The sequence below is a fragment of the Phoenix dactylifera genome, chromosome 3 (assembly GCF_009389715.1).
Source record: "Phoenix dactylifera cultivar Barhee BC4 chromosome 3, palm_55x_up_171113_PBpolish2nd_filt_p, whole genome shotgun sequence".
In the NCBI taxonomy this organism is placed as follows: Eukaryota; Viridiplantae; Streptophyta; class Magnoliopsida; order Arecales; family Arecaceae; genus Phoenix; species Phoenix dactylifera.
The window spans coordinates 4906547-4960241 of record NC_052394.1 but is presented as its reverse complement, the minus strand read 5'-3'; the positions used below and the strand labels follow the sequence as shown (position 1 = coordinate 4960241).

Here is a 53695-nt window from a genome sequence, read left to right as displayed (position 1 = left end):
ACTTTGTCAAACGAAATGTTACATGCAACAAATCCTCTTATAGTAATGACTTTTGATGAGCAGCATTATGACAATATAGGAATTTTTATGTTGTATATCAATATATGAAGGTAGAAGTGGTAAATATATCAATAACAAAGTAGCATGAGTTACACGCTGATAACTTCAGCAGATTCATATTCCAGCCAGCTGAAAATCTTACAGAAGAAATGGTTAGATTAAATAAACAACTTTGCCCAAACTACAGTGAAGTTGCTTTGTCTTGTTGAATGCCACAAGAATGTATAGAAGATACAGTAATAGTCAAATTGGTCAAGAGGCCTGGATTTTTAGAAGGTCCAATGCCATGAACAGCTTTGGATGTAAAAATATCTCATGAAAATTCAATGTATTTCAAATTAAATTTCAGAGGCTGCTTACAATTAACCACATTAATTGGATGTGGATCTATGTATTTTTAAGTTTTGGCTACATTTCATACATGCATAAAGTATGAGAATGGCGAATAGAGTATCCTACTTGCAAGATATATTACATGCATTTATAACAACGGTAGTTGATTGGAACGTTTGGTATCAACACACTTGGGTACAGCTGTTTAATAGATAACAACAAGCCACAATGATGTTGGAGCACAGGAATTTGTGGTTGCTTGATACACGCATTGTGTATGTTTTCTTTCTTACATATGAAGTTCTTGGTTTAGATTGATACATATTCCAAAAAGAAAATGAGATTTAATAAAAACCCTTGTTTCTCTTGCCTTAATTTTGATATAGAAACTCCCTTGCATGCACGTTACTTCAAAAAATATCCAAACAAAAGTAGATCACATCTACAAAAAAGGAACAATATAAATTACATCATACTTTATTTGCAAATAAAATCTATCATATTTCCATTAAACTAGAAGCAAGAAAAAACTACATTTTTTTTGTGACAGCAAATACAAAATGAAAGACGAAAAGATACAATAGAAAGAGGAGCCACTTCCTCCTCACTCATGATAAAAAAAAAATGAAAGAATTTATCAAGAATACTTTACGGATCGCAATGCTTCTTTTATGTGCCAAGCCCATTTCTCGTCAGGTTGGGAATTTTGCGCTATAGTTATTGTTATCATCCACACCAAGTGGTTTTCAAATATTTCACTGCTGCTTGAAAAGGTTTTTAAATATTTGGCTTGATGAAGGTAGGCTGATCTCCACGCTGCCCACCGAATTGCAGTACCCTATAGATCCATTTGCTAGATAACAATCTCTACTTGGAAATGGGGGCCAATCTAAACAAGTCCTGTTCTAATGTAAAACAACGTGATGCTTTGTTAGAAGCTGCAGGTCTCCTTCCTATTTGGAAACAATTTTAACTTTTATTTATATATTAAAACAATGTACTTTGTTCACTTTCTCTAAAACCTCAGACAAATGCAAGTTGCTAAGTTTCTCTACATTTGTTTTAATAAGAAATTGAAAAGAGAAGAGGATACAGCTTTAGATATGGTATTGTTGGTTTGGCTCTGCATGCAGGCTACTCATATAGTTTACTATGAAATGTATTTATAATCAAGCTCCTCTTTCTATTAAAAAAAAAAAAGCACAAGCCGCGACTAAATCTGACACACGATCGCATCAAGGAGGTGATACAATAAATGTTTGTGTTGGAACTTGGAACTCAACCACTCTCCTATATAACGGCGTGGATAATTACTGTATTAGCTTTCTTCGTCATAAAGAGAAGGGAAGGTAAAAAAAAAATTCAATCCCACATTCATGTTTGGCCAGCCTTTGTCACGGCACAATATATTATGTTTCTCTCTGATGGTAGCAGAATTAAGTATAAAAACTTGTTCCTTTTATCAACCGCAGCTACGGCCTACGGCGCCCGACTCCACCAAATGAGGGGGGTATCTTTTTTGCCTTTTAAAATACAGTATCTGCTCCTCGTTACAGTATCATACCACTTGAAATACATAAACATTATCCCAGTAGTTCGTATTATCTTTGTCCATATTGTTTGGTTCGGCCTTACCTTAAATTTTTTTTTCTTCTCTTTTTTGGTTTTGTCTCTAATGCACCTTTAAATTAAGTGGCATCTCTCTCTCTCTCTGGGTCGGGTGATTAAACAACTGGCCTAAGCTTCACTGCTCCTACCACCAAGTGGGCCTACCTTTTGGAATCTCACAAGTCACGGTGCTCATGTTCCGAACGTAAATAGACCTCGTACCACAAAAATAAAAAAACTCAATCGCACAGGAGCATGCTGGGCTATTTAATTTGAGGATACTCATATTAATAAGGATTGACCCCAAAGGACCCAATATGAACGAAAATGAGCGATTCTCATTCTATCTATTTGGGTGAAAGGGGTACTATTTTTATTCTGATTTCAAGAAGAAAGGGAAATACCAGAATCCTTCAAAACCCAATTTTTATTTTTTTTAAATATTCAAATTTCATTTCGATTCTAATCACAAACTAAATATGTCGAAGAATATAGCTATTTTCAATTCTCATTCCAATCTATTCTAATTCAGATCACGAACCAAACGCTCTCCAAAATTAGGCCACATCAAGTATCATATAGGATTGGGAGTAAGTTGCAACTGATTCTGATAAAGCAGTTTCCATCTTTTTGGTCAAAACTTTTAGCATTGCCATTGCCATAAGAACACTGATTGGTCAGTTGGACCAAACATTAGCCTTATTCTAATAAACATTCAGATTTCCCAGTCCCAATTCACTAGACTAGAAATATTTTGCTCCTAATATCTTCACAAAATGCAAGTAAAAAGCCATGCATGCAATCCATGAAGAACTTTGTCATAAGGGCCCAGTAAACTTATAGTGTTTAGGTCCAATTTATTTGACCAAACGCATTTGCTGAAAATATTTTGCAACAAGTGTGAGATAGGAAATGCTAAAAGCTATGTTAACTAAAACCCTTATCATGCATAGGAAAGTGGGTTAAATTGTAAGTCCCTGTATTGATATGTTCATCCTCGAGGGTGGACCACTATCACATATATCATGTACAAGTGGAAATAAGGCTCTGTTTGAGGGAGCTATTAGTAATAGAGCTTTGGAAAGTAAAGCTGTTGGAAGTAGAGCTGTCTGAAGCAGAGCGTTTATAAAAAGCTGTTTGCTGTTTGGTAACTATATTTCTAAAATGCTGTGGCACTTTAACATGTGTTTGGTAAACAAACTGAGAAATTACTTTTATGTGACAAAATGACCATAAAGAACATTATCAGCATTATACAACAGAGCATAATAAAATATAATATGTATTAATACATAAATATATGATATAGTATAATATTAATGTAATGTAATATAATATTATTATAATATAGTACTATAATATTATGTATTATAGAATAATAATTTAATATAATATTAAATTATTTAACATAACGTATCAATGTATTATGATATAATGTAATATAATATTATATTTATAGTATAATACAATAATAAATATATAAAATATTATAATTATTAGTGTAAATTAATTTTTCATCCTTCTAATGACCATTTATCTATTTAACAAATTTTCTAGCTAGGGGATAAAATTGGTTAAATAATTACTAATATTTTTATTTATTTATTTAGATCAGATTATTTGCCAATCACTCATTATTTTCCTTTTTATTTATTTTATTTAGTTATTTATTTATTTATTATTTTATTTCATTAAAATATAGAGGGGTCGCCGGCCATGGGTGGTGGCCGACATGGTGGCTACCACCGTGGGCAGCCACGAGCTCCCAAAACAAAAAAAAAAAGAAGAGGAAGAGGGATAGAGGCGGCGGCGTTGAGAGGAAGAAGAAGATAAAGAGGGAGAGGGAGGGGATGGGTGAGAGAGGAAGAGATGAGATAAGAATTTTGGGAGAAAAAGTGAGATTTAAATAAGGGTATTTTGGTCCAAAAAACAGTTTTTCGACAAAACTGAAAACAACATTTACGGAAAGATCCAAATTGGAGCTTCTCCCCACAAGCTGTTTTCAGCTTTCCGCAAAAACTGAAACAGTTTTCCAAAAATTTTACCAAACACCATTTTTTACTGGTATAAGCACTTCACTTTATTTGTCCCAAATTAAGAGGAGACACCATAATCAATTATGACACTCAACTTCTCTAGTTATCCCACATGGACTCCCACTTCAACTACGTCTTCAGCAAAATGACCACCAAATGCCGATTTGCATCACCTTCTCTTGCTTACAAGTGACCGCAGCAGCCCGTTGTCTTTCTTGTTACAATGGGCTAGCTGATCACCTCTGATGCTTTCTTCAAAGTTCTGTAAAAGAAGGGTTGGAGCCACCGCCTTGAGAACCTTACCTAGTTTCAAGCCAAGAATGGAAGTAAATCGGATAATATCCGTCTAGTTTTGTTTTCGTATCTAAGTTTATTTGTATGCGAATAAAAATTTGAGCACCCTGATATCCGTATCTATATAAAAAAATAGATAGATAATTATTCATTCTGTAACCGAATATCTAATTTATTTATAATTCTATTTAATTTTATATAGCACTTATGAATTTTTTTTAAAAATAAATAATCATATTAATATGTCATTAGCTTGATTTACCATTCACTTAGTACTATCCTTAATTTAGCTATTCGACTTTTATATATATATATATATATATATGCACATGTACATACTTTCAGTATTCAATTTATATCTATATTCGTTTAAAATAATATAGATATGAATTTTTGCATCCGATTAACATCCATATTCGTATTTATATTTGTCAAATAAAATAAATATGGATATAGATATACTCGGATCCTATCCGTATTGGATCCAATTTTAGCCCTATTCCAAACCTATTATATCTGGATCCACTTACATTTACCTACAAAAAATATTAGTCATATGTCTTTTCTAGATCTAACCTTCTTATGAAATAAGAAGAATGTCTAGCCTTATCTTCTCCTAAGAAGAAACATCTTACATCTCACTCTCTCTCTCTCTCACACACACACACACACACACACACACACACACTCACACACATGCGACTTGAGCCCCACCCCCCCAAAAAGAGATTTCAAACTAAACAAAGTCAATCTTGCGGAAACCGAGGCTCAATATAATTGGGAGGGATCAAAGTGAGGGCCGATGCCATGCGAAATCAAACCCCCACTTCTTGTCTAAGGTGGCAAGAGACGGCACCGTCCGAAATCAAACACCTTATATCTTGAACTACTGATAACTACGTGATTTAGAGGGGTGAGCCCGAACTGCAGGTTTAGATTTCACATTGAGTTATGGTTATATGCGGTGAAGTACAAATTTACTAAACGCAGTGATCTGATGTTTTGTCAGCTAAACTAACTTTCAAGCCCATGTTTCTTTTCCCATCCATCCCAAATTTTAATTGGACACGAAAATTATCTGAAGTTCTAATCCAAATTCACGCCAATATTGTATCTATCATTCTAGTTTTGATCCACTACGCAATGGAAGCGTGATCAAATTTGAGATTCTCATTCAAGTGCAAGAGCAGTCATATTCGTCCTCAAATAAGGCTGTTGAAATAATGGACTCAAACATACAAACACTCTAGCTGCACCACGGTTATTTTTGGGTTGAGACGAATATATCATACCTTTTTTGGTATGGATATATCTAAAAAAATTAGAAAAATAAAATAACAAAAAAGAGGTAGAGTAGATTCGTAGCTCTCATAAATCTACCTGCCGAAGTAGTATACGACAAACAAGATAATTCAATCAACTGCACTGTTCGCTTTCCGATAAGCATGAGCAAAATAGGCAACCACACAATTCTTCAAGGGATCTCTAATGTTCTGTAGTAGCAGATGCTCATCCCCTATTCTCACATATTCTTAAATCCATCTGAGTTGCCAAGTCACTCTCCAAATTAATACGCTTAGTTCTCAATTTAACATGCACATAAAAGTAATCCCTTCTCAAGAACTGAGATATGATAGGGTCGGCTCCCCTCTATTATGATCAGTCTGAAATTAGTATTTTTGATCACAAATTCAATACGATCTTGAGAAATTATATTTTGTGGAATTGAGTTTGAGAAAGCTCCTAGGAGACGTTTCAATTGCCGACCCGCACCTAGAATAGCTAAAACTGCCTATAGTGGCAGTGCCGTAATTTTTCATCCGAATTCGGGCTAACCGTTGAATCCACTGCTACTCGGCGCTATAAAATACCTCGGCGGCCGCCTCCCATCTCCCATCTTCCGCCTCCGAACACCTGCTCTCTTCTTCCATTACCCTCTGTCTCCATGGCTCTCCGTGCCATCGCCGGCAAGAAAACCTTAACCCTAGGGCTAGTGCTTGGTCCCCGCGCCGCCGCCGGCGCCTCCGCGCCGAGGACGGGGTCGGGGCTCCGCCACGCCCGGGGCCTGGTGACCTTCTCGCTGCCGGACCTCCCTTACGACTACGGCGCCCTCGAACCCGCCATCAGCGGCGAGATCATGAAGCTCCACCACCAGAAGCACCACCAGACGTACATCACCAACTTCAACAAGGCCCTCGAGCAGCTCGAGGAGGCCATGGCCAAGGGGGACTCCTCCAAGGTCGCCCACCTCCAGAGTGCCATCAAATTCAATGGTGGAGGTCCGTGATCTTCCATTATTTTTCATCATTTTCTGTTAATTTGTTGTTTTTCGGATTAGAATTTGGGTGAAATGCGAAATCTTTGGATCGTTTGATCGGGTTTCAGGGTTTCTTGATTCAGTTTTCGAGGGTTTCCAGCTCCGATTCGCTTGATTGCGTTATAGATTTAGCATTCGTTTCTCAATTTTATAAGCTGATTTGGGATTCTTCCTCAATTTGAGCTTTTATCTGCTTTTTTTTAATAAAATAATTCAGTTACTTTTCTTTTTTAACTAGATTAGTTATACTATTCTAATGAATGCTTTCAACGTCTCGAGCGCATATGCAATAGAAGATAAGCTGGTCTCTTAAGATGAATCTCTAGTTGTATCACAGTCAGTTTCACCATATTGCTTTTGCATTTTGAAGCAATGTCATGATTTCTATTATTATACTTCAAGATGTATGTGCTACACAGCAGGGGTGAGTTAATAAGCTCTAGCAGATACTACTAGACGTTTATTTTTTTTTCCGGAAGTTACCAATTAAAGTGGTTTGCTTTCTTACCTTTTAATATGTTGGATATCTCCTCTAAGATTCACACTTTGAGCACCTTTCAGTGTCATGTTACTGAAAATTAGAAAGATGCAGACTTCTGATATGTCCTAGCCCGAGCTATTTCAACAAATTTATACTTTGCAGGCCATATCAACCATTCAATCTTCTGGAAAAATCTCAAGCCTCTTAATGTATGTGTTTTCTCCACCATCCACCAGTTCTGCAGTTTTCTCATTTATTGGATCATCTTGTCTTTGGTCTCTGTGATCTTGTTTCTGTTCTTACAAAAATATCCTACAGGAGGGTGGTGGTGAGCCTCCTCATAGCACACTTGGTTGGGCCATTGATACGGACTTTGGTTCATTGGACGCTTTGGTGCAAAAGATGAATGCAGAAGGTGCAGCTTTACAGGGATCTGGATGGGTGGTGAGCTTCTCTAGCCCGTTAGAGTATTACTTGTTTTACTTAATTGACATACTGGGTCTACCTTTTGGGGCATACTGGATGCCTTATCGTTTCTTTACTTTGTCTGATCTCTTGTTAGTGGCTTGCTCTGGATAAGGAGATGAAAAAGCTCAAAGTTGAAACAACTGCAAATCAGGTAAACTTTGTAGTGTTTATTAACTCATTTGATTTGTCTGAACTGAAATTAACTGCAGTCTGGAGTTTATTGGTTTATTGTTTATTATGACCATGGAGCTTTACATGTACTGCTAAATTTGTTTTACAGTGATTAGAGGAAAGTGTTCTCTAAATATAAGCCAAAAAGGGAGTAGCCTGAGATGATTGTTACAATGAGAATTAGTAGAGATGAAAGACAAAGGATGCTCTGATATAGATCCCTAACGAAAATGCATAGAATGGATATATTGTGTCATATTCATGTTTTTCATTTTCTGCAAATACTTCGCCCATACTCGACAGTATTCCATCATTTTGACCTTTTGTGTTAAGCCTTTGGCTATGGGCTGGCTGCTGTGCATTATTCAAAGTTGAACATGCTCAACAGACCGAACAGGTTTTACTTCCCATTGTCAGCTTCGTTTTGACCCTCTACAATTGGTGCCAAATTCCTAGCCAAGGTAAATTTAGGCAAGAGAAGAGCTTGCCATGAAACCTATGTAGCTAGTTGGTTTTAGGGAAAGCAAATTTCATGCAGAGAATTTTGTAAACCACCAAAATAAAGAAGGTGAGAGTGCTGAAATTAGTTAGAAATTTGTGAGAATAATGTTGAACAGAAGAAGCTGATAAACTAATAGGTTTCCATGATCGGTGGAACACAATTCATTGGAGCATGAATACATGCACTTATAAATGTTTCAAACTGCTGTCGAGGTAGATGAATAAATAAGAATACCTGCATGATCTTGTCACACGTCACGATGAACAAGATGCAACTGTTCATGATTGATTGATTGATGTCAAATGTATTGTATCAACATCATGAACATTTTATGCTGAAAATTAGAAAATGGAATTTTGTCTTCTATTCCTTAATTGGTCATAGTCATTCATTTATTTGGTCAGTTTGTGATTTGTTGACCGATGACATTTGCATAATGATATGTAGATTGCAAGGCTCATTTCTTTGTTCTGAATCTTGGATTCTGTGATTAAATAACAGATGGACTAATGTTGTTACCGTGATCAAATGTACAAAAGAAAAAAAAATGAATGAGCTGGAGAAATCCTATTGGATGAACCCATATGTTTTTGGAGGGTGGAGGTTGAGAATCCTACCTAGGAGTAATCATCAGTGGTTATGTGAGAGTTTGTCAAAGCATTGGGAGCCAATGGTTATGCTGTATTTTTTCACATTCTGTATAGTTTTTAAAAATCAGATGAATAATTCATCATTGAAATTGAATTTCATATAATTTGAAAAATAAGAAGATATGAAGAATAACAAAATTCCCATCAAATGATGAGTGCATTGATAATTTTTATGCTATAAGTATTGCAGAAAGAATAATGCAAATGAAGTATTTGCCATTTAACATCACCTGGGTGGATGTTGGGACCACCCCATGCCTCACCACCACACGCGTGAACACAGAAATGCACACAAACATGCAGTTCATGAGAACAGAGTGAGCTTGAGGCTCCTGGGCCACCAATTTGGGCAAAATATTCTGGGGACTTGGTTATCCCAAGGGTGATACATATAAGCAATTCTATCTGACATTTTTCCCTTTTTCTTGGAGAAAAAGTTCTCTCCGGCATATAAATAATTTTTATTAAAAGAATGCCACTTTAATTTCTGATTTGCTACCAAGGATGGGTTACATTTTTCCTATTCTAATTCAAAATTCATGTGAGATAAGTTTTTGGTTATCTGGTTATTCTCATTGAGATCCCAAAATTAATAGCTTCTTTGATTGGACTGTTGCTGCATGTCTGTAGTTGTCATGACTAGTTAAACCTTTTCGTTCAGTTATAGGTATTATATATCTGGAATCACCATGTCATTTACGTTGTAATTCCTTGTTCATATGAAATGTTCGTTCCATTGAAAAAATTATCTTTAGCATGCACTAGTATGCATATTTGTTGGAACTCTTGCATCTGTCATAAGCTTACAGTCACTTGACCTTCTTTTCTATCTAGTTTATTCATATTATATTATTCATATTATATTATTTCATCACCATATGCAACAAATGGTGGCTAACTAATGCTTTGCACAGGATCCACTAGTCACTAAAGGTGCAAATTTGGTTCCTTTGCTTGGTATAGATGTGTGGGAACATGCATACTACCTTCAGGTAAATAATGCACCTTTTGAATTTTTGGTTATAAATGGAATTAGTGTTTGATTTTTTTTCATGAATATGTGTATGGTGGTGAGTGCATGTGCAAGTGTGCACACTCATAACTATGTCATGAACTGGATAACTTTCAGGAAAAAAAGAAAAAAAGAAGACAAAGAAGCCTAGGAGGAGTTGAAAAATGATTTTGTCACAGGAATACAATTGGCTCTAATAACTAATAGTTGGTGGGAGGAAATGGGTGTAGAACTTAGATATTGGATGGACCTTATTGTTTTAACAAAGAACTAGCTTATCAAGCTAGTATCTTGAATGCACATTTGTTCAAAATTGCAATAATGGAATATAATTTACTGTAGCAAGTCAAGTTTATAGTCCTGCTCCTGATGTAGTCTTGGTTAGAATGGAACCATTAAACTTGCAGTCCAGATTCCTAAAAATAATCAGGATCCTCAAACTGAGTTACCTGTGGGGCTTGAAGCTGCATCCAACTGGAAGACTTGATCGGACTTGAGTGAAAATAGTTTAAAAGTTGGGTTGCTCATAGAATGTGCCTCATCATTAATCTGATCTAATCCCTTTAACAGAATAGGTTGGGTATGAGTCGAGATTTTTGCCTTGGATTTGTCTTATGCTGTATGTGACTGACTAAAATTGACCCATTACCTCAATGTTTCACCATTAGAGGTGAATGGTGAAAAATATACCACATGACCTTCCAATATTGCAAGTCAGAGAGTGAATAGGAGGAAGAGTAGCATTCCACTTTTTCTTCCTCTCTGGTGAGAGGGCTATAATGAGATTGCTAATAAGCTTGTGCCCATGTCAACCCATGCTGTATGTGTAAAAGCAACAAGAACCTCATCATCAGCATGCAAGCCTTTTCCCATCGAATTGCAGTATGGTAAGCAAAACTACAAGGTCTTAGGCAAGAATAGAGCAGATTTTGTAGCCTTACCAAGTTAATATTAAAAAGTTCTAGTTATTTCACTGTGGTGCTGACTTGGCTTGTCCAAAAAATTTTGATTGTTAAGAGGTTGATTTTTATGAGTCGTCAACTAGTGTAAGGTATGCTAACATAGTGCAAGAGTGTCATGAAGAAACAAGGCAATATATGGTTGTAAGTTGAGAAGTATTCTAGCTTTTTTTACAACTCTTTCTTCGACATGCTATGAAGGGATCAAGAATGTATTGCTGTGAGTCCAATAACTTGTCAAGCATTTTGGCAGTTCTTTTGATCCTTCTTACTTACGCTGAGGCAGTTGTATGTACAGACGTTGCACTTTGTTCTTGTTCATGATTTTCCAATGGATCTCATTGTACATGCAGTGATATGTTTTGGTCAATGTTTAGAAAATTCTATTGTAGTTTTGGTCAAGCCAAATGAGTGTTGATATTGGTAGCTTTCATAGTTTCTGCTTTAGTTGCCCACACCCCCCCCCCCCCCCCCTCTCCCAAAAAAAAAAAAAAAAAAGCAGCAAAAAAAAAGGAAGCTAAAAAAAGATCGAGAGAATGCTATAGAGTTGCAAAGTATCTATTTATGTCTCTAATGTAAGAGGAGAGAGTATAAATTTCTTAATCCATTAGCACAGTAAATTCCAAAGAGAGAATGTGGATTTGGTAACTCCCTCTCCCTTTCTCTCTTTTGGTTTTTCTCTTGAGTTTTATTTTTTTTCTCATGTGCATCGCGCATGCCTTTTGCTTGTATTATATTAATTGTAAGCATGTGTCAGCCAGTGGCCAGGGTGAGATATTCGCCATCCATTTGCTAGAACTCTTTTCATCATCGAGGAAAATGTTTAGCTGGGCATCGTTAACAGGTTTGGGTAGTCAAAAAACTTAAAGCAAATTTTGAAGGTTGTATGGCCTCCTATGCACGTGCATCAACTTCTCTCGCCTACAAGTGAGTGGGTCTAGCAAACCTCAAATATAATCCTATTTTCTATGTGTTGATTATTTTGTGACTCTAATTTGATCTAATCAAGGTTTATTGATCTTGGTTGTGTAAACTTAAAACATTAATTTACCATGAAACCCAACATTCATGAACAATTAGTATGATTTGTATCCAGCCTTGTGAAATTCCTATATGCTTGTGCTGACTGGAATCTCCGAAGCTGGCTAGAACTCATGCTGTTTGTATTCATTTTTTGGGGGGCGGGGCTGAAACTGGGGACAACGTTAAACCTTGGTATGGGCGGAAAAGGGCTACAGCATCCTCAGGGATTCCTTTGATTGTCATATGCATTTGCTTGTTGACCGGGTTCATATCTTTGCCTTGATGGAATGCTATGCACATGCATGATCTATGTCTGGAATTTGTTGTCATGAGCTTTTGGTATGCTTATTAACAACTTAATCGCATCTTATTTTTTTCTTGGCAATATTTTGATAAATCTTAAAAGTTAGTGCCAGCATGCTCCTTACTCTGCTTATCTTTTCATTCGGTGCAGTACAAAAATGCAAGACCAGAGTATCTGAAGAACATATGGAAGATCATGAACTGGAAATATGCTAGTGAAGTCTATGAGAAAGAGATTGCCTAAATGTGTGCTCTTTGTTCTGTAACATGAGCTTTCATGTGTCGTTCTCCTTTTGTGTTTTACCATGAGAAGACTCCTGTATCGAATAAGATGGGCCTTTCCTGTCATAGAAGCTTGTTTACGTTGTATCCCTTGTATGAAAGCAGCATTGTCTGCGTTAAACGCCCCTGACCTTCAACACGCTCTGACTGTTTCTAGTCTCTGGCACAGCTATTCAGGTCATGTGTATAAGTTGGCAGCTCATCTCTGTTAGTAATAAGACTGCCTTGCGTGAAACCGTCGCATGCATCACAAGATAACAATCAGTGATATGGACCGTTGATTCTTTTCTACATGCATCTGCAAGGTTAGAAGTCTGTCTTGCATGTGAGTTGAGAGGACAGGATCTGGTGTCCCAACGGCAAGGATGACAGAGAACAATCAGTGATACGGGCAGCTGATAACTTTCTACATGTAAGTTTGTCTTGCCTGAGAGTTCTAAGGATGGGACCTGGTGCTTGGTTTTCTGTAAGAAAAGCATGGCAGCGGAACCCCGCCTCCCCTGCAGCAGCATAACAGTTGGTAGTCCTACAATTTTCAATACATGTAGTTACCTGTGTCGGATCTGCACTATGATATCGTCCTTTCAGGATTATAGGACTGTCGCACATTAATCAGAAAGCGTATTCTGCTGTCATTAGACTTGTACACTTGTAAATTCCTCTGCATAAATTACGCCCACTTTAGCCATTACCGTATGGGGTCCCATGGGTTTTCCTCCTGGTCTCTTTTCCAACCGATCCCCATTGCTGCAGCTGATACCATACTATTTTGCTCCCCCGATGTTCTGTCCAACCTGATTGGTCCAGAATCCAGGGTGTAGCTTCATACTCATTTAACAATGAGGCATTCCAATGAGCTCATTCCAGACCTTGGGACAGCAAGGATGTTACAATGTAGTAAAAAGAGTCAGCCTAGGACATGCCTGAAACTGTAAGAACATAACCATAGTAGAGCAAGGCTGGTGTGTGATGCATGTAGCAAATCATGTGTCTTGAAAAAAATTGTCTCCAACAATATATCCCTAAGTGAGAGTTCGTCAAGCCTACATGGCACGCAATCAAACAAAAAGAAAAGAAGTACCTTCTGTAAAATACTGATCAGGTTACTGAGAAGAATTTATTTTTTGCTTGGATAGCAATCTGTAAATAAGGAGAGAGATCTATGTTGAAGATATTGAAGAGTCAGGGCGTCAACAACAACAAAAAAAAAATGTACATTTTGTAGAAGAAATCTACATCCAGAAAAGGGAAATTGAAGGATATAGCATTGTGAATGACTTCATCAAGTTTGATCCATCCAGGAGGGAGTTGAGGATCACTTTCGCCGATCATTTGATTTACAAGTTTCTCTAAATGAACGTCTTTCTGTTTAGTATACACTCATCCCCACTCTCCAGCTAATTTTAACATTTCCGTTAAACAAGCAGCCTCATGAAGCGGGCCACTCCAGAGGGGGCAAGAGAAAGCAGCAGTACTGGAAACCTGGTGAAGAAAAACAAGCAACAATCAGTCAAGAGGCAACCTGGTGAAACATTATCACCTTTCTGAAACTGAAAAGCCCGCAAGCCACATGACAATATTGTAATTCTTAGAAATACAGACCAATTGATAAAAAGAAAGCATATAGACATGCATCATAGGAAACTCTCAACATAGTTTACTAACACAGGAGGACAGTCAAGAATACAGCTCTTTCCAAAACTTACCATTCATATCTGACAATTTCATCTGATAAGATCATTAAATTAATTTCAAGTTATGTAAATCTCATCTAACTGATTTTCAAGAATGTCTAATTAACTCAAAAATAAAGACATCACATAACTTTAGTTGTTTCGATTTATACAAATGAAGTATACTTAACACACCCATTTCTGGAACAGCTGCAGGCAGGGCCAAGTGGACCCCACATATCACTTTGCGGGTTTGGTCCTATCTGAGGTGAATGCATTAATTTTTTCTTTTTTCTATTTTCACTTCTTTTTCGCCCGAGGCTGAGGACAAGATAGAGATAGATAGATAGATAGAGAGAGAGAGAGGAGAGTTTGTAATGCTGCCAAAATGTGTTGCTTTTGTTTGCCGCATCACCCATGAAACATTAATTTTATAAAGACATCGAAGATGAACTAGAGTAGAAATTTGCCAAAAATACAAGAATGAAATATGATCATTTTTTGTAACATATCGACATACTTTATCATTCATGATCTCAAATTACGTTTCGATTCCCAATCACTTAAGACTTCAATTTGTTGCTTGGTTTTCAGGAAATGTACCCCTAGCGCTGATTGCAGTACCTTATGAAACTATACTGGCTGCAAAGAAAAAGGCAATATGATATAATGTTACTTTGAAGAATTGCAGAATTCAGGGTTAAAGAAAAGTCATGTAAGAAGCCTCACCTGTTCTCATGGAGCTTCCTGCGAGCCACTTCTAGCACTACTTTGAATATGGGTCCATGATATGAATAGCATAAGAAAAGCGGCAATAAATGAAAGCCTAAAGCAGCTTCTTCTCAATAAGCAGCATCTGTAAGCATTTGTAAACCAATCTCATTCGAATATGGCATCAAGTGAACAAATCCTCCATATGAAGCCAAGGAACTAGAAAAGAAGAGAAGGTTACAAAAACAATGGGAGATAGAAAAGAACCAAATATAGGGGACCATCAGTTATACAACAAACTAGCAGACTGTAGAGCATACAAAGAGATGGTAGACAAACAATCCTACACTGCCGGGGAAAAAAGGAACTGTAAATGATTTGCAGACAAATGGAAGATGGTTTTAGTTTTAGCCAGGATGCCATGAATGAAACATATCAGAAAAGTTGTGGGCATACCGACATATGATCATACCTTTTCTTTTATTCAGAGAAAATACCTTTTGTCATTTTTTTTGTCAACGAAGTTAACAACTTTGGGCTTTCAATGCGCACTAGGATTGGCTCAAATTGGATAATGTTCCATGTTCCATGTCATAAAGTTATCAACCCAACTAGCAAAAGACTACAAAAAATGTGAAGTCCAACTTTTTCGTATATTCGTTGAAGTCCTTCCTAGAGTAGTTTTGATGACTAATCTCTTTAAAAGCCTTAATATGAATTTAGACACTTATCTTAAGTTTGGCTGTAGGTTGGATTATGGAAATTCATCATTACGACTCGACTTTCTGTGTTGTTTCAAAGTCTTAATTTATGAGCTGAAAACTAAACTACAATTCATTTCAAAATCTCTCTCTCCACTTTCTTATCTTCTAGTTCTCTTACAAAATATCCATTTCCATCTTCTCTAAGTAACTTCCGCTCTCTTGATTGGTGATGACTTATCTATTATTTATGTACTCATTTTTTTTGATATTTGCTTCCAAGTTCACCTTTCTCTATTGGCGAAAGCCTGTACATGCCAAATAAATCATCTAATTTCAATACTCAAATCATATAATCTTCACTAGAAGCCAATCAATGTATCAAATTAAAAGTATCGGATGATAAAAGGAGAATAACATTCACCGCATCAATCTGTATGGTACATAAAGTATCCTCTCATCATGCTACAATGAATCCAAACTTTTTCCATTTTCAGCAAAGTCAACCATAGCATGCGACACCCCCCGATTAATCATCTAACTTCTTTTGCTCCTAAAATGTTTTTACCCGTTCAAAGGTTTAATATCTGTTTCAAGGCAATGCCCAGATCAACTGAATATTATTGTAGCCATAATCACGTATTACCCAAAACTTTAGCAAAGAACATGACATCTGACATAATCAAACATAATAACCAATGGAATGAATTGGAAGACTACAAACTCATGAAAACAAGCATAAATTCAAAAAGAAAACTCACAAGTAGCACCCATTTTGACAAAATCACACACAACTTCAGACAGTATCTACCAAAATCCAACTCCATAAGTACTTTACATCTATCAAATCGTTCTGCACTTACTGATGATTCGTGGTCGACGTGATGTACAACCACCCTCCGACCTTGACTGCAGCAATGGCCAACCTCATGAACAACGATTCGCTCCCAAGCGAGTCGATGTCCACCAAATCAAAGAAGTTCCATTGGAGATAACACTCCACCAGCTCCTTACTCGCATTCCAATGCATGACCACCCACCTCCACTCCCCTTCCGGCGAAACCCTAACCTCTCCGGAGAGGTTGGAAAGGATGAGGCCCCGGCAGCCATCGAAGGCGTCGTTGGCCCACACGAAGGGGCGCCGCCTGGAGAGGTAGGAGAGGGTGCGGACACCCCAACCGCAAATGGCATCGAGGACGCGGATGCCGCGGCCGAGGGCCCACCGGTGGAGGGCGGCGGCGAGGACGCCGAGATCGCGGCTGAAGGGCGCTCTCGCGGCGAAAGAAGTCACCTGTCTCGTACTCGACGCCCCGCTCCACCTCGTTGGAGCCAGTTAAGGTCGGGCTCTCGCCGGGGTGCCGTCCCGGTTCTACGGTTAGGACATGGGGGAAGAGAGGGAGAGGCGGTAGGGTTCGGGGAGGAAAGATAAGAGGATCATAGGATGAAGCCGGCAAATAATTGCGGTATCCAAGTGAAACAAACGAAGATGGGACTTGCTTCGTAAGCCATCATCATGATGGCAATGGGCAAAAAATGCCCCATAAATTATCTCACAATGGTTGCTCTGTACGATTCGAGTACTGCATGGCGCAAAGAAATCAGTGCGACTCAGTGATTCGCATGATTTACATCGACCGGACCATTAATAAAGCACCAAACGAGTACCACGCCGAATTTGGGACCAATTTATACTCTAATTCAAAATAAAACTAACTTTAGAATATCGCACAAAAGTTGCAGCCTCACAATCATACTTATTTGGAAAGGAGGCCAACTTGCACACAAATTAATCCTCAGCTAAAATAGTACTTCAGCTTGGTCATGTAAGCAATATCTTCTCTTCAATACGTTTTATCTAACTGTTCTTCCCTTGATCGTGTTTCTTTAAAGTGAGAACCTAATTGGCTGATGAAATGAAAATCAGAAAAAGTCTTTGACCTTCCAAGCTGCATGCTTGAAACTATGTGAGCAACTTGGCATTGGTATTCACTAATGGTACAAAATTTTCTTCAGAAAATCTTGTCTGATACATGGTTAACCTTACAAAATTATCACTAAAATAGAGGTGATCATGGCGTAGTTTGACAAAGGCTGTATCGCTTTTCTAATTGTCCAGTCCGCTTTTAAGTTCTGCAATGTGATTCCAGGCATTCGACTTCGTTAGCAACTTAGCATTTCTATTGACCTAGGGTACAAATCACATTGTTGCTCAGAAAAATCTTCTGTTTTATACATGGTTGATCTTTCAAAAATTTTACTATAATAAAGGCGATCATGGCGTTTTTTGACAATGGCTGTATTACCATTCTGATAGTCCAGTCCTCTTTTAAGTTCTGCAACGTGATTCCAGGCATTCGACAATCAGAAGGATTCATTAAGAAAATATTGTTCAGCCTCCTCAGTTTTTCTCAAAAACAGAAGATTATTCAACCTTTGCCACTCCTCCAGGGATACTGCTTTCTGCAACAGTCTCCCTCACAAACCTGGAAAAAAGTTTACTGTTTTAGAATATATATACTTTTGCTGGAATAGAAGAATTCTAGTTAATATCAGCAAGCCCCGGCAATTTGCAGTTAAAGTGCAGCATCAATGAAATTCAACCATAGCTCTCCAAAGATGTACAAGGAGAACCTGTCTACCTCATTAGCTAAAACAACATGAACTCATAACAGATAACAGGAAAAATCAATACCTTGCAAGCTTGTCTTGAGATGACTGCAAGACATAAATTGCAAGAATAAAGGAAAGTACAAGACCTGCTTCAAAATTCACACAGAAATCGAAACAAAAATGGTTAGCACACAAATAGCCACATTTCATATGATATAATGAAATACATCCAAATTCTTCCTATGAATTTACCAATACTGATGAATAGTTCATGATTCACCCTGCCATGTTTTCCCACTCCCTCTAAAATTATCGTTACTGATGAATATGTTGGTCAACACTTAGCACTTAGCAGAATGTAGATGTTGTAGGAAAGGCAAAATATTTATATGCATTGAGATTTTTTTTACAGAAATCAATTGTTTGCTGAAGGGGACCAAAGCATTTGGTCAACTTCTCCAAACAATAACAGACATATCTTTGAACGAACCTAACATGACCCAAGTCACCCAACTATTTGACCTCATAATCTGGATTGTACATTGAATGAACAACGAAGCTGATGTGCTTTATAATTTGAGACAATTGCTCCACATCTATGAATTGCCTTCTGCAACACGCATTTAGTTTTACAATTGATTTTTATAAACAGATATGGACACTGTATAGGTAGAAGTCTAAACTGTGCAGGTGTAGTTAAATCTTAGATGAAAGCTGGATTTTGCAAAAAATCTGCACCAACATAGCATGCTTTGAATAGGATGGATCTAGTCAAGTGGATCTTCACTCAGATTAAGTCGGGTCATGATTAGAGAATGGGGGTCCAACATCGATAGTCCGAGATATTTGATATAATCAACCATATATATACTACCTCTAAACTGCTTGCACACCAAAAATTGTATGATTTGGAGACCCCTGGCCTATGCATCAAGTGGTCAAAAAACATACATGCATGCATATGTGTGAATGAATATATATATGTATTCTGTGCAAAATCAGTGATCGGCATTCTAAGTCAAGGTCCTCATGACTGCAAAAATTATATGTTCTGGGAGTCTTTTACCCATGTTTCAGGTGGAAAAACTAATGAAGGGTACCGATGAAATGGAGGGTATATAGCATGCCATATAACTTCTAAATCCACAACCTTGATCACGATCCACACATCTTACATACATATGCAAACCAGATCACCTAAAATTTGAATGTTTCTAAAGCATAAACTAAACCAAAATGATGTAGCATGCCATTGAATTTGCTTATTTTGGAGGCCACTTGATGCACAGAAACAATAAAACAATTGTTTTTGGTCTCTAAGCATTTTACATGATGTAAATCATGTTTCAACTTTGATCTTTCCTCATTGATTTTGCACTGATAGGATAAGGCTTCAATCCTATTGGTAAGAACTACCCTCCCCCCACCAAAAAAACCTTCTCCCCCATATATAAGTATACAGATGTGTACACATACACATAATATAGATACAGTATACATATGTGCACATATTATGATTGCAACATAGAAAATCACCCGCTAGGAGGTAAAATGAGAAAACATTAGAATACATATTACCTGATCCTAACATTACATAAAATCCCCCTGAAACATCGATCTCTGACCGCTCCTCCCTGTCATCAAATGTGTACCTTGATATCAATCAATGTCCAGATAATTCTACCTACAGGTGCATTTCCAGAGATTGCATACAAGCCATACTTTGGAATTTGAATATAACCTACTGGATTTCACAAACACTTAGGTCGGTGCACAAAGCAGCTGTGCAATAGCAATATTATACAATAAAATCTAAATGCAGGGTCATGAGCATTATTTTAAAGCATGGCCCCTACAGCCACTATAGCGGTTCCAGCCCCAAACCATGATGCTACACTTCACTGCAGCACCATATGGTGCTTCAGTATATAGCATCACTGCCACAGGTTCAAGGTGAGCACTTTATTCCATAGCAGGTTTGACCCATTTCCAGATGGATCAGTCCAGCAATTATACATTAAATCAGCCAGTCCGGTGGTTTGTTTAAAACAAGACCAGTCTACTTTTGTGCTCTAGCTGAATGGAAAGAACAAGGGCATGGTCGAGGACTAGGAGGAGAAAGATAGGAGAAAAAGGTGTCCCTTTCCCCCTAGAAAAAAAAGATACAGCCAGTGCACCACCATGGACAACTTTATTTTATCATTGATGTTATGTTATTGTTGACTTTTTAATCTTATGACTGATTTGATTATGTTTGGTTATTCATGATATTATATCATTAGAATATGGACTTTTGAATTATATGGATATTGGCATGATGCAGGGGCTATAGTGTTAGGTGGATGATCTTGTAAAGCTTTGTCCTTGATTTTTTATTATTATTATTTTTTGCATTAAGTTGATGTAAAATATTGATTTTTGATACTTTAGTAAATAAAAAATATGGAAATATTTTAACAGCTCACCTTGAGTTCATAGAATCCACTATGAAACCACTATTTGCTATCAGGTATGAAACCACCTAGGTGCCCATCATCCGCTCTTCAAGACATTGGTCATAAGAATTCAGAGGCTCAATAAAAGCAAGATTTTTTTAAAAGAATAGTCCCCAAGAGTGTTGGGACAGGGAGTGGCACAGGAGAAGACTTTTTTAACCACAAAAACTTCAGAACAAAAATAAAGGCATTTGCACGGTAGTCATGAAATTTTGCCATGGGTACTATTGTACTAGTGCTGGCTGCTGACAACCAGGTGAAACATTAATGTCTGACATAGGAAGCATTGGAGTACAAGCTAACAAAGATAGCAAGACAGCCAGCAACGGGCCAAGATTGAGCAGTAAAACAAATGACACCATGGACATGCAAGCATGCAATACAAATAGGAGGCAGGTCACCTATATAAGCCATAAACAATGAAAACGGTAAATATGATTAGGTGCAATTATCTAAAGATGATACATCAGTTGTAGAGATAAAGAACTAGAGATAATTGTCTAAGAAACAAACTGGCTGGTGTTAACGTTATGCTATTCTCAAAGCAATAGAGAAAGAATGTAAAATTGTAGGATATTGAAGATTGAATGGAGGTATGTAAATAAATTGCAATGCTCTAGTGCTTACATAACTCTTGAGTCAGGTAAGAGGAATCCATTGCAGTTAAGTCCCTTAAATATTAAAATTACAACAATGACCGATCATGAAGAAAATACATTCAACAAAGAGAACCCATATATCCACTCAAGAGGCAGATTAAAGGGAACAGAAAAAAGATTCACCAGTCCACCAAGGCAAAATAGAACAGGAAAATTAAGCGAAAAGAATCTAATACACAGAGATCCTAGAACAAATAAAAATTTCTAGCATCCACCAACTGGATCAGCAAATGATCCTTGTTTAGATGTGTCTCAAGGGAGTAATATAAGAAACATCAGAGGCAAGTGAACAACAAACTACCGGTATCAAGAAACGAGTATGAAACACCTAAATAGAGAAAAAGGACAAAAAACAAAAGCATGCAAAAACCTATTTGAGAAATAAAACATGAACTATACATAAATGTTCATCGTCTCGATACCGGATTCTATACCAGTATCATTCTATTACACTATCGGTACGTGGTACGGTATGGTAAAATTTGGAATACTGAGTGTCGGTACGATAAGATAACCCTATACCTGTATGGCATGCCCGGTATGGTATGGTACCAACCGGTACGGCAAACCTTATATGTATATTGAGTAAATCAAAATGATCCCAACATCCTACCAAAACCTAGCCAAGGCAAGGCACTAGAGAGAACATAAGACAGGGACTTGTAAGAGAAACTATGTGTCAGGAAGTTGGATTTCTGTTTCATTATAAAAGATAGAAGCCAACTAGAGATGGGTAAATGATATAGAAAAATCAAATAAAAAATAATTTGAATTTGCAAAAAGACCAAAAATTTCACCATTAGCCCGAAAAATGTAGGATTTGACATATAAGGCAGAAATTATTAAGCAAGTAAATGCCTAAAAGCAGCCCCACATGCATGAGAATGATGACAACCAGCAAAAAAGGCCTAAACCTGATTAGCAAGAATTGTTCAATATTATGGGCTATAAATATCAATTATTCATGCAAAAAAAAAATTTCTGTTTGAATGTTAAAGTAAACTCTAGTGAAAAAATTTAAGACTTTTCAAAATATAAAGAACAAACAAGAGGGAGAAAAAGTGCATGAATACAGTGCAAACAGATCCTTTTTAACTAAAAGATCGACTTGAATCTGAATGCATCATAATTGTCAGCATTAGATGGTATAAACAACCAAAACCAAATTTAAAGCTAAACTGGACCGACCAATATATCATTAAAGCAACTACTAAACCGCATCAAAGTTTGGGGATGGAGGTTAAAACTAAAATTGAACAACCTCCGACTATGGGGAAGCAGGGAAAGAGCAAAGAAAATGATCAATCTTCACAACCATTTTGAGGCAATGGATCTTTTCAAATGAAGGCATATAATCTTGCCAAGGTAATGGCACAATCCTTAAGATGTAACTTCTGGTCAACTGAGAGTAGATAGACTACCAAATCAAATGAATCAATTTGGCAGATTCCAGTTGTGAACAATAACTTGTGTCAATGGATTGCCCTCAACTGAAGCTTCAAAAGGAATACTACCGGTCAAACTTCAACAAGATTATTCCAATTGGACAATTGTTTATTTCAGATTTGAGGCAGTCAGTAACAACACTGGAACAAGTTTGAGGGCACACCAGAGTTCTGCATATAATGATATTTCTGAAATCTGTCAAACAACTGAGGTTACAGATAGTCTGCTTATCTTTGAGTTCAAAATCAGACAAAAAATCTTCCATCTCTGAAATTAATACAGTTTTCGGTGAAAGAGATGGCATGAGTAACTAGTATTTGAAAATTCGAGGCAAATATATAACAATTATGACAGATTCACACCTTAAGTGTAACTAAACAATGGCGAGCAAGGATGGAACTTGTATAAGCTCCACGTAGTATAATTCATATACAAACTGATTAATGAAAGAAAAGAGATAAAGCACAGTGAATCACATATATAAACAGTTTTAATATTAGACCAACTCACTGACACATCTACTGACATCAAACTAACTCTGCAATGACCTCAATTAAAAATATTTTGAGATTTTATGTCAATAGTTATATTGACCACTGCAAACAGCATAATTATGATAAATCTCCAATGACGAGCTCATCATACTAACCACGTATATCTCACAAGTACATGCTTCGGCCAATGATTTGGATCCCAAAAGTTCTTGCGTATGTCTTGGTGAACCTCAACATCTGATCAGAGCAACAAGGAATTCAAATACTAAAGGCAACCTTAGCAAAATTAACATAAATTATAATCACCTATCTAAGAAACATAAATTATAAACACCTTTTTAAGAAACATATTTTAGTCTTCAAAGGGTTTAGCCGAAATAATTAGAATATCAAAGAAAATATATTATTTATCTTTTGAATGTGGTAAAACATTCACAATACTAAACAGAATTAACCTTTGTTTCTCAAGCTAGACACATGTAAACAACAATCTAATGAACAATAATTGAATGAGCTCAATCATCAACACTTAAAATTTAAGGAAGAAGATCTTAAGTAGAAGAATGAGTCCATTATATTGAGGTGTCAACTGTGTCTAAATGTGTTTGGCAAAAGACTTGTAAAAGAATGCGTGTTATGTTGCACAAATCTTCTTGTGTTGATTATCTTGCTTAATTTTTTCTCACACAAAGGCCTTGAGAATGGATAATCCTTCAATGTCCAATATCAAAATCTTCTCCCAAAACACCTATCTAACGAAATCCTCACCACAATGCCCAAAGACAATACTTGAAGATCCAAAATCCTTCACAAAACCATTAAGAAGTGCCATAGTCACTCTAAAGACATGACTCCAAGATCCAAAATCCTTTACAAAAAGTCATAAGAAGTACAACAATTTCATAACAGAATCAACTACCTTATCAACCAGGTTGGTGAGCAGAAACATGACGTGTAAATCTTCAGCCAGAAACTAACCCAAACTAATCACTTTTGCGGCTTTCATGTTTCTCAATCTTCATTATTGGTATTCTAACATGACTTCCTAATATACGGTGACATCTGTATCATGACGCTACATACATGCATTTTCTGATGGTTCATCAGCCACTTTGATACTAAATAGTGTCAGTGTTACAAATCCATCTTCTCTCTAGCAATCACATCCTTTTCTTTTGGTACACTAGCATGCTTCTTCTAGACATAGACCATACTAGGTACCCAAATAGAGATGAAGCTAGGGGTGGCCGTGGGGAGCTATGCACCCCTCTTCCACCAGAACCCAACAAAAGCGAGCATAAGGCCCCTCCATCCCTCCCAATCTGGTTCACGACCCATAATATATATATATATATATATATATATATATATATATATAATCTATCAGCCTGTGAATTCTATTTATAAAAGAGAGAGAATGGATAGTGGATCATTCGTGTGATAGTGTATAGATTTAGATCAGCATGGGGTACTCCCATAGTAACTTTGTACCTCTAGTTTGCCATCTATATCCTAAGTAGATTAGGAAACAAGTATTCTTATTAAATCTTTGGCTGTTTTTCTCTCACCAAACTTTTGTAGTTACTTAGGTTTCCTGTCTTCTATTACAGTCTCTCATACTCTCTCTCTTCTTCTTCTTCTTCTAACATGAGTTCCCTGTCCACTTTTTAGATTAATGATATGACAATATCTCTCTCTCTCGCTCTCCATCTAAACAGCAATGCGATGCAGTGTTAGGTTTTTCCCCCCTTTGTTCCTCTTTTTTCCTCTAAAGATATATACAACATTAGGTCATTGTGATAAGCTCTTACATTTTTCTTGTAACTACCACTACTGAATGTTATAACACATCAACAATCTAATATAACGAATCTTAAATTTCTTTCCTTTTATCCTAATGATAATTTATAATAAAAAGAAATGGCTTTTAATGGTTGTTGACCATTGAAATTATTAAGAGATATTGATAGATCTAAGGTTTGTCATACCGGTCGGTACCGTACCGGTACCAAACTGGTATGCAGTCTCGTACCGTACCGACACTCAATATATCTCACTATCTCGTACCATACTATATACCGACACTGTAATAGAATGATACCGGTACAAGGTCCGGCACCGAGATAGAAAATCTTGGATAGAAATTTTTTTCTTCACAATTTCTATTTGCATAACCCTAACTTTGCCTCTGTATCCAGAGGTGCATCAGCATGTCTTCTTGTTAGTAACCTTATATGTTATTATGCTGTGCTTTCATGATCAACTGTTGCTTGCTTAGCTTAAACTCCTTTTCTATTCTATGTCTATATCATAAAACCCAACATGAATACATTTCCAATTGTCCAGTTAACCTACTAGAGCTTGACTATGCATGCCGCTCCGAAAGCATGCCAAGTGAATGTTACGTATTAATTTGCATGCTCACAGTTTGGCCTAAGCCCTAACTAACGAACTCAACCAACAAACTCTTGGCATTTGCAATACATCAACTATGAGTTTGACATGAGGAGGGCAGTGCTATAATGACAAAAGCAACTGAAATATGATATTCAATTCCTGAAATGTTAGTATTTACAAAGATTAAGATAATATGCAAACATATTCTATGTATCATCATTATATATCAAATGTATCCTAATGTTAAAAGCAACAATATAAATAGGAAGATGAGTACCCTATTCAACTATTCTTCACTATCCCTACATTCTCAAGGTATCTGCAATAGTTATAAATAAACTACAAGTATGGATCACAAAGACAATTAAGAGGTTAAGGACAAACACTATGTACCGACACCGTAAATAGCAATATTGATTTGCCCCCTTTCTCCAAATCATTACAAGGAAACGCCTAAGAAGCTTATGTACAAGAATAATATATAATTACATAATCCAGATCTACACATTTAAGTATTATACTTTTTTCAAATGCATGGCATAATGATTTCGAAAAAGGGGGAATCGATAAGATTGTCAATGTTCATAAAACTGAAGGTTTATTTTGATAAAACATTCCTAGCAAAGAGTATATATCAAGGCCTGTTGTATCGACCATACCTCCCTACACCAACTGTACCATACCATAATGGCAAGATTCCAGTATAGTACTGAGGTTTAGTTCAATATATGAGTCGAACAAGTCCATGTCGGTCCAAGCCTATCGCAATACGGGCTGCATACCGTACCATACCAACAATATACTAATATGGTTCTTGGTATCGGACATTGCTATGTATTTTGCATAAGTTATATAGAAGTGTTGTTGTGGAACTGAGCACAAGATTCGGAATTGAACACCTTAGGTAGAATAGTCTAGCAATTGACAATTGGCAAAGAAGGATTCACAACACCAACACCAAATTGTTAGGTCAAGATATGAAGATTGTATTTATACAATTTTGTGTATGAACAATTTCCTGTAAAGGAATTCTTTTTTGGTAAGCTGTAAAGGAACTATTTGATCATCTATCTCCCTCTCATGTGAGAAGCAGGTTAGCCATCTTGTTTATAAACCTTGATAATAATACATGTTTATTCTTTAAGCCAACAATTATGAGAAATTACAAGGACATATAATAAGTACTCAGTCTTGTCTGAACCACAGTACTCTTTCAAACTTATTAAGAAAATAAGCATTAGAAGGTCCATAATCCCAAATGTTGCAAGCAGGAAATGACGAGAAAAATAAGAGGAGATGGTGTTGCATACAATGATGAGGCATATCTACAATTTTAGCTGTGACGCCATGCAAATCATTCCCAGAGTACCTCTGTAGTACATCAAATTGCAAAAGTTACTCCTTTCATCCCATATAAAATAATTCAAGATCCGCTGTCTGTATTGACTTTGAAACCAAAATGGAAATATTTAAGTAGGAAAAATGGGGAAAAAATATGAAGGATAGTCAACAATTATAGCTATATAAAACAAATGCTTAATACAAGTTGTACACTTACCAAATGGAAATCAATCATTGGAACTTCAGAGCTTTTGCGGTTTATAACAAAAAGCCATGGAACATGAAATTTCTCATGACCAACTTGAAATGATCTGCACATTGATCGAGTACATCCAAAAAGATGAAGCAAAACTCCAACATTTCACTAAGAATGATAAGTAAATACATGTACGCTAGCTTCTTCCCTTGGAGGAAGGGGGAAAAAAGGATACCAAACCAATAATTCATGAAAGGCAACGTGTGTTCCTCATCAAAAGTACAAAAAAATGACTGAAAAATAGTAGCACATTGTGAAACACACTAATACAAAAGAAAGCAAAGAAAAAGATATATATATATATATATATATAGAGAGAGAGAGAGAGAGAGAGAGAGAGAGACCCGGCCACACTTCAGTGGATCTCCACTTAGATTCGGTCAAATCTCGATTGGACGATGAAGGCCCCATATCGATGATTCGAGCCATTTGATGTGGTTTACTACCTCAAAACTGCTTACACACCAAAAATCATGTGATTTGAAGATCCCTAGCCTAGCATCAAATAATATAAAAAAAACGTGTTGTTCCATGTTATTTAAACTATCTCACTTTTTAATGATTCGAAACATAGGCTAGGGGCCTCCAATTACATGATTTTTGGTGTGTAAGCAACTTAGAGGTAGTAGATCATATTTAACGGTTCGGATCATCAATGTGGACGCACATCATCCAATCTAAACTTGACTAGATTTGAGTGTAGATTCAATTTAGCGTAACCATCTCTACCTATGTGTGTGTGTGTGTGTACGCATGCATGTGTATACCTATTGCACACAAGACGTTGAAAAATGAAAGAATATATAAAGAGTATTGTCACCCATCACTCACTAATGATCACCACTCATTTCACCCAGAATGTGGCAGTCAGGGATTGGTGCCAACCATGGTGGGTTTGTTGGTGTCAATCAAGCCCAATATGCACTCAGCTAATCACTGACTTCCACATCCCTTGGTGTTTAGAGCAGTAATCACTAGCGAATAATCTCTAGCTTTTTCCATAAATAAATTGGAATACCGGCAAATATGGATTGGAGGTTGGTCTTTAATTTGGGATCTATGGCCAACCAATAGTTATAGATCAATCTAAGTCACACAGAGTATTAGCTGGATTTAATTATGCTGACCTTCTTGCAACAACATATACGGAGGCATCATTTAATCCTTCCACTATTGATCCAATTAGATTTTTTCTTAAAATTTAAATTACCATATGCCATTTCACAAAGCTTCATTTATTTTGTGTCACTAACATAATTGAAAAACTTTATCAATTAGTCATTACTTTTCTCTTACAATCTAGTCAAAGACTTGATTCAGTAAGTAATGTCAATTACTTTTGTTATAATGTGATTTAGTAACATAGAAATCTCACATGATGTTAGCTCTAGTGGGTCAAAGATTTGATTTATTGAGTAATGTCAATTACTTCATTTCTGTTACAGTGTGCTTCAATAACATAGAGATCTCACATGATGTAAGCTTCAGCGGAGCACAAGATGACCCTCTAGCTCACCACCCACCACTTGAGCCCCCCATTTTCACCATTTTAGCATCAGATTCTCACCAATAACTCGGTGCTTACAGAAGGGAAAACCAGGAAGAAGACATTGCAAAGCATGTGTTCATGATGAGCATTGTGGAGACAACAATCATGGGCAAAAGGAATGTGGCAAGCTGATAATTGACCTTGAAGGTAAAGTTCACTTGGTGCCAAGGCTCCCAGCAGATGAGCGAGCCATTATAGAAAGCACAGCTGCTTTAGACTGCTTTGATTGATAATAAAGGGGTATTGTTGCAGCATGGATGCAAATCTTGTAGCATGGAGGGAGATAGATCACTAAAGCTTGTCACACAGATAAAAAGGGTAGTAATTGCCTTATATTCTTCTGTTATAAGCTTGGAACTGGAAAGGATAATAATGAAATATATGATAAATAATGGCACTAACAGGTATTTGAAATACCTGAAAGAATGCCAGAAGAATTTAATGGGATAATCTTGTCCAATCAAATCCATTAATTACTGTCATCAACAAACCTTACACCATCCACCATCCATGGATCAAAGGAAGTTGCTAAATGCATTTGCAGAATGCAATTGATGACACATAATTCCATACCTTTAAAAGATGAATCATCCTAAGCTTATGGATACAAAATTATGCAACATATGAGACAGTATTTCCAAGTAGATCCCATTCTAAACCAACAAGTAAACCAGACTGCTAGCTATAAACGAAGGAAAGCATACACAAAGAAGCTAATCGGAACTATTTCTCAACTGGAAAAACATATTCATGTTGCTCTATGCACTTAGGTAAATAGGCAACAATTGGTTGAGCTGAAGTAAGAAAAACAATTGTAGGAAAGCTAGAGATTCATTTGAGGTTGAAGATAAGAAGTTATATGGTGTTGGCAGTATTAAACTATTCTATAACAAACATAAAAAGCATAAGCAATCATATGCTAAAAAATTAGTAAGAATACTAGTATTAGAATCATGATTTTGAAGGAATTAGAGTAGAAATCTGCATATTTCATCACCATAACTGCTAGTCTAATTCACTCTCATTGGAGATCCAATCAGTAGCATCTATGGCTAATGATAATTAGCCAAGTCATGGGTGGTTTTTAGAAGCACTAAATGAATTTGCCAATTACTATCATCCCTGCCGTGATTGTACTGGGATACTGTAAAAAGAACAGTGAGGAATTTAGGACATACTCTTGAAATATTCAAGGGCATTAGGCAAGGGGTTGAGTTGCAATATAGTCTAAGAGGTTCACTCATTCACACAAAACAGCATGCTTTGCAGGCTTTAGACTGTGAAATCTACACATTTCTATTTATTCATGAAATGGCAATAATATGGCATCATTGTATAAATTTAATGCAATAATCTATTGCCACATCTCATTTTGGGATGTGACTAGGCAAAGTGTGAATCTATCTATACCAAGGACACCATGTTCTATAATACGGCACGAGTAAACGAAAGCATACTATAAGGAAAAGAAGATTTAAGTCAAAAAGATATATGTCTTGAGAACATATTCGTTTGTTGCCCATATTCATTTGGCCCTTCTTAAACTAGAAGACTGTTAAATGTTTTTCCTTACCTAAGAAATGTGGTAGCCCAATGTGTTTATAAACATTATACTCTTGATGTTTGCATTGATACGTTTAGCAGGGAGACAAAAGTTTCCAATTATTCAGAATTTAGAAATACTTTACATCTAAGTTCCTTTATTTTTCATCTTTGGATAAATTCAGTAAAAAGGATAACTTTATTTCATAGCTTGTGTACAAGAAGTCGATTTCTTTTCAAGGAAAACCACCCAGGATCCCAAATCCATCCCGCCTGAACAAAAATGGACAAATATACCTTCTTGCATACCAACGGGAAGATTCCTAGTGGCTCGGGAGTAAAATTAAAATTGCAATCACAAAACGGAAAGCGCTCGAACCTGAATGGTCCGAGCATAGCAGGAAGAGGGCTTATATGGAATTAATAACACATTCACGTGCTTGTTTCCAATTCAATCCTACTCAGAAGCTGTTATCTCTTTCATGCTTAATATGCACTACGTTAAGTTCAACAAATCATATAAAATAAATTATACAGCCATCAATTCTTGCACAGATACCGTAAATTGACTAAAGAGAAGCATATTCAAATGACATGTTAGATAAATTAAGAAAAACACGAAAATTCAATTAGACTTACATCTTGTAAGGATCGGCACCAGTGAAACCAGTAGGTTTTGGTATCGGAATCAACACCTGTGCACAAAATCAAAAGAAAAACAAACAAATAAAGAACAAATCATGAGGGAGGAAAACCCTAGAACAAAACCAAAGATCTTACCTCCCGATTAACAGCAAAAATAGGGCAGTGGCGGCCAATAACATCGTTCCAGACAGTTCTTGACTGAGATTTCCCAAAGTACATCAGATCGAAGTGGATCAAGAACGGATCCTGATAAAACGAGGGTTTCAGTTCGAGTTTTTACCCCGTGGTACTGGCCCGCCTTGCTCATTGGCACGATGTCCCCCGGCCTGTAAGCGAGCGAGATCGAGAGCAGAGACGATATCCAGAAGAAGAAGAAGCAACGAACTGGAAAAGCTCTTTGATCGCCGGCCATGCCCGAGACTCGGACCCGAGCTTTGGGGGGAGGAAAAGCAGGAATCGGTGAGAGCGAAAACGAGTCCCCAAACTCGGCGAGATAATGCGAGTTACGGTCACCGCCAGTGAGAATACGAACACAGTGTACCCGCTCACAGGATCATTTAGCACGCACCTAAAGCATGGGCGTGTGCTATTGTGCGCTGATACACGTGTCCTAATTTACTGGGGCGAAGCTACGCACCGACCACAAGCCCGCTGCGTTGAAGTCAAAAGGGGCGTCAAAAAGGACACGAGTAATTGTCACGTGACGTGATGGCGGTTGGGAAAGTTGAAAGTCCCTTCCCCGAGGACGACAAAAGAGACACTGAAGCATCCCGGTACGGCTCAACACGTTTGCCCTGCGCCGCAGCCATCTCTTTCCAGATTGCCCCCTAACGTCGTCCTCGAATGCCCCCGCCTCGGAATCTTTGTGCGCTTATCACCGATGCTATGGAAGGCAAGGGAGGATTATTTCCGAGCACTTTGAGATTTGTGCAGCGATCCAATGAACAATTGGTGGGAAGAAAAGTGAATTTCTTCTTTGGATGCAAACTTACAGGCTCCATCGTTCCTTCATCTTATTTTTATTTTAATGGAAACAAAAAAATCTAAAACTTAATTCCAATCCATCCCGACTTTACCATTTCTTTTTCATTACTTGTTTAACACAACACTATAATCCTTGATATGGGTGGTAATAGATTGTATGTGAATGTATGCACAAGCAATATTATAAAGCCCAATTGTGGCAATCAGAAAAAGGCTATACCATCTGACATAAAGAAATTGATGTATTGTATAGGACAAGTATGACGCAATAATGGAATTTGTGTGAAACACAAAACTTATGGAACATATGGCAATATAGTTTTATTTTTTAGCAGGTTGGAACATGCCTTACAGCTTAAATATAAAAAGCACAATTAAATTTTACTTAAATATTATTTATTATATATTGGAATGTGTGCATAACTTGTATCATTAAAAAGATGAGTACAAAAGTCGTTCATCCATGATGAAAAAGGTCGTTATTATTGCACAACTAATTTTAACTTTACTTGAGATAAATTAGTTGGAGCATATTTGGCATCTTTGTTGTTTTTATAAATTTTTTTATTTTACAAATTAGTAAACTGTCACTTATAACTCCTGTAATTCAATATTGTCTCTATTTTCTGAAAGCAATAAATTGTTGTGCTAAAAAATTTAAAAAAATTTAAAACAACTCTAAAAAATAATAAACTTTTATCATTCATGCAGTTCAGCTTGCTGCAAGTTACATCTCAGACTTTGAAAATAAATAAATAAATAAAATTTTTATACTCGTCAGATGTGAGCCGTCGATGTATCAAAAAAAAATTAAAAAAAAAGAAAAAAAAAAAGGAAAGCAATACCCAACGGTTCCCACGGTCAGCAGAAGATATCAAGTTCGCTGATCACAAGCCCAGAAAATATCAAGTTCGCTGATCACAAGCCCGCATAAACAAATGCGAGCTCGTGCGACCGTGCACAAACACGTGCAACGTGCGTGACAGGCGACGCTAAACACCACTCCGTACAAGCAAGACGCATCAGTCGCGGACGACCAAAGCATGTGGGGGGCCCACCCCAGCTTCAACAATCCGATGGCCCCAAACCACCCTCTCAAACTGTTGGCGTTGGGAAACCGAGACAAGGCGCGCGAACCGCACGAGGCAGTCGCTGGGTGGTCGGATGGAGCGTAACGGCCCGGTGGGCGCTGGACCCTAGTGTATCTCCTGTGAGAATCTTCCTCGTTGCAGCGGCTCCCGCGAGGATTCCGCTGCTCATTTATTTATTTCGTGTCCATCACCTGAGGGTAATTTGGTCATTGCACTGGACTCCGGGCGTTAGTGGTATTTTTGAATTCCGGATGCAAGAAGACAAAGGATTAATTGGGGGGGGGGGGGGGGGGGTTCCGGTCAGAGTCTCAGAGATAGCGCTGGGCGCCTGGTCTAGTGTCGTTTTGCATGCCTTTGTAGTCTAAAAAGAGGAGGTGATGAATGCTAATTACATCCTGTTCTGGGATGGGTGGGGTTTGTTGCAAGGGAACTTAATTGCTACGTGCTTCCAAGATGGCTTAAATGAAATACTTTGGTGAAATATAATTGTAGTAGCAAATCAAAGTGAATATTGAGATTGCGCTGGTTAAAACTAGCAATGTTTTATTGAACAAAAAATAGCATGCTTTTACTCTCCAGAATAATATAATACTTTTTTTCAACATGAAAAACGGAATGTTTTTATGTGCCGGGGTCAGGTAATTATGTCACAAGAATCCTACATGTGAAGTCCCCTATTGTAAACGGGTAGAATCTTGAGGACTTTTACTTAATTCAAGAGTTTCGAGGATCTATATGCAAAATTAAAAAAAAAAGATTAAAAATAAGTATTAGAATTTGTAGGTTCGAGTGCTCTGAACTATGAAGTGGCCATACCACACTCGAAACCTAGTGAAACACTTGTAAACAACTATGCATTTTTAAGTAGATTTAAATCATTATGCAATTCCAATTAGGAATGGTTCATTTGTGAAGCAGGGTATAAACCCTAACATGTTTTGAGCAATTGATTTGCTAAATAACTTATTGTTTCTTGGTTACAATATCATTCATCTCACCTGAAAAGCCTTTTTAACTTACCTTGAACATAGGGTCCTACAAATTGTTATCAACAATATTATTATTTATTTTCTAATACAATCAAATACTAGCCTCCATTGTTTTAACTAATCACATTGGCACCTTGGTCTCACCACATTTCAAGCTTCCTAGCATTATTATCGTTCTAAACCATGCTCCAATATTGTTTGAGATAAAACCATATCTATTTATAGAATACATGAACTACTATTTTATACTGTCAAAAATGATATAGCGAATGACAGCAAACCCATGATAGAACGTGTTGCCAATTTTACAATAACCTAAGAGTGGTAAGTTCTTATACAACCATATTATAAAAATCCCAATAGTAGCAAAGTTTCAAAATAGTATATTTAAAAGTAACATATGTCGTAAATGGCTATTCAAAGCTTCATTGAAGTACATAGTTGGAAAAAGAAATGTCGGTCAGAAGTTTTTTTTTTCGTCACTAGCTATCTAATAGACTTACCAATCTTGTAATGTAATAACACTCGACAGAATATTCAATTAAACTATGTTAATATCTGTAAATCATCCTAGTCATGTGAAAAAGTTAAAGGCTCCATGGTATATTTCTATATAACAATTTCAGAATTAAATATCTTGATCTGATCAGCGTAAAACCATATGATTCTACATCAATTAAATGTTTCCTGATATATCAGTACCTTGAATGATTTCAATTTATTTGACTAGGGTTTCTAGTCATCAAGTAGGTCATGCAAATTAGTCGTATTAAAACAACTGGCACCGAAAGCAAGTTATCTTTGCCACGTGTTAGATGGTTTCGATTTGTTTTAGGGTTTACTGGATATCGCACGTCAGAAAAAAATACCAGATATAGATTCGATGCCTGTACTTATTGACATACTTGTCGGACACGTGTAACTCAATCAGTGGCGCCAAGACTATCGGAAGCTATTATTTGACGATATAAAGTTACAGTTTTAGATCCTGATGAGATTTGATCGCGAGAACTTCGGAGAATAAATCTGAGGTATTGAAAGCATCATTGAGCTATATTAAATCGAACTCTAAGATTCGAATAAAAGATTTGATTACAAGGTCACAGAGGTGCGAGCATCCCACTCTCCATTTTTTTCTCTATTTTTGGCCAAATATCATATTTCCTCCTTGCAACACATAACTATGGCCTTTCTCCTATTCCTCCTCCTCTTACAATATTTTGCCTTTTCAAACCTTCATTTTTTCAATTTCCATTCAAGTCCTTGGGGAATTAGTGCAGATTGGATTTGTGTCGTATGAATGTGAGGGTTGCTGAGATGGGGGACCGGGAGGGGTGTAACTAAGAGGTGAGGACCACGGCCGTGGCAATAGTTCCCTTGTCCTCCATCTCTGCTCTATAATCTATATAAAGCCAGGTGGTGAGGCAAGGAGGTGGGGCATGACTCCATAGGAGAGAGAACAGGAAATAATCACTCAGTTAAAAAAAAAAAAATGCGTGAAGTGGCTCCCCTCTTCTCCCTTCCGCTGCCCCTCGCCGAAGTACTGAGAGAGCGAGCGAGCCAGTGAGAGCTCAAAGGGAAAGAGAAACCGAGAGAGAGAGATTGGAGTTCCTTTCGACGGTGCTTCTCCCGAGAGAACCTCGGATCGGAGCCCAAAACCAGCCGGAACCCTCCCTCCGTTGAGCTCCATTCCTCCACTTTCTCCGAGAAAATTCCATCTTTCGCCGTCTTCTCGCCTCCCTTCGTCCATTTCTCATCGACCCTAGCCGGAACTCGCTCGGGTTTCTTCCATCTTGTTTTTGGTTCCTGTCCTCTCAGGCATGTCTTCGACCGATTCAGATGAGCTTTTAACTCCTAAACCCCTGGGATTTTCCCCTCCTCGGCCAGTTCTTTAGCCGTTCCGAGGCTCGGGTCTCCAGAAAGTCTTACATGTGTGACATTTTTTGTCTTCTTGCAGTAGAATTCTCCAGCATGTGCGATCTCCAGGCCTTTCCGCCCCTCCAAAGCGCCTGGGAGAGGCAGCGTGGGAGGTCGGAGAAGGCGTCGACGTCGACGCCGTTCCCATACCGCGGCATGGCCGGAATCAGTCCTGCGAGTTGGAGGCAGGCAGAAGATAAGGCAGAGGAGATTATAAGGTGCATTCAGCCGACCGAGGAAGCCGAAATGAAAAGGTGGTCTGTGATAGAACATATCAAGAAGCTGATAAAAACTAAAACTGATAGCGAGGTGATCCCTCTTATCTCTCATTTGATCACTATTTTTTTTCACTTACCGAGTTAATATTTGATTAGCGAGGTGATCCCTCTTATCTCTCATTTGATCACTATTTTTTTTTTACTTACCGACTTAATATTTGATTCTTTTTCTTTTGATATTCTAGTTTTATGATACTCTGATTTCTTTTTTTATAATGTAGATTGTGGTGTTTGTTCTGTTGATGTTTTACTATTTACTCTGTTCTTAACTTCTTATTTTATAATCTAGTTTTAAACAATGCATGCTACTCTCTCCCTCTCTCTGCTTGCACGTGCATTCGGTAGGTTACCTTCAATCTTGTTTCAGCATTTGATCATTATATATTGCTTGCTTAGATGGTACTATTATCCTCACCATCCTGTTTAATGCTTCCTTTCAAAGTTTTAGTTGCATGACATCCTTTTCTGACCTGCTCGTTAGAGTTATACTGGGTTTAGTTGAATTTCTTCAGCACAATGATAATTCTTGTATCTTGGTTAATGATCTGAGTGGAATATTACAATAAAGAGAGCCGAAGAATGCCTTTTCTCCAATTCCTTTGTAATGAGGTTTTTCTTTTTTTTCAGAAATTTGCTAGGAGGAGCTTACTTTGTTAAAATTATAACCTTTACAAATTACCTTGATCAATAGGATAAATTGGCAATGAACTCCTGAAGTTTTCTATTTTACATTGCTTCTGTGAAACTTAAGTCCATGATAGCAGGAAAATGCAACATACATCAATGAAGGACCTTTTTATCTATTACTATCATCTCATGAATGTACTCAGACAAGTAACTTGTATTCCTACTTTATCTTGGCATTAAGGATGAAATCGCTAATTTAAGGAAGGTAGGTGGCAGGGGTGGGGATGATTTTTAGGTTGTTTTGTATTTATGAATATGTGTACCTCTTTTTAAAGTGTTTCTGTATTTTTAAGAATCTATACTTTCACTTTATCTATTACCTAGTCTGCAAAGAAGGCATCATCTTTCCACAAGATCAAAAGGACATGCCTGCAGTTTGCTTTAACCTTCTAGCTGTAGTTTACTTTTTATGCGGATCTCTTTTTTTTTAAATTGGGATTTTCCTAGATTTTAGAGAATGTTTTTTGAATTCCAAGAATCCTACATACATATATTTATAAATATTCTATAAAGTATGTTTTCATACAATATAGTCTATGTGTATGTAAGTATGTGTCTAAGCATATTTAGACTAGCATCTTAATTTTGCATATGTCTCTTTTGTTCAATTTTGTGTGACATATTTGATGATCTTGATTTATAACAATCAACAAGAAAGATATTTATTTGTCCATTTTGTGCGTCAAGATACCCTCTCTCTCTCTCTTGCGCGCTCGTGCTCATACAATATAATCTATATGTATGTATGTGTCTAAGCATATGTAGACTAGCATCTTAATTTTGCATGAGTCTCTTTGGTTCAATTTTCAGTGACATATTTCATAATCTTGGTTTATAACAATCAACAAGCAAGACATTATTTATTGGTCTATTTCGTGCATCAAGATACTCTCTTTCTCCTGAGTGTGCGCATGCGAACACTCTGTTGTGCCTTCCTCCCTTTTTGCAGCAGGATGACGCCAACAATACATTGAATGCATAAAATTGGTTTGATTCCAGTCTCAGAAATTCAGTTTATTGGTTGAGGACTAAAGGTGGCACACAACTGGATACAAGCTTGAATCACATGTATGGCAGAAAATAATATTTGGACATGTATATGTACATGAATGTAGCATAGATTTATTCTGCAATCCTAAGGCCTGTTTTCTCAACTTTTTATTCATCTATTATTCATCTAATCAATTTAGTATGTCCTATAATTTTCACAATCTTCTCCCCTTAATTTACAGCCATTCTTTTATGATTATTAATCTCTTAAGTAAATTTAAGCATACTTTGTTCACTAGTTAACTCTCTTTGAGATTTATGCATGTAAATTTTATAGATCTGCTCTTTTTTTTTGGAAATATGAATTAATATTGTTGTTCTTGATTGCCAATAACGAATCACATTTTGAAATTTTTTGTACAACTGTCTTTAAAGGAGTTTCACATGTTCTTCTGTTATTATTTTAACTAAGAAGAAGGTTGCTATGTTTTATATTGTTAACCTGGGAAATCAATGGGGTTCTGGTCTGCTAGTCACCTTACTAGTCAGCACTAGCACTGGGTACATGTTCCAGGAGTTCTAACTCAGCATGGTGGCACTCCCACCATTATTCTCAAGGAAAAAAGAAAAGGAAACAAAATATTGGTAGCACAGGAATAGTAAGTTTGTATCCACTTTCTTATTAAAAAGGAATCTGCTTCATTATTCTTTCTGCTTCTCATTTCTTCAGCATTGTCAATTGTATGATTTTCTCACAAGATGGGCTTTGACTATAGATGTTGAGTCTGGTGGTGATCATGATCATGGCATTGTCAGACAATTCATTTACGTTTAATGCAAATTGTTTTTAGGTTAACCATGAGAGTACCATGGATTTTCAATATAAAAGTGATTGATTCATCTCCGGAGGATGATAAAGAGTTGATGTAGAGAACTCTGACATCCAGGTGTCCACTTTAAAGTAAAAAATGCTGGTATGATCAGTATGGAGTTTAATTTATATTTTCTGAAGATTGTCCAGGTTTAGATTTTCTTGGTCTTTTTAGGATCTTTGAGTTGTCTAGTCCGGGCAGTGGAAGGTGTGGAAGCTCTCTGTTTTGGATAAACTAATTTGCTAGGAAATAGAGGAAGCCCTGCATCTTTTCACCTTGCTTACCTCTATGTACAAGAGAAGAATAAGGAAATTCCATAATTGAGAGATTTAAACTAGAGGAGTTTTTTCTATTTAATGTTTTTATTTACTTGTTTGTCAAATTGTAGAATTCTTTGTCCTGGTAAAAGAACATTTGAAATCCTTTAGTTCCTTGTGAGGACAGACTTTTGTTTGAATCAGGATGGAGGAGAATCTCCAAGAGTGAAAGTGAAAATGACTCCAGTTTTTTGCCTTATATATTTTGATGTTGAATTTTGTTGAGAAAATATTGCAAAATGAACTTTGCTAATAAAGCAATCCGAACTATTCTCTGTCAGCTTTACATATTCTCATGGGCTAAACATTTCTGTTAGACTACATCTGATGTTCTTTCAAGCTCTTCCATATCCTTTTCTCAGCTTCTATAAATGTTACATTTTCCCATCCTCTTCCTGTGCCTTCAACAAAAATTAAAGTACCCCTCGCTAGTGCAGCTCCCTCAAATTTTGAGGCTGCACTATAACACATCCTTGGTGCAAGCCCAATGTGATTGGAGATACACTTGTTGTACCACAACTACTCATAATACTTTTCACAACTCTAGCATATGTGTCTATTCAAATGATAATTTCTACATGCATTTCCTTCTTAAAAGCCACCGACATGCCTTTCTCATCAAGGATTTCCATGATGATTTTCAGAAACATCACAATAAATGTGTAAATATCCTTCTTATATTGTTAAAAAATTCCAGTTGGAATGATAATACATGGAAGTTACTCAAGTATCTTCGGACTTGAGTCAGTACTCCTTCAAAGATTCTTTCATAATCTATACATACATTTTTTCCGAAAGATTATCTTTAGATAAAATATGTATGGCTTGCTTAGCATTTTTCCAATGTATGCTTTGATAAGTTAATTTTTATTTTTTTGTCCAACACAAGTTTCTGCTGTGTATATGTGTTTATGTGTTTTTTGAGTCATTAACCTCCAAGCGTATATGTTTAATGTCTCTTCTGATTCTTTGATCAATGCTTGAATTTTCTTGTGCATATACAAGCCAAAAGATATGAAGGAGAGGACAAGTTACATAAAATGCTGTTTAGTGCCCCACTACACTGCTGGCTTTTTGTGATTATATGCATGCATCCTCTTCATTTTGAGAAAACCACTGAGCTAACCTGAAGTTTTACTCAATATGGCTCTCCAGAGAGCTTCTATGACATATTCTTACTATATACCTGAACTCATAATTGCAAGCTACCAATTGCTCTATATCTCCATATTTCCGAGGCTCCTTGAAGATGTGACTCTTGAAGGGCATCATTGACTGCAGTCCTGGAACATATAATTATATTTTACTTCATTGACACTTGCTGTGAGAAAAAGTAACAATGTGCTGATTTTGTGAAGGAATTTCTTGTGCCTTTTTGATTGATCAAATATCCTTCTTATGGAGTTAATGCTTCATTATATGACTCTTTCCTAATTTAAACATCTGGGATTAGATCTGCTTATTGTAGGTAGACAATATTAACATATTTTTAGTCTATGCAAAATCCACAGGTATTTCCATTTGGATCAGTTCCATTAAAGACATACCTTCCTGATGGGGATATTGATCTGACGTTATTTGATGGTCCAAATTCTAATGGGAATTTAGTCCGTGATGTTTTGTCTATCATACAAGCTCAAGAAAATAGTGAGGATGCCGAGTTTGAAATAAAGGATGTGCTGTACATCAATGCTGAGGTTTTTCATTCAGCTTATCTTTATTTTCTATTAGTTGTTTGATAGGATGCCATGATTTATCTTTTAATGAATTCTACCTTTTGGCCTGGTTTTATGTCTCTATAGTATCTTTGCCAGCTTTCCTGCACATAGTTACCATATTCTTCATAAAGGTTTCATAATGTGTTGATAGATAGTTCTCTTCCAACATAGTGTTGTTCACAGTTTCCTAGGTTCACTTTCTTACATTGATTGTTGAGCTAAATCAGCAATCTTGTTCATACAGTATGTGGAGTAGAAACTATGAAATTTATGAAACAAACCAAGTAATAAGGTGATTTTATTACTGATTTATTTACCTCTTGAGCTACATTTGGTGGCATTTTTTTATATTGGCTGGGGGAATAATAATTTATATATCCAATCAATAAGAAATTTAGATGGAAAACATGGTAGTATGAGTTTGCTAGCATCTATGCTTCATGATTTTGGAAACTTTATGTGTAGATTAATATTGTCGTCAACAACTCCTCATAATCAAGTGTAAGTTTCCATACAAGTACCATAATTTAAGCTGCACCATAGTTAAATGGGAGTTTCTTCCTTTTCTCCACCCAAATTTTTAGCCCAAGTGCTACTTGTTTTATAGATGTTTGTGTTTTTGTGCATAATTCTTCATGATGTTCCTCCTGGTTGGTGCTAGATAATTTCTTACAACATTGATAAAACTCTTTAATCCTGAAATTAATCAGCCTTTTTGCAACAATTCAGAACCTCTCACAAAAATAGCTATCTAGAAGTTGGTATTTGGATTCCTTGGTCCTATATAAATACCCAAGATCTACCAAGTATATAGCCAATGTGGGACTAAATGTACACCCGCACGGGCACTCACATAAACCCCCCTCCTCGCATTTAAGCTTTGGCATCCTCACTAGGCTCAAAGTTCAAATCCAATCATAAGTACCACAAATTCAATTATAAATACCATAATCAGCCCGTGGTCAACATAAATAAGCTCGTGCTACAATGTCTCCTAGTCCACATGGGCCATGGATTGTGTCACTCTGATTCTATTTATAACAAGCTAGAACCTCACCCAAAAGGGCTAGCTAAAAGGTGTTATTTGGCCTACCCATGATCTACCCAAGATAGAGTTGATGCGAAACTAAACACATGCCCACATGGGCCCTCACACTTTTGATATGCAAGTAGTCTTCTAGACGATAAGCTAATTCTTTATCAAATGCCTAGATTTTGTTGCCATGGTTTCTACTTATGCTATAATAGTGCTTCCTAGTCTTTTAATTTGTTTCTATGATCCTGGTTCCACTGGTCTCAAAAAGTACATTACTACTAACACCGGCTCCTTTCTTGCCTCCATATGTGGGTTTACAGTACATCATTTTTAATTATCAAGCATTCTAAAACCTAGTTCTTCTTTTTCCCATAGCTTCTTGCCATTTAGCTTAACAAATTTTCTGACTAGAATAAGAAAGATTGTTGAACTCCAACCAACCAACATAGGGACAATTGAAAAAAAAAATTATCAGAAAGATACAAGATATTGTTGGTGGACAGGTTTTGGCAGTTAATGGTTGCGATTTTGAGAAGGTGAAAAGTAAAGTGATGTATTAGATGAACATGTGACGTTTGCTAAGTGCTGAAGAAAAATTTTATTTATTCTTGATGCAGCTTTAGCTAATGTATTAGTACATATGGGTTTGGACATTCATATATCCCTGGAAATTCCACAGCTTGATTTGAACACCCCCCTCGCCCCTCCCTCCCTCACACCCACACCCACACACCCCACCCATGTCACGTGGTCAGTTATTCATCATTTCTTTTTGAACTCCGGTATTTTTTGATTTAAGACATCTTTGCATATTTTTATCTGTCTTCTGATCTTTTAGAATATCTGAATATTATGTTGGTTTTTCAACTATATAAAGAAACTTTTATGCCAGGTCCAACTTGTTAAGTGCCTCATTCAGAATATTGTAGTAGATATCTCATTTAATCAGATTGGCGGACAGTGTACACTCTGCTTCCTGGAGCTGGTATGGTGATAATTTTAACTTGTTCCTTCTTTCCTCATATTTGCACTTTCACATTGCTGGAACAATCACCACATTAAGTACTCTTCTGTTTCACCTCCCAAGTCCCATTACACTGTTCTTGCTAATGATTCAAGATTTTAGGGAGATTGCTTGAAATCTATTATTGATGTAGATGGACAGGAAGCTTGGGAAGGACCATCTCTTTAAAAAGAGTGTGATTTTGATTAAAGCTTGGTGTTATTATGAAAGCCACATCCTTGGTGCTCCTTATGCCCTAATATCTACATATGCATTGGAAACGCTGGTCCTCTATATACTCCATCTCTTCCATGAAACTCTTGGGGGCCCTTTATCGGTGAGTTCTCAATTGGAAATGCATCATTTGGAACATTGGCATTCATGTAATACAGATCAATGAAGGTCTGATGAAGAGAGTGGGCTCTGCACAGGTTCTGTACAGGTTTTTGGACTATTTTAGCAAATTTGATTGGGACAATTATCGCATCGATTTATACGGTCCCCCCTTCTCTCTCTCTCTCTCTGTGTGTGTTTGTGTGTCTGAGTGTGCACGGTTGATGAAAAGTTATGTTTCTAATTTCACAGCTGTGGCATCAGAAACAGATGGTGATTTATTGTTTACCAAGGAGTTCCTTGAAAACTGCATGGACTTGTTTTCTGTAAGCCCAAGGGATCGTAAAAGCAGCTCTTCGTACTTCCCTACCAGGTGTCTAAATGTAGTAGATCCGCTGAAAGAAAACAATAATCTGGGAAGAAGCGTAAGCACAGGTCAGCAATTGCCTCCTTCACTACCATCTCCTCTCTCTCTCTCTCTCTCGCGCGCGCGCACATACGCATACACACTCAATTACTCAATATTGCTGCAATATGATTTTCTTGTCATATTCTTCTGGAAGTTGTCTGATGTGGTGATCACTTGAAAATGCAGGAAATTTTAAACGCATTCGCCTTGCATTTTCATATGGGTCTCAAAAACTTAGGGAGATACTGTTGTTACCTGATCATCTTATTGCTGAGGAACTTACTACATTTTTCAAAAACACATTGCGGAGACATGAAAGGGGAGAGAGGCCCCATCTGCATAATGCCCTTCCCATTGGTTCAGATGCCTCCGGACACTTAGAGTCTGAAAACTGCCTGCCCAACTTTATTAGAGTGGAAGCGGATGCTTCCTTAGAACAGAATATTTCCGGCAATAAAACTGCAGTCTCCAGAACCATGAGAGAAAACCTCAAGGCTTCAACATCAAGCAGTGCAACAGGTGCGCCTCCCAGCAACATAATTTTATTATGCAACCCACCAACTTTTTTTTTCTTCGAGCAAATGGAAATGGGTTTAAACAAACAAACCTAACATATTTTACAACTAAGAACAAAGAAGAAACCAATCTGTTTTTACAGGAGTACTATGAAAAAGAGTCACCAAGCTATCTTACTTGCTGGTTTTCTATTAGACATGGAACTGCTGGCTCGGTTGACAGGCTGGCACATCAAGTTTCTGTTTTTACCTTTCAGAAAATTCATACCATGCAGATTGCTCATCGGTGACTAGAATGGCAAGTTGGCATGCAAAAACGAGGCTGGCTGATCTTGCTGGGGATATCGACCTGCATTTGAGAAATCTTCATCAAGCTCAGTACCATCTGGTGTTCAATTTTACAGGGTCCGAACTTCCGATCCATATTCGCCGGAGAATGTTTATTCATAGGCACTCAAATGTACAGGTCTCCTGGCAGCCAGCTACTTTCACCCCTGGCGGCCAGCAAACAAGCAAAGAATATATGCCGAGGCAGCGTGGAACAGGAACCTACATCCCAGAAACGGTATACTTTCATTCAGTTGGGTCTTGCAGTTGGTAGTCGAGAATTGGGTTGGATCAGTATTACTCTAGTTCATCAGCTTTTCTATGAGTTGGTCCACTGGTTCAGAAATTAGAAGAGATGAACAAACTGATCCATTGCACTCTAGTTATTATGAATTTGAGCATAAGCCCATGCCATGATATGCTGGTATAAATTGCACAAAACAGTAATTCACAAAGATCCTTACCATTGGTAATATCCTTTGTTTGCCGGGTTTTGCAGACCTACCGTACCTACAGGCAGCGGCTTGCACTGGGGAAGTCGAAGGTGCCGCCGAGAGCCCGTAAAAACGATCAAGAGGTAACAACATCCAGTGGCACAAAATTGCTGGAAAGAGGGAGTCATGAGGCATCTCCATTGATACAAGTTCCTGAGTCTGGTGGTCAAGGACAATGGAGACCAGTTCAGGTGGATCTTCCCCAGTCTTCACACCCCTCAGAGAGGGGTTGTTGCCAAGCCAATGGCCTCATTTTACAAGAGGAACGGAGGCCTGAGGGTGGTTCCTTGGCGCCTGTTCCATTACTAGAATTTTTGCCTGAGGTTTGGAAGAGGTTCAGCATCGACAGACCCCAAGGTCAGGGTTCTGTGACAAGTTCGACGAGTTCTGAAATGACTCCAATGACGGCAGAGAGGTATTACTTTTCACCAGCTTTAGCTTTTATGATTACAGTAGGCATGGAATTTAGGGAAAAAGTTGCATTAGAAGATGGATAAAAAGCTGGATAACGTAGTAAACACAATCAACAACACCTGCTAACATATAAACAATGGGCCTTGGATTTATTTTATCTTTAAGACCATTAGTTCACCTTATAAAATTTTCAACTGAAATATATATTAGCACAAGATGCTTGAATATAGTAGCATATTACATAGATAGCGATTCATGGAAGCCATCTGTCATAGCCTCTAAAACTGCAGTTTTACTAGAATAGATTTGATATAAAGATTGTCCTAATCTTTTTCCTTAATACTGTGAATTAAACATGCAGGCCTACACCAACCTTTCAACTCCAAGATGAGTGTGACTTCCCCCCTCTGTCTTGTTAAGGCTTTTGTTTTTTTAAGGGGAATTTCACTTATACAGAGACATAACAAAACATAGCGGCAACAAAATTCTAACTGGTGGGAGCATAATTTGCTCGTGGTGGTGTAACGATCGGCGTTCTCTGATGGCTGTGGTGCATCAACTTCCTCTGCTTACATTCTCATAATTCTCGTTTCATATCCTTCCATTCTTCCCACCCATTAGGTGGGTACAAACAAGCCTCTTTGTTTGAATGGTGAGGTTGGATTTCCATGTATGTTGATGGAAAACTGGTTGGAAAGTAGGTTTGATATCTTCCTGTTATATTTTTACATAATATAGACCAAATGATCCTTTCCAAAATTGGCCCAGTGAATAATCAATCTTTTTTTTTTGTTGTTTATAACTCACTAATCATTGGAGATGAGATGATATGTCAATTTTCTCTTCTCATTCTAGTTGTCTTCACCCATCAAAGCTTTATGCAGGTACTTGTTCCCTTGGTTCTCAAGAACAAACAAATACATGCAGAACCAAACGACTTTGAGTACATTAACATGGAGCCATTTGGCCTGCGTTTATGATGTTGATCTTCCATCTCCATTTTGGCCTGTGAGAACTATCTTGGAGGAACCAAGACAATCTGTGCATAAATAGATGAAGGCTTTAGGACTTTAACCTTATCTCATCTACAGGATAAATCAATAGAAGGTTTGTACTTCTGTTTCCCAAGGCAAGAAGTAGCAGTCATCTTCTGGCTGGTTTGTGTCCGCTGGTTGCAACCAAACTCAAACAAACCAAGGCACGTTCAAATTGAAAAACTATGTACGATCCCTGATCTACTGGAAACCGTAGATTGGCTCGAGTGCACGGCCAGTCCATGTACCAGTTCCAGTGTGCACTTGGGCCACGGTGGACCTTTAATGGGAGTTCATGGATTGTGGGCCCATTCTCGAACTACTTGTTCTTAATGGTAGCTAGGCATGGCGTTTAGAGAAGGATACGTGGAAGAAATTGATCCAATCGCATTCTGAGATTTTTGTTACTGGGATATTAGAGTCCACCTCAAAGTAAATTTTTATTATCCCAAGTATCTTTGGGAGATCTAAGCACTCTAGTAACATCCCCAGCTTCATTTTCTTTCCCACCTTCTCTTGTACATCATTATCCTTGCACAAGAGCTATAATGTGGATATGCTGGTAGGATTTCCAAGCAGGCCCGAATTACAGGCATCGTTTTCATGAGTTTACTGGGTGCAAAATAACCAAGAAATCGGAGGAACATAACATGCTAACCACAACAATTATCTGCGAACTAGTACTGAGCTACAAAATGTTGGAATTTAGTGTGTACTGGCGAGAACAACTCCAAGATTGTTTGAGGACAAGGATTTATTGTTTGTGATTTTCTGGAAAAAGGAACTAAAGGTTCTCTGGAAACAAAGCATTAAGCATGAACAAATTTTGACATAAAAGATGGAAGTACAGTCTCACAGGGAAATGACAAATCCTAGAAGAAATGAAATATTGCAGACGACCGGGTTGCCTTCCGAGCAGATCACGGAAGGCCAAGAAACTCGCGTCAATAGAAGATTGTTTAGAACTAGACTAGCTTTAGTTAAAGAGTGATCTACTAACAGGATGAAAAGCAGAAAAAACTTGCTTGTCGAGAGCAAATTTGTCCAGCGAAATATTCCTTCCGAGTTGTTTGATATTTTATTTTCAGCTGCTCACGGATGTATTTACTCAAGATTGTTTGATGATTCCAGTTTACTCCCAAAAAAAAAAAACAAATTGCAACAAGCAACTTACATTTTACAGTCAGGAGCGTCAACTTGAGCTCCATAAGTGCCCGCTAGATTTTCTTGTAGAGTTTCATCCTGAAAGTTGAAGTACGCCAGAATTGTATTATTTCAAAGTAAAGCCAACGGAAAGATATTGAAAATATAAAAGCAAAGAATTTTACGGAATTTCATTTATACATGCCATATGCTGGATGTATGGATCTTCGGGATGAAAAACAGAGAAAAGAAGCTTTATAATGAAAGCGAACCATCTCTTTTAAGCATTTGGTCAGATGATTGGGATTATGCCACCAGGGCCTCAGGCTTGTTGCTTAGCTTATAATTGCCTATTGGTCATTTTATTCTTATAAATGTAAGTTCTTCCATTATACTCACCTTCCACAAATCTCTTACAAAAACACTAATGGTTGTGTCACGCTCCGAACCCAGCACCCGGGTCCGGTATGCAACCGGCCGCATGAGCGCTAGAGCAGTGCCCTAAAGATTATGCAAGGCCTATGATGAACAAAAATTCCAATAAATCCACAAGAAATTGATAATTCAAATAGACAAATTCGGCATGTCCAAATAAACAAATTAGTTCAATTACAAGATCTTCAAATGTTCATCAACATCAAAGAAGGATAAACTAACTAACTAACTAATGACTTTGGCACTTGCACTCTGCGCCTATCCCATCCAAATCTATGCATCCTGCAACTCTGGTAAAGAAAAAAAGAAGAAGAAGGGGTGAGCTTTACAGCTCAGTAAGAATCCCTACACATCCATACCAACACAATAATAATATGAATTTGAAACCACGACAAATCGATGCACATTTTATGGAATCATAAACAGTTTCCAAAAGACTCAAATAATCAATATAATTATGTACATCAAGCATCAATGAAAGTCCATATTATATATCAAACGTCAATGAAAGTCCAGCCACATAAGAATGATATAGTATATAATAGCTTATAAATCACTATGACTGTTTTCAATGCTTTTTCTTTCCATTCCATATTAACTTGATCCGGATCAATTATCTTTCCGACTTTGGACTACATCTCGGTCACGTTTCCGGCCCGTGACGGGACAATCGATAGTATCACATTTCCGGCCTGTGACGGGGCAATCGATGGTATCACATTTCTAGCCTGTGATGGGGCAATCGATAGTATCACATTTCCAGCCTGTGACGGGGCAATCGATAGTATCACATTTCCAGCCTGTGACGGGGCAATCGATAATATCACATTTCCAGCCTGTGATGGGGCAATCAATAATAACGAGCCCAAAGTTCCTGTTCATTTAATCAATTCACAAACACATCCATTCCTTTTTTCCACTTTATTTCCGGCCTAGACTAACCATGGTCACGTTTCCGGCCCGTGACAGGACAATCAATATAACATGGTTAGTCCATACCACCACATCCATAAATTCAATTATGCAGGTATAAGTTATACACATACATGCATCCATCATACTAATAATCACAAGCCAACACGATCAAAATATAATTTAATATAAAACTATTTTTGATTTGTCTGGATCATAGCATATCATCCATTCATACATATCTAAGCATAAAAATATTATATCATGCAGGATTGGCGTACAAGGATCCTTACCTTTTGTTGAAAACTCAAACAACTAATCACCCGCCCTCACGGTGATCTATGAACAGGAATGCACAGGACTCTGCTCAGCGTCCTCTCGTCCAATAGATTGTTCCCCTACAGAACCAAGTCATTATCAAAATTTATCAAAGATATATGATGATCTAGGACCCCTGTTTAATCCTCTAAAGGGTCCTCTAAAATCTAGCATCCCAAGACTATCTAGAGTCCTCAAAGCCATGATCTCCCCGGATCCAAGTGTAAGAAGGGAACCCAACAACAAATAATATAATAAGAGGAAATATATAATAAGAGAAAAGGTGGGGAAAGACCCTCTCTCTTTCTCTCTTCTTCCTTCTTCCCGACGGAAAGGGGAGAAGGGGGTTCGGCCACCGGTGGCCCACGGCCGGCGACGCCCCATGGTCGTCGGCCTGTGGCGGTGCCGGCGATGCCACGCCCGGCGACGGCCGGCCGGAACGAGAGAGGAGAAGGCCGAATAGGGCTCGGCTTCTCCTTCAATCCGGCGACTTCCCGGCTACATTCCCAAGGAGGTAATGGCCAAAGACGAAGGAGAAGAAGGAGAAGATGCTCACCCTGCCTCCGGCGAGCTCCTTCCGACCGGCTCGACGGCGAAAGCTCCGATCCTCCCCGCGGCAAGGTAGAAACCCAATCTCTTTCTCTGTTTTTTTTGTGTGTGTGTGGAAGCCTCTCGGCTGATGTCCTAGGGAGAGGAGGAGGTCTCGGCCCGATTGCTAGGGTTTTTATCACCCTAAGATCCTCCTTCCCGGTGGATTCGGGAGGAGGGGGAAAACTTTCCGAAAACAGGGGAGGGAGAGCGTTACGATCGGGAGACTCCCTCCCCCATTTTCACGAGTTGGGCCGTCCTTGCTCAGAGGCCGGCCCAACTCAAACGTGGGTCTCTACAGGTTGAATCAAGGCCAAGTGTTTCCCATTTAGCTATAATTGTGACGGCTTCAGGACAACGGTTCCATAAAGCAACAAGGAGCCGGTTTCCAGAGAGATGGCCAGCCCAAACCTGACCAAGCAAATGAAATAGATTGGATGTCCTTTTACAATGGCGCAGCAAAAGAAACGATCGTCGAGATTTCCAATATTGTTACAGCAGCAGCAGAGGAAAGCCTACGTGCACGACTTTCATGACATGCAAAAGAGAAAAACAATAAAGCACACGTTACTCAAGAAGAATAAGATGGTTGAAGTCTATAAACCCACAAACTCGTGTCTTCAGTTGTTTTTTGTTAAGGGTCGGGGGATTAGTCCTTTTCGAATCCTCACCTAGACCCTTACATTATCTCTCAATGTCTATGGGTTCGGCCAGCAGCATATCGTTGACAAAGCTCTCCAATGCGTAACATAATTCTTATTTAATAAAACAAAGGGCAGCACAGCCTCCCATTCAATCAAAAAAAAAGAAAAAGCAGAGGTACATTTAGGAGGAATTACATGCTTCGATCAAAAGTATTTTGACCTAATGTCTAGTTTAAACGATGAGCTTGGAAGTAGAAAAAAAAATGAACTGAACTAAGTGATAATTAAAGTCAAATAATTGGCACGGTCTAGTTAATAATAATCAGATTATGAGATATTGATATCGGTGTCATATAATAACCAATAAGGAAATTTCATTTGGGTAATGAGGCAAAAGTGACTTGTGATAAAAGGGCACATCCATAATTTCATAGCGGTTTATCAAGTGGCTGTTTACCATGAATACACTCAAAACCCTAGTTCGATCCCGTATCGCATGCAAGCACAATTGCACATGTTGAAGCAAGCTTATGCATAAACATGGATCGACTCGCCCTCGTGTGGAATCTCACGTAGTACGTCCCGCATGGTAAGTATGCATCATATTGCAGTGCTTCAAACATGGAGGAGTGCAAGACAGCATCATCCAATCTAATTTATAAGCAAATGGTTGAATGCATTAGCTAAAGGGGTTCTCTGGCGGCCCAAAGGTTAAATGTGCATCCGTTTGGAAATTTAGTATTGAAAAGCAGAGGCCAAGCAGACTATCAATGAGGGAAAGCAGGGGAGACCATGCCCTCTCACTGGCAAAATAATAGACTTTAGAAGGCACAATAATTCTATACATGGTAGACACTAGAAAGACTTCAGAAGGCATAAAGTGTTCTAGTCTTCGTTAAGAACATCATTTTAAGCTTTATGACAAGGAAAAAGTAAGAAAATAACCATAGGCTAGGAAGAACAAGCGAAAAAAAAGAAAGATAATAAAGTTGTTGTGAGAGGTCGCAAATAGGAGCATAGTGTTCCAAGTCTCATTCATTAGGTGATAGGCATTTAGGAGTTTCTAGCATAAGCAATATATATGGAGAAGTCTTGAGGGGCATAGGACTAATTTTTGCTCAGTAAAGCATCATGAATTACACAAATCAAACTTTTGATTAACAGAAGAAAAGCAACAAAGTATTCAAAACACCGAATTTGCTCTATGCCAGGAATGCCAATTTCAATATACCAATCTCACTTTGAAATGATTTTCCTTTATACATAATGCACAACTTCATTTCCAGCAAGAAGAAATTGTGCATAGATTTGACTGGTCTCAAAAGAACCTATGATTGAGTACCAAGAAAACTATTTTGAAGGCCAAATAGAAAAGGCAGGCACATAAATAGGCAGTTTGATATCCCCGGGCCCAGATACAGTACAAATTATCTTGAGGTTTATGATAGTTTATCCTATTCCTAGTGACATACAGTACAAATTATCCAAGCCCTGGCTTCGAAAGGAGGTGTCCCATCGCTGCAATATGTCACTTATAATGGTAGATGATAGATACCCATAACACCGTGCTACTTTGTTTTAAAAATACATCGCCAATCATTTTTATCCTCATCCACTACCAATGAGTCCCTTATGATGCTTTTTTTTAAAAGTTTACCTCGTCGTTTAGCATAACAACTGCCTGCTCGTAGTGATCGACGGGGAAGCAAAAAAAATATAGAATAATATACCTACCGAGATGGAAGCCGAAGATGATTATTGTAGATGAATATATCGAACGAAATAAGATCTAAGATTGAAGCTAATCTACACGGTCATAATTATGCTTGATGATAGCATCTATGTATTAGATGAAACGCAAGCATGGAGGCCTGGACTTTGACGACAGTCAAATTGGTAGCTAACACATTATTCAACTTATCACTTGGTTATATCAGCATTTAAAAAGTAAAAATAAAAATCATTCGAGGGAAAATTTGAAGCTAGAAAATACTAAATTGTTAGAAGCTCAGCATTTGTCCAAAAATTAAGTTTAGAAAACAAGAAACATCAGACAAAAGGTCAAATCACGTAAAATCATAGACCACACGCATGCTAAAAGAAACAAGCTAAAAGATACAAAAGACAAGCAACAAGAAGTCAACAGCAAATAGGGATAAGATCACTGGCACTATTTACAAACAAATAAGAGTTTTTTTATGAATTCATTTAAAGAATCAAGAATCCTGGCATAAGTTTTGATTTGACTATTTACGAACAGTTTGGCAAAACATTTTGATAAATGAAATATTCACAGATAACATCAGAGCTTTCAGAAATTTGGAAATAACGTGCCTAGCCTGCATGCTCGAGTGAGGTAGGACCTCAGGATAACTATCCCACCGTACGCTAGTGCTTCTTCGGGACATTGCGTACAAATTGGGTGCTACTTTTCTTGAAAGATTGTCTGCTTTCTTATTGTGGATTAGCTGAATTCCACTGCTGACTAGTGTCCAGTGCTTAGCCTCTCTACTTCTCATGCAAGAGTTTTCACTGGTGTCGGACCACACAGAGGTGAGCCAACCATCCAATGTCCAGGAGCTACCCAAAGTAAGTTCTTCAGTGCATATTTCTGCTCAATAATCTCAGACTGTGTGCTACAGTCTTGTGATTTGTCAGGTTGTTGTTTCTCAGTTGTTGGTTGTAGTATTTGCATATCCTCTGATGGTGAACTTGTAATGCTGGAAATGCAAATCCACTTGCAATAGATGGATGCTCTTGAGTGGGATTTTGTTTTCTTTAATTCTTATAATGTCAGAGACAATATTTTGAATTAAGAATCCAAAATATATTTCGTTTTAATGGTTTTGAATAGGCCTTTGCACATGAATCAGATTCCAGACAGAGATCAGGCCTTCTTCCCACAATGCTGTCTGGTAGGCAATTCTCATCCACTAACATTTTTCCATCTCCATGGTTCTCAGAGCTTTAGACTGCTTTATCTTGAAATTGTTGTTTAGGGTCTAAAACTTGGGTCTCTCTGCTACTCAAAATTAATGGAGGGACTAGCTTTCATGCATGGTTTCTTCAAGTGGGGAGGTTCCTTAAAAGCTTCTTTTACGGTTTAGGGATTGTAGCTAGACAGGGAAGGAGGAGAAGCCATGTGGCCTTTGGACGGTTGCTTTTTGAGCCTTCTGAAAGCATCAGTGTTTCCTTTTTATTGTTCAGTTCGCTTTGTAAATGCTGTTAG

At 37.6% G+C, this 53695-nt stretch overlaps 3 protein-coding genes and 1 long non-coding RNA gene across 4 annotated transcripts; 3 read left to right on the top strand and 1 right to left on the bottom strand.

The window, feature by feature from the left end:
• The first annotated feature begins 6190 nt into the window (after positions 1-6190).
• Positions 6191-12734, top strand: LOC103702122 (superoxide dismutase [Mn], mitochondrial). Its single transcript, XM_008784420.4, has 6 exons — positions 6191-6610; positions 7292-7338; positions 7448-7573; positions 7692-7748; positions 9835-9912; positions 12369-12734. Exons 1-6 carry the CDS (start codon positions 6277-6279, stop codon positions 12459-12461), a joined length of 735 nt encoding a protein of 244 aa, XP_008782642.2. The 5' UTR covers positions 6191-6276; the 3' UTR covers positions 12462-12734.
• A 4930-nt stretch (positions 12735-17664) lies between these two features.
• On the bottom strand, positions 17665-31545 carry LOC103702220. Its single transcript, XM_039124353.1, has 9 exons — positions 31299-31545; positions 31154-31216; positions 31013-31068; positions 27244-27337; positions 26996-27056; positions 23444-23525; positions 19773-19828; positions 18277-18340; positions 17665-18067 (listed from the first exon to the last, which is right to left on the bottom strand). Exons 1-9 carry the CDS (start codon positions 31428-31430, stop codon positions 18007-18009), a joined length of 669 nt encoding a protein of 222 aa, XP_038980281.1. The 5' UTR covers positions 31431-31545; the 3' UTR covers positions 17665-18006.
• Positions 31546-36014: 4469 nt separating this feature from the next.
• LOC103702120 lies at positions 36015-46691 on the top strand. Its single transcript, XM_039124352.1, has 10 exons — positions 36015-36308; positions 40655-40840; positions 42790-42882; positions 43055-43237; positions 43332-43398; positions 43486-43668; positions 43829-44161; positions 44433-44722; positions 44984-45393; positions 45754-46691. The coding sequence occupies exons 1-10, from the start codon at positions 36054-36056 to the stop codon at positions 45809-45811; spliced, it is 2058 nt and encodes a 685-aa protein (XP_038980280.1). The 5' UTR covers positions 36015-36053; the 3' UTR covers positions 45812-46691.
• A 2837-nt stretch (positions 46692-49528) lies between these two features.
• On the top strand, positions 49529-53317 carry LOC120110171. The gene is made up of 2 exons (XR_005510941.1): positions 49529-49855; positions 52763-53317. It is a non-coding gene; the product is annotated as an uncharacterized LOC120110171 (long non-coding RNA).
• Positions 53318-53695: the final 378 nt, after the last annotated feature.

What these genes read in the sequence shown, in the direction of transcription:
- LOC103702122 (XM_008784420.4), top strand. Translation starts at nt 6,277, where the DNA reads ATGGCTCTCCGTGCCATCGCCGGCAAGAAAACCTTAACCCTAGGGCTA. An exon ending in CATCAAATTCAATGGTGGAG is followed by an intron (nt 6,611 to 7,291) that starts GTCCGTGATCTT and finishes TATACTTTGCAG; the next exon opens with GCCATATCAACCATTCAATC. An exon ending in TTGAAACAACTGCAAATCAG is followed by an intron (nt 7,749 to 9,834) that starts GTAAACTTTGTA and finishes TGCTTTGCACAG; the next exon opens with GATCCACTAGTCACTAAAGG.
- LOC103702220 (XM_039124353.1), bottom strand. Translation starts at nt 31,430, where the DNA reads ATGGCCGGCGATCAAAGAGCTTTTCCAGTTCGTTGCTTCTTCTTCTTC. An exon ending in AGGCGGGCCAGTACCACGGG is followed by an intron (nt 31,217 to 31,298) that starts GTAAAAACTCGA and finishes GGGAAATCTCAG; the next exon opens with TCAAGAACTGTCTGGAACGA. An exon ending in GTACTTGTGAGATATACGTG is followed by an intron (nt 19,829 to 23,443) that starts GTTAGTATGATG and finishes ATTTGATGACAG; the next exon opens with GGAGGAGCGGTCAGAGATCG.
- LOC103702120 (XM_039124352.1), top strand. Translation starts at nt 36,054, where the DNA reads ATGTGCGATCTCCAGGCCTTTCCGCCCCTCCAAAGCGCCTGGGAGAGG. An exon ending in TTATCGCATCGATTTATACG is followed by an intron (nt 43,399 to 43,485) that starts GTCCCCCCTTCT and finishes CTAATTTCACAG; the next exon opens with CTGTGGCATCAGAAACAGAT. An exon ending in GAACCTACATCCCAGAAACG is followed by an intron (nt 44,723 to 44,983) that starts GTATACTTTCAT and finishes CGGGTTTTGCAG; the next exon opens with ACCTACCGTACCTACAGGCA.